At 48.9% G+C, this 66,306-nt stretch overlaps 3 protein-coding genes across 3 annotated transcripts; 1 reads left to right on the forward strand and 2 right to left on the reverse strand.

The window, feature by feature from the left end:
* Positions 1–43,454: 43,454 nt before the first annotated feature.
* LOC125550463 lies at positions 43,455–46,013 on the reverse strand. The gene is made up of 3 exons (XM_048713461.1): positions 45,702–46,013; positions 44,842–44,954; positions 43,455–43,833 (listed from the first exon to the last, which is right to left on the reverse strand). The coding sequence occupies exons 1-3, from the start codon at positions 45,763–45,765 to the stop codon at positions 43,756–43,758; spliced, it is 255 nt and encodes an 84-aa protein (XP_048569418.1). The 5' UTR covers positions 45,766–46,013; the 3' UTR covers positions 43,455–43,755.
* A 2,692-nt stretch (positions 46,014–48,705) lies between these two features.
* Positions 48,706–53,485, forward strand: LOC125550464 (cyclase-associated protein 1). The gene is made up of 10 exons (XM_048713462.1): positions 48,706–49,097; positions 49,420–49,591; positions 49,681–49,745; positions 50,921–51,221; positions 51,311–51,473; positions 52,141–52,250; positions 52,464–52,519; positions 52,623–52,679; positions 52,813–52,956; positions 53,079–53,485. The coding sequence occupies exons 1-10, from the start codon at positions 48,825–48,827 to the stop codon at positions 53,163–53,165; spliced, it is 1,428 nt and encodes a 475-aa protein (XP_048569419.1). The 5' UTR covers positions 48,706–48,824; the 3' UTR covers positions 53,166–53,485.
* A 56-nt stretch (positions 53,486–53,541) lies between these two features.
* LOC125550465 (glucan endo-1,3-beta-glucosidase 7) lies at positions 53,542–56,211 on the reverse strand. The gene is made up of 3 exons (XM_048713463.1): positions 55,767–56,211; positions 53,910–54,952; positions 53,542–53,810 (listed from the first exon to the last, which is right to left on the reverse strand). The coding sequence occupies exons 1-3, from the start codon at positions 55,849–55,851 to the stop codon at positions 53,667–53,669; spliced, it is 1,272 nt and encodes a 423-aa protein (XP_048569420.1). The 5' UTR covers positions 55,852–56,211; the 3' UTR covers positions 53,542–53,666.
* Positions 56,212–66,306: the final 10,095 nt, after the last annotated feature.

Raw genomic sequence — 66,306 nt, forward strand, 5'->3', positions numbered from 1 at the left:
CAAGGATGTGCCCATACTGCAGAGCCGCATCCGGGATCTCTTCGAGGGAGATTTTAGTTTGGTTATGGTAGTGCAAGTCATGCTGGTTCGTCAAGTCCAGCCTTGCAAACGCTGGCCCCTTCGTTTATGGGAATTCAACCCAGAAGGACCGCGCGCTATTCAGAATTTCCTCGGCCTGACGCACGAGGAGATGTACAAGTCGTTCTTCGGACCCCAGATAGAGTGTCCGGACACCTTCGAGGACGTGGGCCTGAGCAACAACCGCACCGCGACCCAAGTAAGTAATCCTCTAACCGAACACACTGTCTTTCTTTTATCATGACATCATTCCGAAGAATCGCTCATTGACCAGGACGGGATAGCTAAGGCGAAGATGATCCGGTGTTCGGCTCCCCTTTCCGAAGGCTTGGATAATCCGGTGCTGGAAAAGATGCTCGAGCCAGCACCTTGCCTGGTGCCCTCAAAGGAAGATGAAGGGGGGAATAAAGAGGGCCAAAGCGGGCCTCCACCGCTACCTGTTCCGACCGAGGGAACGGGCGCCTCCGTGAGGGAGGATAGCCAAGGGAAGGAATCTGACATTCCCTCGCCCCGGGGGAGGAAGAGGACTACCTCTGATGATCCGGAAACCAAGGTTTCCAAACGGGGGAAGAATACTCCACCAGAGGGTCCCGTCTCAAAGGGTGCTCTTGCCGCACAAAGTTCGTGCGGGGATCAGCCCTCTAATGAGTCGTAAGTGATCAAAATCTACTTAATAGTAGAGATATTCTACCTTATTTCCGAGGAAAATAACCGAAGCGTTTATCTTGCAGTTCGGATCTTATCCCTTCTCAACAGAGCTCGTCTTCAGGGGACCTTCTTCCGGAGATGATGGAGAGCGAAACGCCTCCCCCGGACTCCCCCGCTCAAGAAGTGGGCGACCTTGAAGTGTCGTCACGGAGGGCCTCTCCAGATCCGGTGAGGCCAGAAGATAATCCTATAGTCACCCGAAGTCCCCAACATCCGGCTCTTGAAGAGGGCAGACAAAAGAGTCTGGCGCCGTCTGGTATGCGGTCGGACGTACTGAGGGATCTGCTGAAGTGAGCGACCATCTCGGAAGAACACCGTGCGTTGATGGGTACGGTGATGGAAAGGATTTCGTCCGCCGAAAGTGGGTTGCATGACGCCTTTATGAGTCTACTAACGGGCTTTGAGGTACGTAAAATGATATACCTTTGTGATAGTACCACACATTTTTAGGTGTGCCCTATGTAGATAGTAGCCCCTGAGACTCTGGTTGTCACCGAGAATGGTGGCAAACAGAGGATCGTAGTCCCAGGTAATAACCATACCGCCTTTATGTGCAGGTAGTGGAGGCTCCGGTGGCTAGCCGGACTCATGAGTTTGCCGAACTAAAGCGGCAACTGGATGCGGCGGATGCCGACATCGAGCTTGTTAACAAGCGGCTTGACGAGGCACAGGGTAAGTGATATTTTCTGGTGAATGTCACATAGTAAGAGTAGCGTGATGCCAATATCTTTAATATGTTGTGACTGCAGATGGAGCTGCCACCGTGGAGACCCTTTGGGCGGAACTTGCCCGAGCCAAAGAACAAGCGAGTAGTAATGCGGCTGCTTTGAAGGCGGCCGATGAGTTAAGAGCCGAGAAGGCAGCGCATTGTGAGAGCAAAGAGAAAATGGCCAAGATGGTTGTAGGGTTAAAAGACACTGCCGACCGTTGTCAGTTCATTGAGGAAGAAAACCGAGCGAAGGTGACGGACCTTGAAAAGGCCACGATGGCGACCAAAGACACCCGTTCTGCCATGAGAGCGAAGAAGGAGGAGCTGCGTGAAGCCTGTGACATTGTGGCTGGGAAGCCCTTTTTGCTGCGGAGGAAGTTCGGAGATCCGCGGTATGCCCCTCTGGATCGGCTGTGGAGTTCGGCGGACGCATATTTGGACTTGGCGGCGAGCGTTGTCGATGCGGCCGAAGTCTTCCGAGATCAAACAGATCGTGAAGTGGACAAGCTGTTCTGGGCGCAGTTTAACGTTCTAGAGCGTCCGCTTCCATTGCCGATCAGCTAGCCGAATGGGCCGAACTCCATAGGTTGTCCGGACTCGCCATGAGGTCTGTCATGGATCAGCTGTGGCCGGAAAGGCCAAAGCTGAACAGTTATTTTAGCCTGGTGCAGCAGTTCCTTGGTGTGGTGTCGCGCATCAATGCGATGAAGAGGTCGGCGTGCATAGAAGGCTCGCGGATGGCCCTTGCCCGTGTCAAAGCATACTAGGAGGAGATGGATGCTACCACTGTCGCGGTGCAGGGTTCGGCCATAGGCCGAGTGGCTGCCGAGCACTATTTTGAAGAAGTTCTTGAGGGTGCTCGTTTGATAGAGGCCAATGCTCGAAGAATATTATGTTTGAGTGACATGTATTCCAATTGTAAAAATAATCTTTATTAAATTTATCAAGGCTGTGTTTATACTTTTGCCCGAAAGTATTGTGATGCCTCCTGTGCGGCCGTTTATGTATATAACCTGAAAGATTGCAGTCGTCGGCTTCAGCCCCCACGCATACAATGCAGGGGTGTTCGCAGAAGACGCGTATTCACACTTAATCCAACATCTTGGTCCTAGTAAGGAGGTGATAGCGCATCGAACTAGGCAACCAGACTATAATGCTTTAACACTTTCACTTAGCCATAGGAGTTTGACAGTGGGGCTACTATATAGCCCCTGGTGGCTCCGCACTCGCTCGGGTTCGGGGTGCATACATGCCTGGCCAGGAAACGGCCCTTCGTTAATGCGGGGGAATCCCGAAGATTCCGATAGGTCATCGAGTGGTTGACTAGTCTCATGCTATATCATGATAGTCAGTTTTCGGCTTTCTCTACTGAGGTGCTCGTCCGGATGAACCAGGGCACAATCGCAGTAGTTCTCCTGGTGTTACCTTAGCCGATAGAGCGGAACGTAAGGCAGCAAAACACAGGAGCCGGGCAAACCCAACATTTGACCAAAGACATGATTCAGAGCTGATGCATATAAGGCCAAACTCGCGACACCGAACACTCCCTAAGATATTCGGTCTTTATGGTGTAAACCGGGTCTAAACAGTACCCTTTGTAATAAGCCCCTGGTGTCCAGGTACGTGCATTATTCCGGCGTGGCCACATGCCAAGACGTCAGCATCCTTCTCGGTTGTACTGAGAATCCGAGGGATGTAAATCAACAAGAGACAGTAAAAAAGGTTTACGCAGGGTCTTAATCTACAAAGAATCCTTGAACCGGGTCCCTGCTGCACGTATGCGCTTGTGTCTCCGTTGTGCCGTATTCTGGACGGGTGTAGCACGATGGTCATCTGAAAAAGAGAGGAACTTAATTGAAAAGTTGCCATGTAAAAGTTAAGTTATACTAAATAAACAATATACAGTTGAAAATGAGTGTAGGTGAGCCTTATTGCCACTTTTGCGCGTGCGTTGAGCCTCTTGTATTGTAATAGGGGTATAGCCATCAAACCTGTATTAATTACATATAGCTGAGCCGGACTCGTCTAGCTGTGTCCGTGGTCTTAACGACCTGTCAAATGCTTGAGTTGGTGAGGCCGTTTAGTGTGCGGCGGCTAAGGCGGCCGCACCGTCTTCGGCGCGCAAGGAGCGCTCAATATTTCCATTTACTGTAATGATGCCACGTGGACCGGGCATCTTGAGCTTGAGGGAAGCATAATGCGGTATTGCGTTAAAGCGAGCGAAAGCCTCGCGTCCGAGTAGTGCTTGATAGCCACTTTGGAACGGAGCGACGTGGAAGGTTAAATTTTCGCTGCGGAAGTTGTCGGGGGAGCCGAATATAACCTTTAGTAGCAGGGAGCCCATGCAGTGAGTCTCCGGGCCTGGCGTTACTCCTTTAAAGGTAGCATTGCTGCGAAAATTTCTGTTGGGTATATCCGCATTTTGCGGATTGTGTCCTGATATATCAGATTTAAACTGCTGCCGCCATCCATCAGGACTCGGGTGAAGTGGTATTCGTCAATTATTGGATCTAATACCAAGGCAGCCCATCTTGCATGCCGGATACTTGCCGAGTAATCCTGATGGTCGAAGGTGATCGGTTGGGACGACCAGTGGCGGAGCTCCGCGGTGATAGGCCCTGGGGCATGTTCCTCCAAGGGTGCCGCTTTGTTTCTCCCTTTTATCACATGTAACGCGTTGACTGTTTTGACTTCTGGTGGGAATTTCTTCTGTTCCCCTGTGCTTTGATTGCGAGGCTCATCCTCGTCTTCACTTGGTGTATCCTGCCCCTTGTGTTCGGCATTGAGCTTGCCGGACTATTTGAAGACCCAACATCTCTGTGGGTGTGATTTGCAGGTTTATCCGGGGTGCTATGGATATGACATATTTGATCCAGAATTTTGTTTAGGCTGGACAGTTCTTCTCTGTTGCCTTTGGAGGGCGGCTTCTGCTGGCCTGGCCGAGAGCTTCTAAATCTGGCGTTTACCGCCGTGCTCTTCGGGCCGTCTTCCTTATTCCGGCGCTTGTTCTTGCTGCGTCGTAATCTCCTGTTTCCATCCCTGACTTCGGAGGTACTTGGGTCGCTAGTGCTGCATCTGGCTAACCAGCTGTCCTCGCCCGCGCAAAAACGGGTCATGAGGCTTGTTAATGCTGCCATTGTTCTCGGCTTTGCTTGACCGAGGTGTCTGGCAAGCCATTCGTCTCGGACACTATGTTTAAAAGCTACTAAAGCTTCGACGTCCAGACAGTCGACTATTTGGTTCTTTTTAGTGAGGAACCTGTTCCAAAGCTTTCGGGCTGACTCACCGGGCTGTTGAGTTATTTGACTTAAATTGTCTGCATCCGGTGGTCGGACATATGTCCCTTGAAAATTTGCCCGAAAGGCGTCTTCGAGCTCTTCCCAGCTTCCGATGGAGTTTTCGGGGAGGCTTTTAAGTCAGTGCCGAGCTGGCCCTTTGAGCTTGAGGGGTAAGTATTTTATGGCGTGGAGATCATCTCCTCGAGCCATATGGATATGGAGGATGTAATCCTCAATCCAGACCCCAGGGTCTGTTGTTCCGTCGTACGCCTCTATTATTACGGGTTTGAATCCCTCTGGAAATTCATGATCCAGCACCTCATCGGTGAAACATAGAGGGTGTGCGGCACCCCTGTATTTGGGTGTACCGTGGTATTCAGATGTTTGTTGTATCGCATTGTATGTTGGAGCGCGCCTGCGTGGTCCATAGATGGATCTGGTTGTGTCGTCCTTTTGATGCGAGCCCTTACGTGGATCGCGTACTGGTTTATGTGCGGCATTGATTGCCGCTTTATGTTGGCTATGAGGTCGTCTATCCGACCGGATGGTCGTTTTATTTTTTAATTGTGAAGGATCTAAGGCCTCCTCGTCGAATTTAGGTAGAAACTTTCGCTTCGGATAGCTCTTGGTGTGGCGATTACTGCCGTACTTCGCTGCTGTGTTGAGTACTTCACTCCATTTAATTTTGAGTGTGTCTTGTGCAGCCTTGAGCCTTTGCTTCTGTTTTTTCAGGCTCCTCGCCATGGCAACAAGCCTTTGGTGGGCATTATGTTGCTCCTGGCGCCTGTCCGGTGTGATGTCGTCCGGACTGTTATCTTCGATGGGGTTGGGTTGTTTAGCTAGATTTTCCGTGTTGCCGTGGTCGGGCAATGGTTCACCCTGCTCTAACACTGAGTCTATGTGATCGTTATTTCAGACGAGGCGGGATTTGGAGCGGCGTTTACGCCTCCGCTTTGACTGCTGCTCAAGGGAACCACCCTTCGCTGTGTCCTTCCGTTCCTCGTCGTTATTTTCTTTGGGTGTGTCTACCATGCATACATCATGTGATGAAATGGGCGTCCAGTGCCCTGTAGGCAGTGGTTCCTCTTCGCCTCCCGCATCATCGTTATACCGTCGATGTCTTCGGAATCGAAGTCGAGCATGTCGGTTAAGTCATCAACAGTGGCTACTAAATGGGTGGTGGGTGGGCGGAGAATTACTTCGTCATCCGCATCCCAATCCTGCCGGACGTAGTTCGGCCAGGAACCTCCTGGCAAGGAAAGAGACCTTAATGAGTTCAGTATGTCGCCGAAGGGCGAGTGCTGAAAAATATCCGCAGAGGTAAACTCCATGATCGGCGCCCAATCGGATTCGATAGGAACGGGTGCAGGCGGTTCGGAGTCCGTGGCTAGAGAAGGATCCGGTAGTTTGGCAACACGACTCTCGTGAAGGGTAAGGTCAATATTCGGATCGATCGCCGCAGAGGGTACGGCCTCCGTGACGGGGTCTACCCACCCATCCACGGATGGCGAAACTGGCTCCGAATTGAGGGTCGGAGCGGCTGCCGGTGCGATCTCCTGAATACGGTCCGATGGTAGAGCTAAATCGTACTCATCATGACCGCGTGGCGCAAAAGGCAGGGGCTCGGATCCGTCGAAGATCAAATCTCCGTGGATATCGGCCGTGTAGTTTAAGCTTCCAAACCTAACCTGGTGGCCAGGGGCGTAAATTTTGTTCTGCTCCAGATGGCCAAGCGAGTTGGCCCGCAGTGCGAAGCCGCCGAACACAAAGATCTGTCCGGGGAGAAAAGTCTCACCCTGGACCGCATCGCTATCGATGATCGTAGGAGCCATCAAGCCTAACGGCGATGACACAGAGGACTCTCAATGAAAGCACCAATGTCGGTGTCAAAACCGACGGATCTCGGGTAGGGGGTCCTGAACTGTGCATCTAAGGCGGATGGTAACAGGAGGCAGGGACATGATGTTCTACCCAGGTTCGGGCCCTCTTGATGGAGGTAAAACCCTACGTCCTGCTTGATTTATTCTTGATGATACAAGTGTTACAAGAGTTGATCTACCACGAGATCGGAGAGGCTAAACCCTAGAAGCTAGCCTATGGTATTGAAAGTGCAACTATCCCTAGGTGGTTTTGGTAATTCATAACAACATATAGCTCATTGAGCTAATGCTATTCCAAGATGATTATTTCAGGAAAGCTCAATGATTGGCATGGCATGGATGTGAAAGTGGAACCCTCAAAATGCTAAGGACAAAGGATTGGCTCAAGCTCAAAAGCTCAAGACTCTTCATTTTATATTTTAGTGATCCAAGATCACATTGAGTCTTTAGGAAAAGCCAATACTATCAAGGAGGGACGAGGTGTTGCTTAATGAGCCTCTTGCTTCATGTGCTTAGTGATATGCTCCAAAACCCTCAACTACTTTCCCATGTCCACATATGACCTAAACCCTAAGCCAAACTCGGTCCTACCGATTCTTCCTATCCGGCGCCACCGAGTTTCACTTGTCATAAGCCACTGCCAAACCCTAGCAATTCGGTTCTACCGACAGGGATCTCGGTCTCACCGAGATGGGATTGCAAACTCTCTGTTTCCCTTTCGTAACTTTTCGGTCTCACCGAAAGAGCGAATCGGTCCCACCGAGATTGCAATGTAAATTCAGTGTTTCCCCTTTGTAACTTTTCGGTCTCACCGAAAGAGCAAATCGGTCCCAACGAGTTTGCCTGACCAACTCTCTGGTTAGCTAATTACCAAATTCGGTCTCACCGAGTTTGTGTAATCGGTCTCACCGAGATTATGTTATGCCCAAACCCTAACCATATCGGTCCTACCGAGTTGCATGTCAGTCCCACCGAAAATCTCTAACGGTCACTAGGTTTACATTTTCGGTCCGACCGAGTTTGTGATTCGGTCCCACCGAGATTGGAAAACTGTGTGTAACGGTTAGATTTTGTGTGGAGGCTATATATACCCCTCCACCTCCTCTTCATTCGAAGAGAGAGCCATCAGAACACATACACCATTCCAACTCATACGTTCTGAGAGAGAACCACCTACTCATGTGTTGAGACCAAGATATTCCATTCCTACCATATGAATCTTGATCTCTAGCCTCTCCAAGTTGCTTTGCACTCAAATCTTCTTTCCACGAAATCCAAATCCTATGAGAGAGAGTTGAGTGTTGGGGAGACTATCATTTGAAGCACAAGAGCAAGGAGTTCATTACCTACACACCATTTGTTACTTCTTGGAGAGTGGTGTCTCCTAGATTGGCTAGGTGTCACTTGGGAGCCTCCGACAAGATTGTGGAGTTGAACCAAGGATTTTGTAAGGGCAAGGAGATCGCCTACTTCGTGAAGATCTACCGCTAGTGAGGCAAGTCCTGTGTGGGCGATGGCCATGGTGGGATAGACAAGGTTGCTTCTTCGTGGACCCTTTGTGGATAGTTGCTTCTTCGTGGACCCTTCGTGGGTGGAGCCCTATGTGGACTCGCGCAACCGTTACCCTTCGTGGGTGGAGCCCTGTGTGGACTCGCGCAACCGTTACCCTTTGTGGGTTGAAGTCTCCATCAACGTGGATGTAGGATAGCACCACCTATCCGAACCACGGGAAAACATCCGTGTCTCCAATTGCGTTTGAATTCTCCAAACCCTTCCCTTTACATTCTTGCAAGTTGCATGCTTTACTTTCCGCTGCCAATATACTCTTTTCATGCTTGCTTGAATTGTGTGATGATTGCTTGACTTGTCCTAAAATAGCTAAAATCTGCCAAGAACTAAAATTGGGAAAAGGTTAAGTTTTTATTTGGTCAAGTAGTCTAATCACCCCCCTCTAGACATACTTTCGATCCTACAGGTATGATTGTATGTTGTCCTACGGACTAAAACCCTCCGGTTTATATAGACACCAGAGGGGCTAGGGTTACACAAGGTCAGTTACAAAGGAGGAGATATACATATCCGTATTGCCTAGCTTGCCTTCCACGCCAAGTAGAGTCCCATCCGGACACGAGACGAAGTCTTCAATCTTGTATTTTCATAGTCTAACAGTCCGGCCAAAGGATATAGTCCGGCTATCCGGAGACCCCTAATCCAGGACTCCCTCACAGACCCTCACTTCTCATACGGCTGCATCAAATGCAAGTCTGCTGTGTGGGCATGGGCGCCTCTGCGTATGACCCATCAATTCCAATCTCTCTGGCGTGTTCCAGTCGGCCAACCTTTTTCACATGCAGCGGAGGTCTCCAACAGCGAGACTGCGAGAGACATTGCATTGGTGATGTGACATCCCTCTCATCGGTGTTCGATGGTGGCCGTAGCTGCGATAGACCAGTAGTGGTAGCTATGGTCTTTAAAGCGACATGGAGGATTTTGCTGGTTGGTATTTAGCCAAACATCATATTAAAGCTACATGGAGCATATATACAGCCGCCATCTGAGGAACAAACAAAGTATATAGGTTAAAAGATAATGCACGGTCTAGTACTAAGACTGAGAGCAAGAGGGAGAGAGAGAGAGAGAGAGAGAGAGAGAGAGAGAGAGAGTTGTCACAAGGCTGCCCTGCTAGCGGAGCCAATGGGTGGCATGGTCAAAATCAAGCCGTACGTTGCATCGAGAGACAGAGGATGGGAGAGACTGGTGAGATCAGAATCAAGCCGTACGTACATTTCATGAGAGAGAGAGAGAGGATGGGGTAAGGTCCATGCATGGTCAGAAGAGGCGGGTAACAGGGCGTGTCCTCTATGTTGCAGCGAATAGGATGCTCGACGATGCTAGGTTCCGTCCAGCAGTGAGAGAAATCCGTGTCACTGTGTGTGTCCTTGTTGTTGAAATTTTGCTAGTAGGCCTTTGGCCCAAAGCCCAACTAAAATTCTGAAATTCTCTTGGCCCATTCATGCACACATGTGAGTGGAGTGAGTGAGACTAAAGTTTAGTCCCACATCGAAAATTGAGAGAGAGTTGCACCTCTTTATAAGGTGAGCTCTTCTACCACTTGTATGAGCATGAGAAGAGGAGACCTACACGCGCGCTCCTCCTCCTCGTTCGCCTCGCCACGCCATGCCTCGCCGCGTCACGACGCGCCGCGGGTTGTGGGATTGAGCCGAGCCGAGGACAGAGCTATGCACGTTGTCTATATTTTAGCTGCTCGGGAAGAATTAATGAGTCATTAATTAATAATTAATGGACGCGTTAATTACTGAACTGTTTCCGATTCTTTTGGATCGTGACGACTCGGACGTGGGGTTTACTCCCACGACCTACCCGGCCCGCACTATATAATCAGGCAGACGTCTACCCTAGCCACCGCTTCTTATGGTTTCTCAACACCGCTCCAGATCGTTGCGCCGCCAAGCAAGTCTTCTCCATCCCTCCTTTCGGCGTGCACTGGGAGAAGGGACAGCAGGCCTCCGGAACCCCGCCTCTCGTGATCCTGTACGGGAGAGGGGCGATCAGGTTTTTTGGGAGCGCACTCGCGCGACTGCTGGACGCGACGACTTCGCGAATGACAACTTCTTCCCCGACCTCGGCAACCTCATCCTCGACGACATGGGCGACAACGTCAACACCGTCGGTGCTGCACCCCCTGCACCGTATGTTATTCTATCCTTCTTGTTCGAGATCGTGGTACAATTCATGTTTCTAGTATGTGCCCTAGATGTGATCTGTTCATCTACTATGCTAGTTCGCATGATTAGTTTAATCTCTGCTATTGCTGTCATGATCTATTTCCTATTTATTCAGATTAAATCTCGTAGTATTTTGCTCATTTTTCCAACAATCCAAAAATCTGATTATAGGCAATTTACTTCGAGTGGTTTTGCTGCGCGTCTGAAGCCGCCTGCCTTTAAGGGGGTGCAATATAAGAGGTGGCGCACGAGAGCAGTCTATTGGTTTCAGACCATGGGCTGCTATGACGCCACCAAGGGCAAGCCTGAGGGCGATCTTAATCCAACACAGCTGGAAGCTTTTGAGAAGATCGATACCCTGTTTAAAGGCGCTCTTCTGAGTGTTCTTGATGACTCCATTGTGGATTCGTATATGTCGTTTGACAACGGCAAGGACATGTGGGCTGCGCTCGAGGCCAATTTTGGTGCCTCGGACGCCGGCAGCGAATTGTACGTCATGGAGCAATTCTATGACTATAAGATGACTGATGCGTGCCCTGTTGTACAGCAAGCTCATGAGATACAGTCGCTCGCAAAAGAACTTGAGTACTTCAAGTGTGTGTTGCCAGACAAATTTGTTGCCGGAGGCATCATTGCAAAGCTTCCACCTTCGTGGAACAATTTTGCTACTTCCCTGAAACACAAGAGACATGAATTTTTCGTTACGGATCTCATTGGTACTCTTGATGTTGAAGAGAAGGCGAGAGCAAAGGACACACGTGCTCGAGTTGCTAAGGGAGGTTCTAGTGCCCACATGGTACAGAAGAAGAACTTCCAGCCCAACAAGTTCAAAAACAACAAGAACAAAACTCAAGGCAAAGGCAAGTTTGATACAAAGAATAAGCCATCACATTCTACCAAATTCAAAAAAAAATCTCATAAGAAGGGGAAGGGACTTTGCGATGTCTGCGGTGATCCTAATCACTCGGCTCCGAAGTGTCCTAGCCGCTTTGAGAAGCGCGAACATGAGAAGAGCGGCAAGTCCGCTAATATTGTCATCGGTGATACTGATATGAAGGAATCAGGGTACGGTATTTTTCCTACCATCCTTTCAGTATTCCAAACCCTTGATTGGTTAATTAACACCGGTGCCAATGTACATGTTTGTGCTGACGCCTCCATGTTTTCTTCTTATCATACCATTGGGACTTTTCCCGTGCTGATGGGGAACGGGCCACATGCCATCGTTCGAGGTGTTGGTACAGTCGATCTGAAGTTTACTTCGGAGAAGAGCATGCGTCTGAAGAACGTTCATCATGTGTCGGAGTAATTGGCCACGGATACCATGAAGATGGCGAGACAATAATTCAAGACATCGGGGCTAGCAAAGCCCCTCAGTCCAACTACCCGGCCGGCTGCTGGCTGCTGACTGCTCCACCAGGCCGACTGCTAGCTGCTGACTGCTCCACCAGGCCGGCTGCTGGCTGCCGACTGCCCGACCAGGCCGGCTGCTGGCTGCCGACTGCCCGACCAGGCCGACTGCTGGCTGCTGACTGCTCCACCAGGCCGGCTGCTGGCTTCCGACTGCTCCACCAGGCCGGCTGCTGGCTGTCGACTGCTCCAGCCAGCCAGCTGCCCAAAGTCAATTGCAGCCTGACGCGACCCCGACGTGACGGCCGTACCCGGCACTGTTCATGTGTCACCCCAGCCATCATGTACAGTGTCCCTTGTCTCTGGGCACTATTTATAAAGTGACCTAGGGGACAAGGATGACACCCCACCATACTCCCTTGCTCCCATACCACCACATAGCTTAGATAGTAAGCTAGCTCCACACTATATATAGCCATCCATCCATCCATCCAGGGAGGAGACACTCTCACGCACACACTCATTCGGCCAAAGGCCACGTCCACCACGCCACTAGCTAGCTAACTCATTGCTACTACTCACAGTCCAATACAGCTCCATGAGCACTTTGTACTGCCCGATGTACACCCCAGATATATACTCAGACATGCAAGAGTAGGGGTGTTATCTCTTCGGAGAGCCCCGAACCTAGATAAACTAGCGCGTGCTACTCGCATACCCGTCCCTGGATATTCCGACAACAGTCTTCCCTCACACGAAGCCACCTCGTGGCATATGTCGTCTTGCACCCCCCGTGAGAATACCACAACATTTGGCGCCCACCGTGGGGCGGTACTATGCTACCGCGCTGTTGCTGATTTCGCAGTCCGGGCGGGACCTTCTTCGTCTTTACCGCCGCGGCGTTGCGCTGTCTCTCCGATGGCGGTCGGGGGCTTGACAACGACACGCCCCCGAAATGGTCGCGAGGGGCGGCGCGTCTTCGCTGTCGACCTCGCCATCTTCGTCATCACCACCGCAACGCCGGCCGTCCGCCCGAGCACACGCCGCGCGCGGGGTATTGCTTCAGTCGGCCGTGTTCATCCACGCGCCGCTCGTGTTTGCTCTCCTCCGCATTACGCCTTGCTCCGACCAAAACGCGCGTTCGCTCCGCCATATATCATCCACACTAGCTGGCTAGATGCAAGTCAACCATAGTCAAACCATTAGCCAACCATGGTCAGATACAACCCATACACTAGCCATACTCTACTCATACATTTCTTAGATGCAAGTCATACAATGCTCATACACCATTCCTAAGCTAACCATGCATCAGTCAATCAAAGTCAACCATTAGCCAACCATGCGCCTCGCTCTGGCTCTTGCTTCGTCGCCGCCTGCGAGCATGTCCGGCCACCTCGCGCACCCCTGCGCGCTGCTCTACTCCAACCTGTGCCCCGCGCCAGCGTGTGCCGGCTCTCCCCTACGTTCGCCTCCCGCACCCTCCGGGCAGGCCCGGCCCTGCCGTCTTCGTGCGCGCCCACGGCCGGATCTCCTCCCGCCGTCTGGTCGCGCCTGCGGCGTGCCGGCTCCTGCGCCTGTCGCTCCGGCTGCCTGCCGGCTTCGCACTGGCCGGCTGCTCCGTCGGGGCCCGGCACCCCCAGCACCTGTCGGCTTGCCGCTTGCACCCGCAGAGCCGAGTCCGACTCCTTCCGCGCTACGCCGGGTCCGGCTGCACCTGTGCGCCTGCTGGCTTGCCCCGTCAGGCTCCGCCTCGCCGCTGGCCCTGGCCGGATACTGCCGCGCCTGGCGGCCCCCGCACGCGTGGCTTTCCTGCGCACTCGCGCCCGTCCTGCGCGCCGGCTTCCGCTACCCGGCCGGCCGGTTTCGCCCGCGCCGACTTCCGCCATCCGGCCTGCCGGCCTCCCACGCCACGCCGCCTGCGCCTCGCCGCTCCAGCCGGCTTCGACTCGCGCCACGCCGGCTGCCGCCCCGCCGCGCCAGTCGACCCGCGCTGGCCATCGACTCCGGATGCGGCTACGCCGGCGGCCGCCGCACCGGGCCGACTCCGCCCGTGGCCGCCTGCTCGCCGCTGCAGCCGGCCCCGGCCGCGTCCCTGCTGTTGCCGGCTCCGCGCCATCCCGCCTCCGCCTTCGCCGCCCCACGGCTCCGCGACCCCGCGCCTGCGTCGGACCGCCCGTGGCCGCCTGCCCCGTGCGCCTCCTCTACAGCCGCGCCCCGCCTGCCGGCTTCCCCAGCCGACTGGTGCCACACGCGGCCCGGCTGCCTGCCGACTACGTGCTCCCGCGCCGCCTTCCGCCGATCGACAGCTGTGGCCGGCTACTCGTGCTGAAAAGGGGCCGGCTGCCGAAGAGAAAAAAGAAACATGAGGTCGGCAGTGAAAGAAAAGAAAGAAGAGTCAGCGGGCCGGCTTGCGCCAAAAAAAGAAGAGATGTGAGCCGGCTGCTCGTTTCCAGACAAGCAAGAAAAGTCAGTGGCCGGCTGGCGGCCCCGGGCCCCGCAAAGAAGAAGACAAAGTAGTTGCCGGGAGATCCGGCCCGACCGCTCAGCAGTCGGCCCAGATCTAGGGGGCTACACCCGGTGGATGCGCTGACGCACCCCCGTAAAGAGGAAGACAAAGTAGTTGTCGGGAGATCCGACCCGACTGCTCAGTAGTCGGCCCAGATCTCGGGGGCTACACCCAGCGGGTGCGCCGACGCGCCCCCGCAAAGAAGAAGACAAAGTAGTTGCCGGGAGATCCGGCCCGACTGCTCAGCAGTCGGCCCAGATCTCGGGGGCTACACCCAGCGGGTGCGCTGACGCGCCCCCGCAAAGAAGAAGACAAAGTAGTTGTTGGGAGATCCGGCCCGACTGCTCAGCAGTCGGCCCAGATCTAGGGGGCTACACCCAGCGGGTGCGCTGACGCGCCCGTGAAGAAGAAGACGGAGTAGTTGCCGGGAGATCCGGCCCGACTGCTCAGCAGTCGGCCCAATCTCGGGGGCTACACCCAGTGGGTGCGCTGGCGCGCCCCCACGGAAGATTGCAAACAAGATAAGAGTTTTGTCCGGCTGCCAGCAGCCGGCAGAAGAGAAAAAGAAAAAGGCGCTGCAAGATGCTCGCCGCCTGGCCGGTCGAGCCTGACCGGCCGGGGGCTCGGGGGCTACACCCAGTGGGTGCGCCGATGCGCTCCACGAGCGCCGAGTCGCGCCGGCTGTCTTCGACGACCGCGACTACACAAAAATCAATGTGAGCTCTTCACCCGCATATTTTTTGCACCACGCAAGCACGGATAACCCCGAGCGATGCTCGGGGCTGTCTCCGCATTTTATTACAGTAGCATCACTGTTCGCCCCGGCGCCAACCAAGGTTGGCCCGGGGGCTGACCGCTTGGCCTGAGACATTAGTTTCCACAGACGGCTTAGTACTATATGCGGTACCAAAGGCTCACTCTTAATCACAGACCGCAGAGCGGCTGTCCGACTAGCAAGAGTGAACGCTGGAGGCCACCCACCCACCCACACGAAAAACGTCCGGGAAGAAAAATGGATCGGGTGATCCGGCCGTTTCCTTTACAAGTATCTTCTCGGTCGAATCTGCTCCCAGACTCTGAGTACTGTACACTCCACTTCGTGGCCCACTCTCAGCCACAGACCGCAGAGCGGCTGTCCGGCGAGCGAGAGCACAAGCCAAAAAGTGGAGGGAACACGAAAAAGATTTAAGGGTGCTCGGACGAAACCGAGTCGGCACCCTCCGCATAAAAACTTGCAATGCTAAAAGCAAACATTTGATATATCTGCGTGGACTAACTTTGTATTTTTCATCATCATTTCCATGAACATTCGCCAAAAAAAACCTCCGCCCAACTTTGCCAAGTTACCCAGAGGCTTGGGGGCTACTTTCGGAGTAATTGGCCACGGGTACCACGAAGACTGCGAGACAATAATTCAAGACATCGGGGCTAGCAAAGCCCCTCAGTCCAACAACCCAGCCATCTGCTGACTGCTCCACCAGGCCGACTGCTGGCTGCAGACTGCTCCACCAGGCCGGCTGCTGGCTACCGACTGCCCGACCAGGCCGGCTGCTGGCTGCCGACTGCCCGACCAGGCCGACTGCTGGTTGCTGACTGACCAACCAGGCCGGCTGTTGGCTGCCGACTGCTCCAGCCAGCCGGCTGAGTAGGAGTGTTATCTCTCCGGAGAGCCCCGAACCTGGGTAAACTAGTGCGTGCTACTCGCATACCCGTCCCTGGATATTCCGGCAGCAATCTTGCCCTCACACGGAGCCACCTCGTGGCAAATGTCGTCTTGCACCCCCCATGAGAATACCACGACATCATGTGCCGTCCATCAATAAAAATCTTGTTAGAGGTTCCCATTTATGTCGAGATGGTTTTAAGTTGGTTTTCGAATCCAATAAAGTTGTAATTTCTAAGTATGGACAATTTGTTGGAAAAGGCTATGAGAGCGGAGGCTTGTTCCGCCTGTCTTTGTCACATATTTGCACTAAAGTTATTAATAATGTTTACCACAACAATGAGTCTGATATTTGGCATTCACGACTTTGTCACATTAACTTTGGTTGCATGACGCGGCTAGCCAATATGAATTTAATTCCGAAAATCTCTACTGTCAAAGTCTCTAAGTGCCAAGTATGTGTGCAAGCTAAGCAACCTCGCAAGTCTCATAAGACTGCAGAGGCAAGAGACTTGGCGCCACTAGAGCTTATACATTCTGATCTTTGTGAGATGAATGGCGTGTTGACAAAAGATGGAAAGAGATACTTCATGACGTTGATTGATGACTACACCTTCCGTCTGTGCGATGTGAACGATGCATTCTCTCCTCTTGTATTCGAGGTACTTATATGGACCTTCCTCGTAGCCAAATGCTATCAGAAAGATTCGAATGTATTTGATGAAAAGATCCTGATCACTCAACTGCTGGCCAGGCTGAGATCCAAATAGAAGAGCTTCATGGATCTTGCGTATGAAATCCATAGCAGTCAAGAATGCGTTCGCCACGCATGTACCTGCAAAAAAAGATACATTAATATAATATATTGCCCAGGCAAGGCAACACCCAACTAGAAATCAAGTATGCGTGCGCCACGCATGTACATATTCAATCGCATTAAACCAACGCTTACATCGTAAGCCTATTAATTAACACTAATTAACTAACCTAAGTCTAAGCCAATGAGCAAATACTCCCTCCGTCTGGAAATACTTGTCATCAAAATAAATAAAATGGGATGTATCTAGATGTATATTAGTTCTAGATACATCGATTTTTATCTATTTTGATGACAAGTATTTTTGGACGGAGTGATAGTTGTGATTTCTTTCCTCCTTTTAAGTGCGTCAATCTCTTGTTGGCTAAGCAATATGGGACTAAAAAGAAAGCAGAACTATTCTGACGAAAGCAAGATTAACTAACCTATAGTAAGTCCTAAGCCCATAAGCAAGTAGTTGTGATTTGTGAATCGGTGTGCACGTAGGACCGGCTGCAAAGCATCTCAAGCACGCAACCAATACACTAGCGTATCAATTATGATTACATACCAAAGCATGCCTTATATGTATAAATGGATGCCCAGGAATAGGAAACAACACGGCGCGCGATTGAAGGCGGTATTTTAGAAACGCCGTGATCATTAGGAGGCGTTCTTCATAATCGTGTTCTTCAGAATCAGAGGCGATTTGCAAATACGCCTCCCAAGCTGCTTACATTCTAAGGCGGTTTGGAAAAATGCCTTCAAAGGTGCATACAACCGAGGCAGTTTGGAAAAATGCCTCCTTTCCACAAGCGTGTTATAGTGTCCACCCAAAAATCCTAGGTTTAACCATAATTGTACGATTTCTACATATTTAGTAAGGAAAGCCTACATTAAGACCTGGCCTAGGCAATCACCACCTAGTTACGATCCGTCCTAATTGTACGAGCAACAGCAAGAAATTAAACTGAGTAACTTGTATAATTACTAGTAGCAAGTCGGATGTTAGTATTTATCAAGGTCTCCTTGATTCCTGCCAAGGCAATCAAGTGATTGCCTATTCACTTTGGAGCCCGACATAGCCCAGGAATACCCTGTTGGGTTCTGCGCATAGCCACAATTTATGTTTAATTAGCAATATTGTAGTAATATGAGGCAATCAAGTGACACATTATTCAGTTTAGATTGTTAAACTATGAATGTTTTTAACTATACAAACATTGACCTATATGAAAGGTGCGTATAATTATTAATATGCTTGTATAACAAAATAATATTTATATTCCCCGCAAAACAAAATAAAATCTATTAATTTTAGTTTTATAAATATTTATATTATAATTACATATTTTTATTATTCATAAAAAATATTTCAAAAAAATATATGAACAATTGTTTATGCTCCACACATTTCTAAAATAAAACGAACAGTTGTAATATAAAAAAATAGTTATGAACTTTTTAAAAAAATGTCCACCAATTTCCAAAAACAGAACATTTTTATAATTATGATTTTTTTAAATATTTTTATTATGATTATAGAAATATTTTTATCATTTATAAGTAGTAGGTTAAAGTCTTCTCCATCCTTCCTTTCGGCATGCACCGGGAGAAGGGACAGCAGGCCTCCGGAACCCCGCCTCTCGTGATCCTGTACGGGAGAGGGCGATCAGATTTTTGGGGAGCGCACTCGCGCGACTGCTGGCAGCGACGACTTCGCAAACGACGACTTCTTCCCCGACCTCGGCAACCTCATCCTCGACGACATGGGCGACAACGTCCACGCCGGCGGTGCTGCACCCGCTGCACCGTATGTTATTCTATCCTTCTTGTTCAAGATCGTGGTAGAATTCATGTTTCTAGTATGTGCCCTAGATGTGATCTGTTCATCTACTATGCTAGTTCGCATGATTAGTTTAATCTCTGCTATTGCTGTCATGATCTATTTCCTATTTATTCGGATTAAATCTCGTAGTATTTTGCTCATTTTTTCCAACAATTCAAAAACCTGATTATAGGCAATTTACTCCGGGTGGTTTTGCTGCGCATTTGAAGCCGCCTGCCTTTAAGGGGGCGTAATATAAGTGGTGGCGCACGAGAGCAGTCTACTGGTTTCAGACCATGGGCTGCTATGAGGCCACCAAGGGCAAGCCTGAGGCCGATCTTAATCCAGCACAGCTGGAAGCTTTTGAGAAGATTGATACCCTCTTTAAAGGCGCTCTTCTGAGTGTTCTTGATGACTCCATTGTGGATTCATATATGTCGTTTGACAACGGTAAGGACATGTGGGCTGCGCTCGAGGCCAAGTTTGGTGCCTCGGACGCCGGCAGCGAGTTGTACGTCATGGAGAAATTCTATGACTACAAGATGACTGATGCGTGCCCTGTTGTACAACAGGCTCATGAGATACAGTCGCTCGCAAAAGAACTCGAGTACTTCAAGTGTGTGTTGCTGGACAAATTTGTTGCCGGAGGCATCATTGCCAAGCTTCCACCTTCGTGGAACAATTTTGCTACTTCCCTGAAACACAAGAGACTGGAGTTTTCCATTGCGGATCTCATTGGTACTCTTGATGTTGAAGAGAAGGCGAGAGCAAAGGACACACGTGCTCAAGCTGCTGAGGGAGGTTCTAGTGCCCACATGGTACAGAAGAAGAACTTCCATCCCAACAAGTTCAAAAACAACAAGAACAAAACTCAGGACAAAGGCAAGTTTGATACAAAGAACAAGCCATCACATTCTACCAACTTCAAAAAGAATTCTCATAAGGGGAAGGGACTTTGCCATGTCTACGATGATCCTAATCACTGGGCTCCGAAGTGTCCTAACCGCTTTGAGCAGCACAAACATGAGAAGAGCGGCAAGTCCGCCAATGTTGTCATCGGTGATACTGATATGAAGGAATCAGGGTACGGTATTTTTCCTACCATCCTTTCAGTATTCCAAACCCCTGATTGGTTAATTGAAACCGATGCCAATGTACATGTTTGTGCTGACACCTCCATGTTTTCTTCTTACCAGGCCACTGGGAATTCTCCCGTGCTAATGGGGAACGGATCACATGCCATCGTTCGAGGTGTTGGTACGGTCGATCTGAAGTTTACTTCGGGGAAGACCGTGCGTCTAAAGAACGTTCATCATGTGTCGTCCATCAATAAAAATCTCGTTAGCGGTTCCCGTTTGTGTCGATATGGTTTTAAGTTTGTTTTCGAATCCAATAAAGTTGTAATTTCTAAGTATGGACAATTTGTTAGAAAAGGCAATAAGAGCGGAGGCTTGTTCCACCTGTCTTTGTCAGATATTTGCACTAAAGTTATTAATAATGTTTGCCACAACAATGAGTCTGATATTTGGCATTGACGACTCTGTCATATTAACTTTGGTTGCATGACGCAGCTAGCCAATATGAATTTAATTCCGAAAATCTCTACTGTCAAAGGTTCTAAGTGCCAAGTATGTGTGCAAGCTAAGCAACCTCGCAAGTCCCATAAGACTGCAGAGGCAAGAGACTTAGCGCCACTAGAGCTTATACATTCTGATCTTTGTGAGATGAATGACGTGTTGACAAAACGTGAAAAGAGATACTTCATGACGTTGATTGATGACCACACCTTCCGTCTGTGCGATGTGAACGATGCATTCTCTCCTCTTGTATTCCAGGTACTTATATGGACCTTCCTCGTAACCAAATGTTGTCAGAAAGATTCGAATGTACTTGCTGAAAAGGTTCTGATCACTCAACTGCTGGCCAGGCTGAGATCCAAATAGAAGAGCTTCACGGATCCTGCGCATGAAATCCATAGCAGTCAAAAATGCGTTCGCCACACATGTACCTGCAAAAAAGGATACATTAATATAATATATTGGCCAGGCAAGGTAGCGCCCAACTAGAAATCAAGTATGTGTGCGCCACGCATGTACATATTCAATCGCATTAAACCAACGCTTACATCGTAAGCCCATTAATTAACACTAATTAACTAACCTAAGTCTAAGCTAATAAGAAAATACTCCCTCCATTCGCAAGTACTTGTCATCAAAATAAATAAAAGGGGATGTATCTAGATGTATATTAGTTCTAGATACATCGATTTTTATCTATTTTGATGATAAGTATTTTCGGACGGAGTGATAGTTGTGATTTCTTTCCTCCTTTTAAGTACGTCAACCTCTTGTTGGCTGAGCAATATGGGACTAAAAAGAAAGCAGAACTATTCTGACGAAAGCAAGATTATCTAACCTACAGTAAGTCCTAAGCCCATAAGCAAGTAGTTGTGATTTGTGAATCGGTGTGCACGTAGGACCGGCTGCAAAGCATCTCAAGCACGCAACCAATACACTAGCGTATCAATTCTGATTACATAGCAAACCATGCCTTATATGTATTAATGGATGCCCAGGAATAGGAAACAGCACAACGCGCAATTGAAGGCGGTATTTTAGAAATGTCGTGATCATTAGGAGGCGATCTTCTTAATCGTGTTCTTCAAAATCACCTCAAAACATCTACTGGTTACAGGCTATTCTAAAAAACGCCTTCTAAGCTACCTAAAGTTTGAGGCGATTTGGAAAAACGCCTGCAAAGCTACCTAGAATCAGAGGCGATTTGCAAATAGGCCTCCAAAGCTGCTTACATTCTAAGGTGGTTTGGAAAAATGCCTTCAAAGGTGCATACAACCGAGTCAGTTTGGAAAAATGCCTCCTTTCCACAAGCGTGTTATAGTGTCCACCCTAAAATCCTAGGTTTAACCATAATTGTACGATTTCTACATATTTAGCAAGGAAAGCCTACATTAAGACCTTGCCTAGGCAATCACCACCTAGTTACGATCTATCCTAATTGTACGAGCAGCAGCAAGAAATTAAACTGAGTAATTTGTATAATTACTAGTAGCAAGTCGGATGTTAGTACTTACCATGGTCTCCTTGATTCCTGACGAGGCAATCAAGTGATTGCCTATTCACTTTGGAGCCCGACATAGCCGAGGAATACCCTGTTGGGTTCTGCGCATAGCCACAATTTATGTTTAATTAGCAATACTGTAGTAATACGAGGCAATCAAGTGACACATTATTCAGTTTAGATTGTTAAACTATGAATGTCTTTAACTATACAAACATTGACCTATATGAAAGGTGCGTATAATTATTAATATGCTTGTATAACAAAATAATATTTATATTCCCCAAAAAAACAAAATAAAATCTATTAATTTTAGTTTTAGAAATATTTATATTATAATGACATATTTTTATTATTAAAAAATATTTCAAAATAATATATGAACAATTGTTTATGCTCCACACATTTCTAAAATAAAACGAACAGTTGTAATATACAAAAAAATAGTTATGAACTTTTAAAAAAAAAGTCCACCAATTTCCAAAAACAGAACATTTTTATAATTATGATTTTTTAAAATATTTGTATTATGATTATAGAAATGGTTTTATCATTTATAAGTAGTATTATTTTAGTGTAATAATACATGAACAATATTTGAAAGTTGTCTTATTATTGAGATTATAATTTACATACTGTCAATAAATTACAGAAAAATAAAAAAATGCAAAATGGGTCGTGTGGAACGCAGCTTTTCGAATCGTTGTTCACAGCTTACAACTTGCAAAAACTAAGGAGGTGTTTGATTCGGGGTTGTAAACGCAAACTAAGGAGGTGTTTGATTCGCCAGCCCGCCATGGACCAGGGCGAGAAGTTGACCAAGAAGTGTGCTCTGGTGCACGTGCGTGGCTTCGCCGGGACAACATGATGACGTGGGGGTTCCAGGTGGGCGCGCTCTCCGGGTGCGGCCAGGAGGTCTACGGCCCCTACCTAGTCCACCTCGGCGCCTCCACGTATCTGTTGCCCGGCAGCTCCGCAGTGTTCCAGGAACGGTGCCTCGCAGCGGTGCTGCGGAAGCTCGGTGTGGGGAGAGGTACAACATTGTCGGGTTAGGCTACGGCGGGTCCTTGGCCTTCGAGATGGGCCACGGAACACCCGGTCCTCGTCTGCTCCGTGGTTGTCTCTGGCGTTGACGCGCAATAGAAGTAGGAATCGGGGAGACAGAGAGAGGGATGGCCGTGAGCTTGGCGAGGTCCGTGCTTGAGCTGCGCCGTCGCCGACGAGGTCACAGCTCCAAGAGTTGCCAAGAAGGTGGAGTTCGGCCCGCGCGCGCTTGAGAGAAATGGGCTGCGACGGATTCGGCTATGAGTGCAAACGTATCACGGGCGCCGCTACTCATGATGTAGAGCACAGATGGGCGGAATGGACAGCTGCAACCATGGTCGGCGGCACGACGGGTGCTATGGTTTTCAGCAGAGGGATCTGTGACGGAGGAGATTGGGGGGAGGAAGGCAAACAGGCAGTAATGTAGTACGTATTATGGAGAGGAGGACTAACCAGTTTGCCACATTCACTGCAGTGCAAGTGAGGCAGCCAGAGAAGAAAGTTGTCCGTTGGAGCGCTTGTCACATCGCGCCCGCCAGGATGCTTTGCTCGGTTCATGCAGATCCACTCTTCTGCCATACCTTGACGTGCATCTGGGTCCTTGGTTGACCACAGAGCCATGGCTTCAAGTTCCTGGAGCGTGGGAGTAGAACACTTGACCACAACAGGATCGGGGGAGCCAACTCCATCTGAGGAAGAAACAACAAAGTATACAAGGTTAAAAGATGATGCATGGTCTATACTAAGCTGGAGAGAAAGAGGGGGAGAGAGATAGAGCGCACCGCCTCCGGCCACCGGTAGTTGCATGCTTGAGTGAGTTGGCCACTAGCCTCCTTCTTCTCTTCCTTGCTTTCCTCTACTTCTCTCGGCACTCCACCTCTCCCTCTCCTGCCTCTCCTCTTCTTATCGTGGCGTGGGTGCCTCTGGGCGGAGCGACGTTAAATGGAACTCTGGCCGTGGGCATGGGCGCTTTTGTAGGCATTGTTGGATGCTAGCGAGCGCCAGCAGCCCAGCACCGCCCATTGTTTCAAGGCAGACCCTCACTTCTCACACGGCTGCATCAAATGCAAGTCTGCTGTGTGGGCATGGGCGCCTCTGCCTATGACCCATCAATTCCAATCTCTCTGGCTTGTTTCAGTCGGCCAACCTTTTTCACATGCAGGGGAGGTCTCCAGCAGCGAGACTGCGAGAGGCATTGCATTGGTGATGTGACATCGATCTCATCGCTGTTCGATGGTGGTCGTAGCTGCGGTAGACCGGTAGTGGTAGCTATGGTCTTTAAAGCGACATGGAGGATTTTGCTCGTTGTATTTAGCCAAACGTCATATTAAAGCTACATGGAGCATATATACAGCCGCCATCTGAGGAACAAACAAAGTATATAGGTTAAAAGATAATGCATGGTCTAGTACTAAGACTGAGAGCAAGAGGGGGAGAGAGAGTTGTCACAAGGCTGCCCTGCTGGCGGAGCCAATGGGTGGCATGGTCAAAATCAAGCCGTACGTTGCATCGAGTTGCATCGAGATACAGAGGATGGGACAGACTAGTGAGATCAGAATCAAGCCGTACGTACGTTGCATGAGAGAGAGAGAGGATGGGGGTAAGGTCCATGCATGGTCAGAAGAGGCGGGTAACAGGGCGTGTCCTCTGTGTTGCAGCGAATAGGATGCCCGACGATGCTAGGTTCCGTCCAGCAGTGAGAGAAATCTGTGTCACTATGTGTGTCCTTGTTGTTGGAATTTTGCTAGTAGGCCTTTGGCCCAAAGCCCAACTAAAATTCTGAAATTCTCTTGGCCCATTCATGCACACATGTGAGTGGAGTGAGTGAGACTAAAGTTTAGTCCTACCCCGGAAGTTGAGAGAGAGTTGCACCTCTTTATAAGGTGAGCTCTTCTACCACTTGTATGAGCATGAGAAGAGGAGACCTACACGCGTGCTCCTCCTCCTCGCACGCCTCGCCACGCCTCGTCACGACGTGCCACGCCGCGCCGCGGGTTGCGGGATTGAGCCGAGCCGAGGGCAGAGATATGCACGTTGTCTATATTTTTGCTACTCGGGAAAAATTAATGAGTCATTAATTAATAATTAATGGATGCGTTAATTACTGAACCGTTTCCGATTCTTTTGGATCGTGACGACTCGGACGTGGGATTTACTCCCACGACCTACCCGGCCCGCACTATATAGTCAGGCAGACGTCTACCCTAGCCGTTGCCGCTTCGTATGGTTTCTCACCACCGTTCCAGATCATTGCGCCGCCAAGCAAGTCTTCTCCATCCCTCCCGAGGGAGTCCTGGATTAGGGGGTCCCCGGACAGCCGGACTATATCCTTTGGACGGACTGTTGGACTATGAAGATAAAAGATTGAAGACTTCGTCCCGTGTCCGGATGGGACTCTACTTGGCGTGGAAGGCAAGCTAGGCAATACGGATATGTATATCTCCACCTTTGTAACTGACCTTGTGTAACCCTAGCCCCCTCCGGTGTCTATTTAAATCGGAGGGTTTTAGTCCGTAGGACAACATACAATCATACCATAGGCTAGCTTCTAGGGTTTAGCCTCTCCAATCTCGTGGTAGATCAACTCTTGTAATACTCATATCATCAAGAATAAATCAAGCAGGACGTAGGGTTTTACCTCCATCAAGAGGGCCCGAACCTAGGTAAAACATCGTGTCCCCTGCCTCCTATTACCATCCGCCTTAGACGCACAGTTCGGGACCCCCTACCCGAGATCCGCCGGTTTTGACACCGACATTGGTGCTTTCATTGAGAGTTCCTCTGTGTCGTCGCCATTAGGCTTGATGGCTCCTTCAATCATCGATAGCGATGCAGTCCAGGGTGAGACTTTTCTCCCCGGACAGATCTTCGTATTCGACGGCTTCGCACTGGGGGCCAACTCGCTTGGCCATCTGGAGCAGATCGAAAGTTATGCCCCTGGCCACCAGGTCTGGTTTGGAAGCTTAAATTACACGGCCGATATCTGCGGAGACTTGATCTTCGACGGATCTGAGCCCCTGCCTTGTGCGCCACACGGCCACGATGAGTACGATTTAGCTCTACCATCGGACAGTGTTCAGAAGATCGCACCGGCAACCACTCCGACCCTCAATTCGGAACCAGTCGCGCCATCCATGGACGGGTGGATAGACCCCGCCACGAAAGCCGTACCCTCAGCGGCGATCGAGCCGAATATCGACCTTACCTTTCACGAGAGCCATGTTGCCAAACTGTCGGATCCTTCTCCGACCACGGACTCCGAACCGCCTGCGCCCGTGCCTATCGAATCCGGCTGGGCGCCGATCATGGGGTTTACCTCCGCGGATATTTTTCAGCACTCGCCCTTTAGCGACATACTGAACTCATTAAGGTCTCTCTCCTTGTCAGGAGAGTCCTGGCCGAACTACGTCCGGCAGGATTGGGATGCGGATGACGAAGAAATTCGCCGCCCACCCACCACCCACTTAGTAGCCACTGTCGATGACTTAACCGACATGCTCGACTTCGACTGCGAAGACATCGACGGTATGGACGACGATGCGGGAGGCGAAGAGGAACCACTGCCCACAGGGCACTGGACAGCCACCTCATCATATGACATATACATGGTGGACACACCCAAAGAAGGCAATGGCGATGGGACAGCGGAGGATGACCCCTCCAAGAAGCAACCCAAGCGCCGGCGTCAGCGGCGCCGCTCTAAGTCCCGCCAAGGCAAAAGCGGTGATACCGGCACCGGAGATAATAGCACTCCAGACAGTGCCGAAGACAACAACAATCCCCTCCAGCAATATTTAGAGCGGGAGGATGGAGAAGCCAGCCCTCCTAAGAGAGCGGCAGATGGAGAGGCGGAGGATGATAATTACATGCCTCCCTCTGAAGACGAGGCAAGCCTCGATGATGACGAATTCGTCGTGCCAGAGGATCCCGTCGAACAAGAGCGCTTCAAGCGCCGGCTTATAGCCACAACAAATAGCCTTAAGAAAAAGCAGCAGCAGCTTCAAGCTGATCAAGATTTTCTAGCTGACAGATGGACTGAAGTCTTGGCGGCCGAGGAATATAAACTCGAACGCCCCTCCAAGAGTTACCCAAAGTGCAGGTTGCTACCCCGACTGGAGGAGGAAGCACCGAAACCTACAGCCCCGGCGTATGACGCGGCTGATCGGCCACCTTGTGGCCGTGACAGAGAGCCATTCCAGCCAAAAGCTCAGCCCACACCCCGACGCCATTCAAATAAAAAGGCATGGGGAAATATGCCAGACCTATGAGACGTATTGGAGGACAAAGCAAAACATGCAAGATCGATCTACGGATCACGAGGCGCGCCACTATGCGAGACGATAATTGTCACGCCGGATACAGTAAAAGTAAGTCCGGTCGGGCCGAACACAGCGGGCAAGACTCATTTGAGCTGCGTCGCGACATAGCCCAGTACAGAGGCGCCGCACACCCCTTATGCTTCACAGACGAAGTAATGGATCATCAAATCCCAGAGGGTTTCAAACCCGTAAATATAGAATCATACGACGGCACAACAGATCCTGCGGTATGGATCGAGGATTTTCTCCTGCACATCCACATGGCCCGCGGTGATGACCTACACGCCATCAAATACCTCCCACTCAAAATCAAAGGACTAGCTCGGCATTGGCTCAACAACTTGCCAGCAGAGTCCATTGGCTGTTGGGAAGATCTGGAAGCCACATTCCTCGACAACTTCCAGGGCACTTATGTGCGACCACCAGATGCCGATGACTTGAGCCACATAATTCAGCAGCCATAGGAATCGGCTAAACAATTCTGGACACAGTTCCTAACAAAGAAAAATCAAATCGTCGACTGTCCGGATGCAGAGGCCCTAGCAGCTTTTAAGTACAACATCCGCGACGAATGGCTCGCCTGGCACCTTGGCCAGGAAAAGCCGAAATCTATGGCAGCCCTCACGACACTCATGACCTGCTTTTGTGCGGGAGAGGACAGCTGGTTGGCTCGCAACAATAATATATCAAAGAACCATGGTACTTCGGATACCAAGGACTGCAACGGCAGGTCACGTCGCAACAAACATAAGCGCCGCATTAACAGCGACAATACCGAGGATACGACAATCAATGCCGGATTCAGAGGCTCTAAACCCGGTCAGCAGAAAAAGCCATTCAAAAGAAGCACTCCGGTCCCGTCCAGTTTGGACCGTATACTCGATCACTTGTATCAAATACACGGTACCCCCGACAAGCCAGCCAACCACACCAACAGGGATTGTTGGGTGTTCAAGCAGGCCGGCAAGTTAACTGCCGAAAACAAAGATAAGGGGTCACATAGCGATGATGACGAGGAGCCCCGGCAGCCGAACACCGGAGGACAGAAGAGGTTTCCCCCACAAGTGCGAACGGTGAACATGATATACGCAACCCACATCCCCAAGAGGGAGCGGAAGCGTGCGCTCAGGGACGTATATGCGTTGGAGCCAGTCGCCCCAAAGTTAACCCATGGTCCTCCTGTCCGATCACCTTCGATCGCAGGGACCACCCCACTAGTATCAGTCATGGCGGATTCGCCGCACTGGTCCTATACCCAATCATTGACGAATTTCACCTCACTCGAGTCCTTATGGATGGCAGCAGCAGTCTGAACCTCCTTATGGATGGCGGCAGCAGTCAGACCCACAAAAACGACATTTAAAGGCGTCATACCAGCTGTAGAGGCCCATTGCGCAGGCTCAGTCACACTGGAAGTGGTCTTCGGATCCCCGGATAACTTCCAAAGCGAAGACTTAATCTTTGATATAGTCCCGTTCCACAGTGGCTACCATGCACTGCTCGGGCGAACCGCATTTGCGGGATTCAATGCGGTACCGCATTATGCATATCTCAAGCTCAAGATGCCAGGACCTCGGGGGGTCATCACAGTCAATGGAAACACAGAGCGCTCTCTCCGCACGGAGGAGCACACTGTGGCCCTCGCGGCAGAAGCACAAAGCAACCTCTTAAGGCAATCCACTAGTTTGGCGATTAAGGACCCGGACACCTTCAAGCGCGCCCGGAGTAATCGGCAACAGGACCGCCTCGCACGTTCCGAGCTCGCATAGCAATGCGGCCCCCACCCCGGTCCCAGCCAAACGGTGAAATCTGTGTCGCGCGTACATAATTACGCATTAAAAATACCATGGACACAGGTGGGGAGGGGGGCATGACTACGACACGCTCCAAGACGCGGCTTAAACCGCACTAGGGGCTTCCCGCTTTGTTATTTTTCTCTTTCAGGACTTTAATCTCTGGAAACCCTGTCCGGCAGCATGATTGCCGAACACATGATGCAACAACCAAGGAGGCAGAAAGCTACGTCACACCACGGAACTCCCAGGTGGATTACGATAACAAGTGAAATACTTGCTTTAATACTATTCCTCAGCTTGCCCTTGGAAGAGACATGTCAAATAGTCCTACTTTTTGCTTATCGCACTACTTGTATCATTCTGCTTTAATGCACCTTTTTGAATAAACAATGCATAGCATTAAGACTATTATTGCATTCTTCCTTTATATATATATATGTTCATCCATGGCATCTAGCACCCGTACACTCTGGTACGGCCAATACGCTAGGGGCTTAAGCATACCCCATAATACGGCGTGAGAAGTCTGAACACTTTCGACAGTGCGGCACCCCGAGCTTATAGCATTATATGCATCAACTCCGAATCATCTCTTGGGTCAATAGTTTGGTTTGCCCGGCTCCCATGTTTTGGTACCTTACGTTCCACTATATCGGCTAAGGTAGCACTGGGAGAACTACTACGATTGTGCCCTGGTTCTACTAGGCTAAGCACCTTAGTAGAGAAAGCTAAAATTGACTGTCATGATAAGGCGAGAGACTGGTCGCTGTTCGAGAGGTTTCAAGTCCCTAAAGACTTGTGCCGCTTGGAGCGAGGAGTCGGCCCTGTCCGGCTTAAGGCGTGTATAGCGCACCGAATTCGGCCTTCCAAATACTAGGGGCTTCGCCGAAATTTAAAATTATAGAATTATATGGCTAAGTGAGAGCCATAACGCATTATAGTCCGATTGCCTTGTTCGTTGTGCTGAGCACCTCACTCGAAGGACCCAAAAATGGGAACAAGAGTGCTCAGGTTTATCCCGAACACCCCAGCACTCATGGCGTGGGGGCAGAAGCCGACGACTAGCCATCTCTCAGATTTGATAAACAGCCGAACAGAAGGTAATATTTTAAATTCAAACAAGCGTTGCATAGCGCATATGAACAAGTTTTCATAATACAGGATTACACGAGCAAGTTTATTCCAACATTATATCTTTCGCACACTCGTCTGCTACAAGACGGGCACCCTTCAGGACACCCTCATAGTACAACTCGTGGTGGCGATGCTCCTTGCCCTGTGGCGGCCCTTCCTTCACCAGCTTCACGACGTCCATCTTGGCCCAGTGCACCTTCGCACGGGCGAAAGCCCGGCGTGCACCTTCGATGCAGACGGACCGCTTGATGACTTCCAGCCGTGGGCAGGCATCCACAAGCCGCCTCACCAGGCCGAAGTAGCTGTCGGAAAGGGCGTCGCCAGGCCACATCCGGACTATAAAGCCCTTCATGGCCTGTTCGGCCGCCTTGTGCAGCTCGACCAATTGCTTCAGCTGGTCGCTCAGAGGCATCGGGTGTTCGGTCCTAGTATACTGAGACCAGAACAGCTTCTCCGTTGAGCTTCCCTCCTCGTCCTGTTAAAACTGTGCGGCATCCGACACGCTGCGGGGCAAATATGTGAATGCTCCTGGAGAGCTCCGGACTCGGGTAAGTAACAAGTAATTTACTTTCACATGCTTGCTTTGCATATTGAATGTCTTACCTGCCGCTATCTTCTTCATCGCATCAATCTCCTGGAGGGCCTTTTGGGCTTCAGCCTTGGCACTCTTTGCACTCTCAAGGGCCGCGGCAAGCTCGGACTCTCGCGTCTTCAAGTCAAGCTCCAACGCCTCATGCTTCGTCATGAGAGCGTGGAGCTCTTGCTGCACCTCGCCCACCTGTGCCTCTTGTTTTTCCCACTCGGTGCACTCCTGGGCCGCTTTGTTTTCGGCCTCGGATAGCGCTTGCTTCAGGGTTGCCACTTCGGTCGTGGCCCCTGGCAAATTAAAGATGATCCTGTCATTTTGCTATCGCATCCTTTTTGTATATATACATATCTATAGACTAGGTATTACTTACCTTTGTTCTCCTCGAGCTGCCTCTTTGCAAGGCTGAGCTCTTTCTCGGACCCCTCGAGGTCCTGCTTCAGTGTGGCGACCTCCGTAGTCAGTGCGGCAGAGGTCAGCAGCGAAGCCTGTATACACATACAGACATACTAGTATTACACTCCTACAGATATTATTTGATCCTCTATTCGGCTTTTCTTTGTGAATACCAAACAGAGCATCAGGGGCTACTGTCTATGCGGTAATATTTTTCCTATATTTCAAATACTTACCTCAAAGCCTGTTAGAAGACTGGCACAGGCTTCAGTCAGTCCGCTCTTGACAGACTGAACCTTCTGGATCACCGCACTCATAATAGTGCGGTGCTCTTCGTCGATGGAAGCACTGCGAAGCGCTCCCAGCAGATTGTCTGGTGCCTCTGGATGGACAGAGGTCACCGGCACGGGCGTCTTGCCCCTTTTGGAAGGAGGCCGCCTGCTCGACTCCGGAACCACTAGAGGTTCCGGCGCAGTGTTCGGCTGAAGGCCGAACTCGGAGCCCTCGGGAGCCTTACTCCCTCTGCTCCCGGAGTCCGGAAGGTCGCCTTGAGGTGCCTCCGGGACTGTCTCCCCTCGACCCAGTGCCTCTTGAGAAAATACCTCGGCATTGTCCGTAGGGCAAGGGGAGGTGGCGGTCGGAAGTGGATCGCTATCCATATCCGACGAGTCCAAGGAGCCGTCCGACGAAGATACGTCGATACAGGCTTGGGGTGGTCTGCATAATCATATTCGGCGTTAGGAGAAGCAGTGCGACAAAGGTATGCTATGAGTTACTCTGGTATCCGAATACTTACGACTTAGCCAGGGGCTTGGCCCTGAGCAGCCACTCGTCTTCGTCTTCGGCGGCGGTGGTGGAGCAGTCCGGAAGGAGAGTCCTTCCCTTCTTGGAACCTTCGGCCCCCCGGTTGGGGCGGCCTTCCTTTTCTTGTCTCCCTCGACTAGAGGGGGAGAATCTTCATCTTCCTCCTCGCCTTCGTGGGAGGAGTGCGTCACAAAGTCATTGGACGATGAGTCCGATACCACCTGGCATCGGGAACTCTTTCGGGTTCCCTTGGCCTTCTTCTTGGTCTTCTCCAGCACCTTGTAAGGAGCCGGAGTAAGCATCTCCGTCAGGAGAGCATCCACAGTGTCTTCAGGCAGAGGGGCCGGACAGTTGATCTTCTTCGATGCCCCCACCCAGTCCTGTCAAAGGCATGTGAGCTCAGACCCCGCACGTGGTTAAGCTATGGGAAGTAAAATTCCTACCAGATGTACAAAACTTACCGGACTCGCAGGGCGCTTCACGCTTAGCCCGCGGTCCTCGGTGAGAGAGGGAGGGACCTCGGCGCCCTTGAACAGCACCCTCCAGACGTCTTAGTGCATCGTGTCGAAGAGCTCGCTTAGAGTCTGGTGCCGGGCCGGGTCGAACTCTCATAAATTGAAATCCCGTTGTTGGCACGGGAGGATCCGGTGGAAGAGCATGACCTGGACTATGTTGACAAGCTTGAGATTTTTGCTTGCCATATTTCGGATACATTTCTGGAGTCCGTCCAGCTCCACCGATGAACCCCGGGATAGGCCCTTCTCTTTCCAGGAGGTGAGCGGCGTGGGGATTCTGGATCGAAACTCGGGGGCCACCACCCAGTTGGTGTCGCGCGGCTCGGTGATGTAGAACCATGCCGATTGCCACCCCTTTATGGTATCCACGAAGGAGCCTTCAAGCCATATAACATTGGGCATCTTGCCCACCATGGCTCCGCCGCATTCCGCTTGTTGGCCTCCCACCACCTTCGGCTTGATATTGAAGGTCTTCAGCCACAGGCCGAAGTGGGGCCGGATGCGGAGGAAAGCCTCACACACGACGATGAACGCCAAAATGTTGAGGATGAAGTTCGGGGCCATATCATGAAAGTCCAGCCAATAGTAGAACATAAGACCGCGGACGAATGGATGGAGGGGAAACCCCAGTCCGCGGAGGAAGTGGTGGAGGAAGACTACCCTCTCGTGAGGTTCCGGGGTAGGGACGATCTGCCCCGCAGCGGGCAGCCGATGCGCGATATTCGCGGCTAAGTATCCGGCTCCACGCAGCTTTTTGATGTGTCCCTCCGTGACGGAGGAAGCCATCCACTTGCCTCCCGCTCCGGACATGTTTGGAGAAGGTTGAGGAGAAGGATGTGGACTTGGGCGTTGGAGCTCGAGTGCGCAAGAATGGATGAGCAAGGAGGAAGAAGGCGTGGGTAGAAAAAGGTTAAACCTTATCCCTTTATAAGGGCGGCCGAAACTATGCGCCCCCACTAGCCTGGTAAAACTCGCTTATCCCCCAAGCGCTGTAATTGATGGCACGGTTGGGTTACCCACGCCCGTATTGATGAGAATCCCTTAATAAGGGGGACACGATCTCTACTTTGACAGGACGTGTCAAGAGACTGCCTCGCATTATGTGCGGGGCTGGTTAAAGAAAAACGGTTTGAATGAACGCCGGGCCATGGCATGATGTGATGTTGCCAAAACGTGTTAGCAGATTAGATTTGTGGAAATATTATTCTCTCTACGGTGGTATGTGGAACTTATTTTGCAGGGTCGGACACTATCCTTGTATTCAAATTCTTCTGTGGTATATTCGGAGGAGGAACCCGCCTTGCAATGCCGAAGACAACACTGCGCGCCAGACTCATCGTCATTGAAGCCTGGTTCAGGGGCTACTGAGGGAGTCCTAGATTAGGGGGTCTCCGGACAGCCGGACTATATCCTTTGGCCGGACTGTTGGACTATGAAGATACAAGATTGAAGAGTTCGTCCTGTGTCCGGATTGGACTCTACTTGGCGTGGAAGGCAAGCTAGGCAATACGGATATGTATATCTCCTCCTTTGTAACCGACCTTGTGTAACCCTAGCCCCCTCCAGTGTCTATATAAACCGGAGGGTTTTAGTCCGTAGGACAACATACAATCATACCATAGGCTAGCTTCTAGGGTTTAGCCTCTCCGATCTCGTGGTAGATCAACTCTTGTAATACTCATATCATCAAGAATAAATCAAGCAGAACGTAGGGTTTTACCTCCATCAAGAGGGCCCGAACCTAGGTAAAACATCGTGTCCCCTGCCTCATGTTACCATCCTCCTTAGACCCACAGTTCGGGACCCCCTACCCGAGATCCACCGGTTTTGACACCGACACCTCCTTTCGGCGTGCACCGGGAGAAGGGACAGTAGGCCTCCGGAACCCCGCCTCTCGTGATCCTGTATGGGAGAGGGGCGATCAGGTTTTTGGGGAGCGCACTCGCGCGACTGCTGGCAGCGATGACTTCGCGAACGACGACTTCTTCCACGACCTCGGCAACCTCATCCTCGACGACATGGGCGACAACGTCAACGTCGGCGGTGCTGCACCCGCTGCACCGTATGTTATTCTATCCTTCTTGTTTGAGATCGTGGTACAATTCATGTTTCTAGTATGTGCCCTAGATGTGATATGTTCATCTACTATGCTAGTTCGCATGATTAGTTTAATCTCTGCTATTGCTGTCATGATCTATTTCCTATTTATTCGGATTAAATCTCGTAGTATTTTGCTCATTTTTCCAATAATCCAAAAACCTGATTATAGGCAATTTACTCCGAGTGGTTTTTCTGCGCATCTGAAGCCGCCTGCCTTTAAGGGGGCGCAATATAAGAGGTGGCGCATGAGAGCAGTCTATTGGTTTCAGACCATGGGCTGCTATGACGCCACCAAGGGCAAGCCTGAGGGCGATCTTAATCCAGCATAGCTGGAAGCTTTTGAGAAGATCGATACCCTCTTTAAAGGCGCTCTTCTGAGTGTTCTTGGTGACTCCATTGTGGATTTGTATATGTCGTTTGACAACGGCAAGGACATGTGGGCTGCGCTCGAGGCCAAGTTTGGTGCCTCGAACGCCGGCAGCGAGTTGTACGTCATGGAGCAATTCTATGACTACAAGATGACTGATGAGCACCCTATTGTACAGCAGGCTCATGAGATACAGTCGCTCGCAAAAGAACTTGAGTACTTCAAGTGTGTGTTGCCGGACAAATTTGTTGCCGGAGGCATCATTGCCAAGCTTCCACCTTCGTGGAACAATTTTGCTACTTCCCTGAAACACAAGAGACAGGAGTTTTTCATTGCGGATCTCATTGGTACTCTTGATGTTGAAGAGAAGGCGAGAGCAAAGGACACACGTGCTCGAGTTGCTGAGGGAGGTTCTAGTGCCCACATGGTATAGAAGAAGAACTTCCAGCCCAACAAGTTCAAAAACAACAAGAACAAAACTCAGGGCAAAGGCAAGTTTGATACAAAGAACAAGCCATCACATTCTACCAACTTCAAGAAGAATTCTCATAAGAAGGGGAAGGGACTTTGCCATGTCTGCGGTGATCCTAATCATTGGGCTCGGAAGTGTCCTAACCGCTTTGAGGAGCGCGAACATGAGAAGAGCGGCAAGTCCGCTAATGTTGTCATCGGTGATACTGATATGAAGGAATCAGGGTACGGTATTTTTCCTACCATCCTTTCAGTATTCCAAACCCCTGATTGGTTAATTGACACCGGTGCCAATGTACATGTTTGTGCTGACGCCTCCATGTTTTCTTCTTACCAGGCCACTGGGACTTCTCCCGTGCTGATGGGGAACGGGTCACATGCCATCATTCGAGGTGTTGGTACGGTCGATCTGAGGTTTACTTCGGGGAAGACCGTGCGTCTGAAGAACGTTCATCATGTGTCGCCCATCAATAAAAATCTCATTAGCGGTTCCTGTTTATGTTGATATGGTTTTAAGTTGGTTTTTGAATCTAATAAAGTTGTAATTTATAAGTATGGACAATTTGTTGGAAAAGGCTATGAGAGCGGAGGCTTGTTCTGCCTGTCTTTGTCAGATATTTGCACTAAAGTTATTAATAATGTTTGCCACAATAATGAGTCTGATATTTGGCATTCACGACTTTGTCACATTAACTTTGGTTACATGACGCGGCTAGCCAATATGAATTTAATTCCGAAAATCTCTACTGTCAAAGGCTCTAAGTGCCAAGTATGTGTGCAAGCTAAGCAACCTCGCAAGTCCCATAAGACTGCAGAGGCAAGAGACTTGGCGCCACTAGAGCTTATACATTCTGATCTTTGTGAGATGAATGGCGTGTTGACAAAAGGTGGAAAGAGATACTTCATGACGTTGATTGATGACTCCACTAGATATTGTTATGTGTATGTTCTGAAATCAAAAGATGAGGCTTTGACTTTCTTCAAAAACTATAAAGCTGAGGCAGAGAACCAACTTGATCGAAAAATTAAACGGCTTAGGTACGATCGTGGTGGAGAGTATTTTTCCAATGAATTTGATCTGTTTTGTGCGGAACATGGTTTAATCCATGAGAGGACGCCTCCCTACTCACCCCGGTCAAATGGGGTAGCCGAAAGAAAGAACCGAACTCTAACTGATATGGTTAACACCATGTTAGACACTTCGGGTCTATCCAAGGAATGGTGGGGGGAGGCGCTAATGACTGCGTGTCATGTCCTAAACCGAGTTCCCACAAAGCATAAGACCATGACTCCATTTGAGGAATGGGAAAGTAAAAGGTTGAAACTCTCTTACTTACGTAGTTGGGGTTGTTTGGCGAAAGTCAATATACCAATTCCCAAGAAGCGCAAGCTTGGACCAAAAACCATGGATTGTGTTCTTCTGGGCTATGCTTTTCATAGCATCGGCTATAGATTTTTGATAATAAAATCTGAGGTATCCGACATGCATGTTGGTACGATTATGGAGTCGAATGATGCAACTTTCTTTGAGGATATATTTCCTATGAAGGATATGTCGAGTTCATCAAATCAGAAGATACCTACTCCATCTAGTGAGGAATTCACTGTAATTCCTGAACCCACCATTGCGATGGAACACGTTGAGAATCCTATTGAGGGTGACAATGGAACTCCTGTGAGGAGTAAGAGACAGAGGACTGCAAAGTCCTTTGGTGATGATTTCATTGTGTACCTCGTGGATGACACAACCAGGACTATTTCAGAAGCCTATGCATCTCCTGATGCTGACTACTAGAAGGAAGTTGTACGTAGCGAGATGGATTCCATCTTAGCTAACGGTACCTGGGAGATCACTGACCGTCCTTATGGGTGCAAACCTGTAGGATGTAAGTGGGTGTTCAAGAAGAAGCTTAGACCTGATGGTACGATTGAAAAGTACAAGGCACGACTTGTGGCCAAGGGTTATACCCAGAAAGAAGGTGAAGACTTCTTTGATACTTACTCACCCGTGGCTATACTGACCACAATTCGGGTGCTACTATCACTGGCTGCCTCACATGGTCTTCTCGTTCATCAAATGGACGTTAAGACAGCTTTCCTCAATGGAGAGCTGAAGGAGGAAATTTACATGGATCAGCCAGATGGTTTTGTAGTACCTGGTTAGGAAGGAAAGGTGTGCAAGTTATTAAAGTCTTTATATGGCCTTAAACAAGCTCCTAAAGAGTGGCATGAGAAGTTCGAAAGAACATTAACTACTGCCGGCTTTATAGTAAACGATGGTGACAAGTGTGTGTACTATCGCTATGGTGGGGGCGAAGGAGTTATTCTTTGTCTGTATGTCGACGACATATTGATCTTTGGAACCAAGATTGATTTAATCAAGGAGGTTAAGGATTTCTTATCTCGCTGTTTTGAGATGAAGGATCTAGGAGTAGCTGATGTTATCTTAAACATCAAGCTGTTGAGAGATGAGAATGGTCGGATCACACTGCTTCAGTCTCACTATGTGGAAAATGTCTTGAGTCGTTTTGGGTATAGCGACTGCACACCTTCTCCAACTCCACATGATGCTAGTGTGTTGCTTCAAAAGAATCGACGGATTGCTAGAGATCAACTGAGGTATTCTCAAATTATTGGCTCGCTTATGTATTTGGCGAGTGCCACGAGGCCTGACATCTCGTTTGCTGTTAGCAAGCTGAGTCAGTTTGTGTCAAAACCGGGAGATGATCATTGGCATGCGCTTGAGAGAGTTATGCGCTATTTGAAAGGCACTGCGAGCTATGGGATTCACTACACCGGGTATCCAAGGGTACTGGAGGGTTATAGTGACTCAAACTGGATATCTAATGCTGATGATATTAAGGCCACAAGTGGTTATGTTTTTACACTTGGTGGTGGCGCTGTTTCTTGGAAGTCTTGCAAACAGACCATCTTAACGAGGTCAACTATGGAAGCAGAACTCACAACATTAGACACTGCCACTGTTGAAGCAGAGTGGCTTCGTGAGCTCTTGATGGACTTACCTATGGTTGAAAAACCAATACCCCCTATCCTGATGAACTGTGATAATCAAACTGTGATCGTCAAGATAAACAGTTCTAAGGACAATATGAAGTCCTCAAGGCATGTGAAGAGGAGACTGCAATCTGTCAGAAAATTGAGGAACTCCGAAGTTATTACGTTGGATTATATCCAAACATCGAAAAATTTGGCAGATCCCTTCACAAAGGGTCTATCACGTAATGTGATAGATAATGCATCGATGGAGATGGGTCTGAGACCCACCGCATGAGTTGTCCATAGTGGTAACCCACTCTATGTGATCGGAGATTCCGTGAAGTAGAAGTGGGAGACAAGCTGTTGGTCAGCTGGGAGGAGAGTATCCCTATATTACCTATCCCACTCCATGAAGATGCAATACTCCCCTGATCTGCATGGCAGGTTGATACTTATCTTAATGTGTTCCAAGTGGCTTATTCGGATAAGCAGAGATGTTGTCCTGCAGAACATCTTCTGAGGAACACACCTATATGAATTTGATTGTTAACGTCGCAGTCTATGAGAATTGGGTGTTCTCTACTAAATTCATGAAAAGGCCCTGGAGTATGACGTATACGCTCCACCCGCGGGGAAGCCTTGCGGCAGCCCAGTATCGGTCAAGAATTTGTGTGAAACTAGTCTCGCAGAAAACTTGTAGTTCAAGGCATAGTCCACTATTCAAGTTGTGATCTAGTGTAGCATAAATCTCTAAGTGGAAGTTCAACTTCACAGTCTCCACTAAGCACCGGTATATAAACAATGTTTTGGAACTAAATGATGAGATGTGTCAATGAGACTTTGTGGGGGATTGTTGGAATTTTGCTAGTAGGCCTTTGGCCCAAAGCCCAACTAAAATTCTGAAATTCTCTTGGCCCATTCATGCACACATGTGAATGGAGTGAGTGAGACTAAAGTTTAGTCCCACCCCGGAAGTTGAGAGAGAGTTGCACCTCTTTATAAGGTGAGCTCTTCTACCACTTGTATGAGCATGAGAAGAGGAGATCTACACGCGCGCTCCTCCTCCTCGCTCGCCTCGCCACGCCTCGCCTCGTCACAACGCGCCGCGCCGCGGGTTGCGGGATTGAGCCGAGCCGAGGACAGAGCTATGCATGTTGTCTATATTTTTGCTGCTCGGGAAAAACTAATGAGTCATTAATTAATAATTAATGGACGCGTTAATTACTGAACCGTTTTCGATTCTTTTGGATCATGACAACTCGGGCGTGGGGTTTACTCCCACGACCTTCTTTTGGATCTTGATGTCTACCCTAGCCGCCGCCGCTTCGTATGGTTTCTCACCACCGTTCCAGATCATTGCACGCCAAGCAAGTCTTCTCCATCCCTCCTTTCGGCGTGCACCGGGAGAAGGGACAGCAGGCCTCCGGAACCCCGCCTCTCGTGATCCTGTATGGGAGAGGGGCGATCAGGTTTTTGGGGAGCGCACTCGCGCGACTGCTGGCAGCGACGACTTCGCGAACGGCGACTTCTTCCCCGACCTCGGCAACCTCATCCTCGATGACATGGGCGACAACGTCAACGCCGGCGGTGCTGCACCCGCTGCACCGTATGTTATTCTATCCTTCTTGTTCGAGATCGTGGTAGAATTCATGTTTCTAGTATGTGCCCTAGATGTGATCTGTTCATCTACTATGCTAGTTCGCATGATTAGTTTAATCTCTACTATTGCTGTCATGATCTATTTTCTATTTATTCGGATTAATTCTCGTAGTATTTTGCTCATTTTTCCAACAATAATCCTAAAAGACTGACCGTCCAGGTAGTCGTTTGTCGGAACCGCGAACATCCATTCGACCATTCTCCCCGAGCCTTCACAACAAGCCTCATGTTGCGCTCATCCTTTGCAACACGAGCCTTGTTGCAATCCTCTTATTTTTTTTTGTCTTTTCCGTGCGACAGCCATTTGATCGTTAGCTATTGGCACGTGTTAAGCTCATGATTTTTACAACATGGGCCATCTTGCACTCCGTTCAAATTGTTTTCCCAAGAGGTCGTGTGCTCACGCGTTTTGCAGCAAGGTTCATGTTGCAAACAAATGTATAGTTAGGGTTGTTGCACGCCTCGTGTTCATCGGCCTACAACATACTTCGCAAAGCGCTCATGCGTCTTGCAACAAGGGCCATGTTGCAGGCGGCTCGGTAAGAGGCATGTGGTTCACGGATGATGCATTGGACGTGTAGCCTCCGATCAGCCGAGTGAATAGAAATATTTCCAAAAATTAATGGTTTTGTTGTTTCTCATCTAGCTGAGAATTAGTTGTGTTTCAATCTTGCATGTGGCCATTCGATTGAAGCACGCAATCGTGTGGGGCACATGAAACTGGAACATGTGGGTTTCTCTAGGAACATCAAGCTTAATTCATCATTCAAAGTTCATGGGAATACAAATAATATCACGTAAAATTGATAGCCAAACATGTCGCCTGATGGAAAGAGAACCCGCGGCTCTAGCCAAACCATGCTCCTGTCCATCATTGTCTCTTTTCTCACGGCCGAAAGATACCTCCCTGAATGAACTTCGCCGAGATCAGCCTCTCGAAGACTAGTAGCATATTGACATGGAGCAAACTGTTGATATTCGTGACGACCTCCAAGCAATCTAAAGATACCTAAAGATCAATCTCTCAAAGACTGCGAATTTTCAAATGAGATCACATGTGCAAGTTTTCAAATGTGGTCTCAACCACAGTTTTCGAGATGGAGTTGCAGTTGCAAGTTTTTGAATGGGGTCGCAACTTCATGGTTTAAAAATGGACCGCAATTTGGGTTGGGGGGGGGGGGGGGGGGGGGGGGGGGGGGGGGGGTTGACTCATATACCGGGTGGTTAGTTCGGGTGTGGGGCAACCGGTTGAATTTAGGGTTTGATGTTAAACCGAGTGGCAAGTTCAACATTGTAAAGTGGACATTTCTCATCACATAACAACGACAATTCTCTATAGAGAAAACAATAATACTTGAACCGTAATTATATTGGAGCATTCCAATTTCATGGAGCCAACACTCATTACATGACTATTATTCACAAATGTGAATCCATACATGAAGATGCTACCACAAAACTTGCTCAATTGTTAAAGAATACTGCAACCAAAATTCACTAGCGCTTCCTATACACGTCGTGTGTTTTGAGGGACCATGTGATGCACCAACCTCAGATACCTAGCAAAGAGACACATGGTTGTGCATATAACATCCGTTGTCAGACAGCAATAAGAGGAGCACAAGAGGAACACGCGCACGCGCACACACTCAAGGAGACGGTAGGAATCTACATCAGAGCTCTGTCAACTACGTCCAGATGCACGAACTCAAAGATGATTGAAACCGGGAGAACAAACTCAAAGAAAAAGCGCCGCCATCTACCCGAGCGCCGCACCGGCAAGGACTAGCAAATCCTAACCTAAACTACCATCCGGAGCGAAGGCATCGGGATCCCCCCCACCCCCACCACCATCACCTACCATGGGAGCAGTGGGTAGAGGAGAGGCGAATCCACAGACTCGTCGGCAAAGTTTGAAGGGGAAAGTAGACACCGAAGGGAGGGGAGAAAACGGTCGAAGAAAGAGTTTACCAAACCGCATGGTATCTTCACATGTGGTAAGCAATCCAAACAATTCAAAAAAAAGAGAAGAAATGAAGTGTGAAAAACCAATTACTTGACTGGAGCAATGTCTCCACTAAAAGGAAATGTAGATGCACAAAGAGGGGCGGTGATTGTTTTCGGTAAATCTACAAAGGAAAAGAAAATTACTGCATAACCCATGCAAACTACAGTCCCCTATGGCGAGACACGACTAGGCCCAACTGATTTATGACATCTAAAACCAAATCCTCCACTACAACGTTGGTAAGAGCGAGACACTCATGAATTTCAAATTAAAAGGAAAAAAAAAGGAGTGAGACACTTGTGGGTGAATATATAAATGTTCAGCTTCTTCGATATTCCACGTTACATACATCAGGATGTCGCTGAGCCGCCACCTTGCTCTCCTGCTTCCTGACGCCACTTGCACCCTAGAAATCAATTTTGTTGACTTTCACAGAATCACATTGGTTAAAAATGATCATACTACTTTACGGAAGTCTACGAATCTATGCGGTACCGACATTGACGATTAGCTTCATAAACACTCTAATACTTCAGCTGCTCTGGTTCTCCACGCTGCGTTAAGGCCATGTACAATGCAAGATGTTTAGAAAATATACTTAGAGAAATAATTCATTTTTTCTTTAAGCATAGATGTTTATTTGTAGACGATACACACTTAATTAGCACCCCTCATGTACAGATTAGCACCAATGCTTAAAAACCCAATTTATTTTACTAAACACCTTGCATTGCAAGGCCTGAAGCGCCTCAACCCCCTGTGGAATCGTTCGCTCAATCCCATACTCGACAAGGCTGTAATCACTTGCGGTATGCCCCTCGATTGTAAAAAACAAAGATGACCTAATGCTGCAAGTGAAAGAAAAATTGGCGCTACTGACAGAGGACAAAACAAGCTAGTCCAGCCCTCATTTTGTGAACTGTGGCTGCTACACTGCCTAACCATCTTATCTAGTGACCACTCACTGTCACATTGATCTGTCTTAGTTGTCTACTTGTCTTGTTCCTACACATATATATACATATACTTCGTGTATAATTGGTGTCGCAATGGTCCATCCGTATATCTTCCGGATTTGCCACTGTATATCCAAGCGATGTCCTTGCTGCAGTTCAAGAAGCTCGCCGACGTGCACACCGTAGATGATTGATGGAAGGAACTCATTTATGCCTCTTTTGGTTCATAGAATAGGATTATCATAGAAATAGGAATCTTGTAGGAAATGAGATGACATGCATCTCAAATCCTATAAGTAGGAATAGGCTCTTTTTTATTTTCCTATGAAATATGAAGGATAGGAACCAATCCTATGGAGGAATAGGAATCCATTCCTATGAACCAAAGGGCACTAAAGGAAAAAATCCTATAAGAATCCTATCCTCTAGAATTTCTATGAAATTCCTGTAAACCAAAAGAGGCCTTAACCTGTCTGCCATTGAAGGCACCGCCAGACATATGTACGTCGACGAACGAGTTTAGAAGCCTCAATGAATATAAGAGTCGGCTTATGAAAAGAGCTCGGAAGAGATGGCTTATTTTTTAAGCCGTTCAAAAGAACTCGCCCTTAATTTCATCTAATCAAGCCCTTAGAGTAGGGGTACTAGTAGAAAATTGCGATGTCCAAGGACGCCATCATAGCCGAACCAGCAAGCCGGGATAAGTTTTTTACCCAGAGGGCAAGACAGCAGCAAGCCGTGATAGTAGGTTGCTTCACTTCACAAGTTCACATGGTGATTGACCACACCAGTACACACACATTACTCGAAACTTTTTTACTAGCTCGTGCCACATTTTGAAGACCACGAATCTCAGTAGAGTTTTTTACCACGCCTTCCTGTGTATCAGGAGGTCAACTATGTTTACATGAGTCTTTTCTTTTCTCTTCCCATTTCCCCCACTGAAGTAAACTGCAGCATCGATTAATCCCCTGGTAGATCTACCTCTTCCTGCGCTTAGAAGGCTTCGTCGAAGATGGTTTTGGCACTTCGGGCATCTTAGCTTCGACACATTGCTCCTGCAAAACCGACCGGGGAAAAAAAACCCCAGGAAAATGGACCGCATCAGAGATCAGTTATCTGAAGAAATTGTTGACAGGATAGGAAGTGCAGAACAAAAACCGTGTGCTCAATTTTAGTGTAGACCAAGGCATACAGCCCCTGAAAGATGGTGGATTTTAACGACTTTTGTAAGTAGCACTGCGACACGCAGAAAGGTGGAAACTATTCCAACAAATAATGATAATTATAACGAAAACTACTGGAGTAACAAGTGAGAAACTGCTGGCACAAACAACAAATACAAGTAGCCCCAGAAAGACGGTTGCATTTTGATGACTTTGATAAGTAGCACTATGACACGAATTGCAGAAAGCTGAACTGTTCCAACAAAGAACGGGAATAACAACGAAAACTACTGGAGTAAGAAGGGAGAAACTGCTAGCACAAAAAACAAATACAGAGTGGCCCCAAAGATGCTGGAGGTACTAGAGAACAAGCTAGCAAGTATATGTACTGATGAATTATTAATGTTGATAACAGGAACCTTTTTCACAGAGAAAATTCTCTTAATGATAAAATCTAAAACATGCAACAGTGAGTGCTGAACTCCAATCATATTTGACAGTCATGACTTCAACTCAGGATTTGCAAAAGTTCCAGCCTTATGGACTAAAAATCTTAAAAAGTTTCCTTCCCTAGAAAACATTTGCATTTGTTTCACAGCTCAATGAATTGGACTAAGAATCTGCAACAGTTCCAGCCTTATGGACTTAATGTAAAAGTGAGATCTGACAAGTGACAAGAAAAAACTTTTAGCAGTCATGATCTAAGTGTAAAGAGTACCAGTTGCTAATGGAGCACAATATGCATCACTAATATAATTTTCAACAATGCTACAGGCTGCAAGTAATGTTCCGATTGACAGGTAAAAAATGAACAAAATTGCAGTACTAACTACTAAAGTGATATAGAGAGCCAGAAGAAGGACTAAATCTGGAAATGTTGGAGAACAACGGGATACAGACCTCCTCCCACTTCCTCTGGAGTTCCAGAAGCTCTTTACAACATGCTACACACTCAGCGTGGTAAGCAGCGGCTAGGTCTTTAATCAAGGCCTTCCTTTTGATGACGCCAATCACTTGAAATCATTGATAAAATTATGTGTCAGAATGCGATAAAAGAGTTAACAGAACTTGCCATACTTTCAAATAGCAACACTTGGCAAATGAGAAGGAAAAGCTAGATCTTCCAAACAGTTCGTAATAGAAAAGACAGAGTATTCGGTTCGAGGACATCCTAAAGATGGTGTCCTAAATAGAATGCCACAGTACTGTAATATAGCGCAGCAAAATTTATTTAACAAGCTTCTAAACTTAATGTTGGTACCAAAACAGCCGGTGAATGCACATCCTGAAAGTTTATGCAGATGAATTGTGCGCTAATTAAATATGTGAAGCTTCGCGACGATGACTGAGATAGCACATGGAAGCTTGTGCTAATCAAATCGCTTGCGTGGAAAAACACACGGTTCAGCATGAGTTCCTAATGGCGGTCATGGATTCCATCCAAAGGGATCAGTATCCATTCACCGCATGCGTGTTCTCGGTTATTACTGCAATTGGACAGAGCCATATGAGGTACAAACATGTTGATAAGAATTATATTCCCAACCTCCCCTCCTGCCAATTCGTAGTTGTGAATTTCCCACGAATCAAACAGATTGTGTGCAGTAACCGATAAATAAATAGATAGCTACTACTAATAATCAATACAGTAGCCAAGATTCCCTAGACAGGGCTGAAACCAACCCAGCCCAACCCAGATCAAGCACGAACAAAGCAGCACAGCATAATTGGCAGATTGAGACGAGAAGAGAGGCCCTTACTCCGGCTGGGATCGAACTGCTGCTGCTCGTCGGAGGGCTTGTCGCCGTTGGCGGCCGGCTCCATGCGGACAGGATTGGAGACCCGCCGGGTTAGGTTAGGGTTCTGGCCGGCTAGATCCAGCCAACCAGCTGGCCAGGAGCGCGAGCGCTTGGACCAACCGAACGGGGAAAGGGAAAGGCTACCGAGCCGGAGTGCGGGAGAGTTGCCGGGCTGGCTATTTGTTTCCTCTCGTATACGGAGATCGCCGGCGGGCGGCGAGGGGCTCACCGCACCGGAGTCGGGAGTGACCGGAAGACGCACGAAGTAGAGACGGCTCGAGCTATCTGGGCTGTCTTGCTACTACGGCCGCATATGCACGAATGGGCTGCGTCTGGCCCAGGCCCAGCTGAGAGAGGCCACAAAACGCGAGTTTCTCAACAAATAGGGAACGCGCGAACTATGTCCCGCTTCATGCGAGATCGAAGCAGCTCTCGCCCAAAGGGTTTCCTCTTCCAGTTGTTTCAGGGCCGGAACATTTTAATTATTTTTTCGTCGCCTCTAATTTCTCGTCGCTCGATCGCATGTTTGTTTGTTGGTTCTACTCCGTTTTTTTTCCTTTTTTTTCTGTTTTTATCGGCTTTCTTTGTTTCTTCACAGTTTTCTCTAGTATTTTGGTTTTAATTTTCTTTTTCACCGTTTTCTTCATTTTAGGCCAGTTTTTCCAGATTTTTCTTTTCTTTCTTTTTAGTTCAGTATTCTTTTAAAAAAAATTCTTTTTTTATTGGTTTTTCTTTTCTTTCCCATATATTCTTTATTTTCTGTTCTTGTCTTAGTTTCATCAGTTTTCTTTGTTTTTCTTTGGGTTGCCTTGGTTTTTTTATGGGTTTTCACGCTTTTCTTCAGGTTTTCCATTTTTCTTTGTTATGGAGGTGTTTTTTTTCATCTTCCGTTCCTTTGGTTACATCGCTTTTCTCTGTTTTTCTATTTTCTTCAATACATGTCTACATTTTTCATACACTTTAAGTATACATCAGGAAACATTTTTTTACGTGTTTAATATTTTATAAATGCATGACTAACATTTAAAAAATATGTTTGATGGCAACTTTTTTCATACATATTGTTTAATTTAGGTATACATCAAGAAATTTGTTTAATAAATATTTTTCTAAATATATGGTTAACATTTTTTGTGCACTATCAACTTTTTTTAAAATATACGCTTTTACATTCATAAAATTTAATACATATTGTACATTTTTTGTATACATAAGTAATAACTTTTTGTACACCCTTAACATTTTTGAGATGATTACCATTTTTGAATATTTATCTTTGATCACTAATTTTTCATACACATTATATATTTTTGTATACATTAGGAACATTTTTTATACATGTTTAACATATTTAGATATACGATTAAGAAAACTATATGCTGTCAACGTTTTTAAATTTTTGTGCTTTTACATTCACTTTTTCATACACGTTCTACTTTGGTACACATTAGGAACTTTTTTAATACTTTTTTTTAACATACAGAAGTACATTATATGTTTTAGGTACCAAAAGGGACATGAGACTCCATGATCCTAAAAAGATTTCATAACCAAAATACAGAATTGGGACATGCATTTTAAATTATTGGAATCACTGTGGTAAAATTGTTACTAGAAATAGGAGTATATGAGCAATTAGATAGATGGACAAATCTGTATGAGTGGTGTGGAAATTCCTTTACATCTTCAAAAATAAAACATCTTGGTATCTTTAAAAAAATAAATTACTCGCACCTAATTGAGCACACGGATAAATCAATAATTAGTTACCCAATTGTGTCGTTGTTGCGCACTTCATCAAAAAAACCTAACTACCATGAACCATGATCAGCATCCATAAGCTCAATCTTCATCTGGATCTATGAGATCTACACCATTAAACCGCATAAACAAAACATTTAACAGTGTGGATTGGCTGGCAACACTCACCTCTAAAGAGGACACGCAACACCGGTCCATCGCCGAGCTCTGGCGCGCATCGCGTCCCTTGTAGTCCAATCCTCGTTCTTTGAGCAAGCGGCGATGGTTCATCTACTGCGACTGGCGCGGAAGGCGAAAAGATGGCGCGTACCGTGTGGACGATGCATGCATCCGTTCCTGGATCCCGACGAGTTGATGCGTGTGTTATGGCGATGTAACGCTAGCAGTTGCTGCTACTTAGGCGGTTGGATCAGACCCAATGGCCTTTCTTCCTTTCTTTCCCCACGGCTACACACGGCCCCCTTCCAGACACCTAATGTACATAATTGCATACGTGGGGCTCCTTCCACCTTGGGGGCCTGGGGCGGCCAGCCCTCCTTCAGGGCCGGCCCTGATGCCGTGTCGATGTTTCTTGCTTTCTTGTCTATTGGCGCCAAAAAAGTTATAACTAGCTGATAGCGTAGAAATATGTTCGCTAATTTTCACGCCGTTGCTAATGAATATGCTGATTGTACCGTTTTATGAAAAGTTATAAAAATTTACGCGGGAACCAACATGCATAACTAGATTGACAATCACTCTAACTATACACACCGAATACAACATACATATAATAGACTTTTTAAACAAAAAGATGATAATAAGTAGCGTCTCTCTCGTTGCTAGACTTTAGTAGTGGCCTTTAACTTTCGGCAGCAACTCACCGACTTAATGATAAAGGCAACAAAAGTTCATGTTTGCAAGCGTAACGCAACAACGACTCCTTATCGCCGACCCTTTACCAGGTTGATTGTATTTCCTGATTGATTAGGTCATGCTAATCTTCCTTTCAAGATGCTACTGGTAGATCACAAATTACCATATAAAAACTAAAAATATATTTGGTACTTTCATCTTGTTTTGAAAATTATACTCCGTACATGATTAAAAAAATATGTGGTACTTTAATTTTGGGGAATTATCCAGTGCCCCAGCATCTCACAATCTCATGTATTTCCTGTCGCCACAGAAAAGAGGGAAAGCCGCTCGCGAAGCCGCAGAGTCCATCAAAACCGCAACCAGCTGGAGAAGCGGCGCCACAGAGACGCACTCGCTCGCACGCACACCGCCGCACGGACGCGCACGACCGACCCGGCGGCCCGATTCGTTCTCCCTCGCCTCGCCATGGAGAAGGCGCTCGTCGAGCGGCTCGAGGCCGCGGTGGCGCGCCTCGAGGCCGCCGCCGCGTCGGGGGCCTCGGCCGCGCGCGACTTCGGGGGCGCCTCCGCGTCGTCGGATCCGGCGATCCTGGCCTACGACGACTTCCTCGCCGACGCCTTCGCCCGCCTCAACGCCGCGGCCGAGAAGATCGGCGGGACGGTGCTCGAGGCCACCAACGTGCTCGCCGAGGCCTTCGCCGTCGCCAAGGACCTCCTCATCCTGGCCAAGCAATACCCGGTACGGCGCGCGCTTCCCTCCCTGCCCTGATCTGCTGTCTACGTCTGCGCTCGGCCCTCAGATCTCCGGGCGTTCCCTTCGGTTCTGGGGCACCGGGGCGTTGGTTCGGTGGAAATGGCTGGTCGACCCGAGATTTTGATCCTAGGTTAGGTCAGGAGATATAGGGTTTCGTTGATCGAGACGTCTGGGGCTGATGCCACTGTTGTAATGGCGTCCAGTATTGGATGCTGCCGCATAGTACAATGTTACCGTGCTTGATGGATCTGCAAAATTGTAACTGCAATTCTTACATCACTGAACCTTTTTTCCCCCTGTTCTGCAGAAACCTGCATCAATGGCTAAAGCGCAGGATTTCCTCAAGCCTCTAAACGATACTATTGCGAAAGCAACCGCTATGACGGAAGGAAGGAGGCCCGACTATTTCAATCACATGAAGAGTGTTGCTGACAGTCTCCATGCCCTGGCTTGGGTTGCGTTCTTAGGGAAAGGCTGCGGTTAGTGAAATTGCTTCGTTGGCTCTGAGTCCGGTTGAGCTTTATACATGTTTCGCGCCTGATTTGCTTTTATTCTTCCACCTTGCAAGGCATGAGTTTCCCAACAGCACATGTTGAAGAAAGCTGGCAGATGGCCGAGTTCTACAATAACAAGGTATGTCTTTTAGTATTCCATTTTCGACAGGCCTGACGTAGTGGTGAAGTACTCCCCAGTGTGCCAAGAGGTCCTGGGTTCGACGCGGCCTCTCTGCATTGCACTGTGCAGGGGTAAGGCTTTGCCTCGTATAATCCTTCCCCGGACCCCACCTGCCGTGGGAGCTTCTAGCACTGGGTCTGTCCTTGCTCCACAATACCTGTGGCATTTATACCTACTGCCGTGGTTAAATTTATGAATAGCAAAAAAGCCTGATAAGAATGCTTCGGTGCTGTTTCTTTTTGGAAAGGTCTGCTATAGATTAGTGAGATGCATCTGTAACACTTATGGCTATCATCCTTTTTTATTCAAGCAAAACAACCCATTTATCATTTCTGGTTGTCACTACTAGATTATTCTTTAATTAAAATTTATTTTTACCATGTAATAGGTGTATTTTGTAAAACAAAAGCATTAGAACAACCTTGTTTTTAAAGTTATATTCATCCTGAAGAAATTGAACCCTATAAGCATCTAAAACAGTACATGCTACTTTGTATTTTTGGTCGCCAAATCAGGATTTTGTTGGGGTGGATGAGAAAGAGTGAAATGAGAGAATGAACTTGTATCTTGTACAAGATAAAAGCTAAAGGACACACCAATTTTTTTAGATGCAGCACAAGATGCATTTGAGAGCTGAGCTCACAAACCCGGTAAAAGGGGAATGGGGGATGTGCTGTGTGCATGAGTGACTGAGGAAGAGTGCCGAGGAAGGGACAAGATCGACCTGTCAACATAATTCTGGAAGGGGACGGTCGGGATTATGAAGTTTTTGACAACTTACTTATTAGGTTCACATGAGTAAATAGGAATACTCTTAAAAGGCCTAGAGTAGCATAAAGTTAATTTTTATGTCTTTTTCCGAAACCTTTGATGAAGATTACATATTTGTAAACCCACACATGCTAATTCATAGTAATTGAACATTTTGGGTGAAACATTTACTTATGTTTTGCCTGAATTGTCTTGTGATTTTGATTAATTTTTGTAAGATGTCCTCTCGCAAAGAGTGATTTAGTTAGTGCATCACATTACAATGGTATTAGTGATCCAGCTGAAAATTTTCATTCTACTACGAAACCAGATGTGTATTTGTTGTTTTGGTTCATGATGCATATACACCGTTTTTCTCTTAGGTTCTTGTTGAGTACAAGAACAAAGATGCTGACCACGTTGAGTGGGCTAAAGCTTTGAAGGAGCTCTACACACCTGGCTTGAGGGATTATATTAAGAAATATTATCCTCTTGGGCCTGTGTGGGGTCCTGCTGGATGTGCACCACCAAAGGCTGCTGCCCCAGCGGCTAAGGGTCCTCCTCCACCTGCTGCACCATCAGCTCCTCTTTTTAGCACAGACAAATCTCCAAAATCTTCGCAGCCTAAGCAAGGAATGTCAGCTGTGTTTCAAGAGATCGGTGGGGGCAAAGATGTGACTTCAGGTAGATGATAGCACCTGCTTTGTCTATGACCAGAGATTTGTTTCCTTCTAGAATAACATACATATGAGGCCCTATTATTATTTTTACAGGGCTGCGGAAGGTTACTGATGACATGAAGGCTAAAAACCGTGCTGATAGAAGTGGTGTTGTGACCAGTAGTGCTGCTGCCCCTGCTCCTGCGAAGACTTCTCGTGCAGGAACCTTTGGCTCCAAGACTGGAACCCCAAAACTGGAGCTTCAGATGGGTCGCAAGTGAGTGCTAAAAACAACATACTGTTATCTAGCGTCTATTATCTACTAGTACGTCATTACAGGTTGTCACTGATACGTTGTGGGTTTGTTTGGTGGTCTGCATCAATGCCAGGCAGGCCCAACCATGTGGAATAGTTATAGAAACCTTGTGTTTGATTAGTTGGGTTAGAGAGCAGGCACAGAAATAGATGGACTTGCGCGTAGTTGAGAGGGAGCTGAAAACAGGATATGGATTTGTAATCCTGTTTAACGAATTGTTTAGATGAATGCTCGTGTTGAGGTTTGTGGCACAAATATAGATGAAAGAGTTTCAGAGAAAATGACTTCACATAAGACCAAGGGATAGTTAAATTCATGTAAGAAAAACACTCATCTCGTACTAACCGGAGATAATTAAATGCAATATCAAGAGAAATTATTGCAAAGAAAATTAAGGAAGCACATTGGATTAATTTTGAATTGTGTATTTGAATAATGTAATTCCATCTGATATCAAAGAAGCTAACCTTCTTTCCTAATCTATATTTCTTATTGGTGTCGATAATTTACATATGCTGCTTGGTGGAGCTTGCACCATTTAATTAGTAGGATAATATTGTGGTTCTTTATAAATGAGCGCATATTTCTTTACACTGATCTATTTTACATTTCCTCTTTAAAATGGCAGATGGGTGGTCGAAAATCAAGTTGGTAGAAAGGACCTTGCTATTGATGAGTGTGATTCTAAACAGTCTATCTATGTGTTTGGATGCAAGGATTCCGTCCTTCAAGTAAATGGTACTCCCTCCATCCACAATATAAGATGTTTTTGCAAGCTAAAACGGTTTGCTACGTCCCACAATATAAGATATTTTTGCAAGCTAAAACAGTTTGCAAAAACGTCTTATATTATGAGACGGAGGGAGTAACGTATACAAGTATATCTTTACTTCGGATATATTATGTTCTTCTGGAAGCTTTGGTCAATAGCAAATGCTAAACTTTTTGCAGGTAAAGTAAACAATATCACCGTCGACAAATGCACCAAATTTGGAATTGTTTTCAAGGTTAGCAAAAACCATTCTGGGGCGTCAGCTAACTGATATTGCATTTCTTTTGTGGAATTAATATTGCATATGCCGAGAGTAATTTAGTTAATGTGTCATGCAGGATGTCGTAGCAGCTTTTGAGGTTGTCAACTGCAACGGCGTTGAGGTGCAATGTCAGGTACTCGATTGTTCTGTGAATTCGTGTCATCGGTCTAAAAGTGTCACTTTTGTTTGTATGATGGTCAAACCTTTTGAACTTGGCATGCTTCTAGTGTCGTGAAGTACTAAACTCATCGTCTCTTTACCTGTAGGGCACTGCACCGACAATATCAATCGACAACACAGCTGGGTGTCAGTTATACTTGAACAAAGAATCACTGGCCGCTTCCATTACTTCGGCTAAATCCAGTGAAATGAATGTATTGGTTCCTAGCGACGAGACTGATGGCGACTGGGTAAGATGCGATCTTTATTTTTGCACCGTGTGGATTCCTCTTCTGTACTACGGAATAAGGCTGGGGTATCTACACATAAGCTACAGGCCTAAACCTAACCTTGTGTGCTTCTTATGCTGCAGGTGGAGCATCCTTTGCCGCAGCAGTACATCCATTTTTTCCAGGACGGGCAGTTCACCACATCCCCAGTTTCTCATTCCGGCGCATAAATAAATCCGATGATATCTTCTTTTTTTGTGTGTGGCTGTTCGATTGTTCGATGCTGCCTTTGCCTTGTTTTTTTTTCTAAGATGGTGGTATGCTGAGAGTTGTTGTAGCTCTTGTTCGGTTGTTGACTTCTTCTGAAGCCTTAGGTTCTGCCTGCAGATTGTTGTTTCTCTGGCCATTCATTTGCCCAGTGTGTAGGGGCTGGCCTGTATGTTTTCCTTGCACTTGCTTGGTATTTTTTGTTATTTGTACGCCAACAAAATACTTCAGTATGCTTCGGATGATGATTCTTTTTATGATATGCTATGACTGTCGGCGTGTCCCTACCTTGTCATTGATGTTGGTACACTGTTTCTTTAACGAACTGGGGTTCCCAACTGATTATGAAACAAATATATTTGTTCACATCGTATCAGAGTTGGACAGTGCAAAACCACATATGAGCAGAACACAAGTTGCTTGCCTCAACACACATTACAGAGATTGCAGACAGAAAAGGAAGGTCAGGCCAGCAGAGACATGAACAATAAACAAGCAAACACATGGAGGGCAGGCACGGTGCGAGGCGATTCAGCAGCACTACGAGCATGCCGAGGCGGCGACGTCGCCGCTGCCGACGCGCTTGGCTGCGGCTGCACCGGCGTCACCTGCACCAACAGAAGCGAGACGAGAGCTCCACCGTAAGTTCACAAGAAACTTCGAAAGCAAGCAAGATCCAAGGGCAGACAGAGTGATGGGTGACCCACCTGCGGTATCGCCGGCGGGGGGCTCGCCGGCCGCAGCGTCGGCGCCGGAGCCGGCGCCAGGCCCGCGGTGCCGTTCCTCATCAGCCCCGTCGGGTACGTCTCGGTGAGCGTGGTCTGAAAGAGGCCGAAGGACTTCTCCGACGCCTTCCCGGGCTTGAGGTCCTCGTCGTACACGGCGAAGAGGTAGGTGTCGACGGACTTGCCGGGCATCCGCGGCGTGCCGACCATGGACCGGAGGTGGGAGACGAGGTTGGAGACGAAGGCGCGCGCGTTCTCCACGGAGGCGCCGGCCTCGTCGGCGCCGCCGCTGTGCGGCCACCCGGTCTCGGCCACCACCACCTCCACGTCCTTGTACCCCTTGGCGTCCAGCGCGGCGCGCACGGCGTCCACCTGCGCGTCGAACATGCTGGTGTAGGTGAGCCCGGACCCGGCGTCCGGCCGCCCGGCGTTGGGCTGGAAGAGGCAGAAGGCCAGCGTGTCCGGCCTGGGGTCGTCCTGGTACGCGAAGTAGGGGTACGGGTTCACCAGGAACGGCGAGCCGGTCTTGCTGAGGAAGGCCAGCAGCGGGTCCAGCGCGGCCGACAGCTCCGGCTTGAACGCCCCCGACGACGGCGGGTCCGACGACGCCAGCACGTCCATGGCGTTCACCGTGGACACCTTGATGCCGGAGCTGGCCGGCAGCGCGTCGTAGATGTTCTGCAGCGCCGGGACCAGCTGCGAGATGAGCGCGGCGTCGCCCGAGTAGAGCACCTCGTTGCCGACGGAGATGCCGTTCACGGCGGGCGAGGAGGACGACGGGAGGTGCGCGGCGACCCAGGCGGCGGCGGCCGACGGCGAGGATGCGAAGGAGGGGATGTCGGCGTTGGCGGCGCCGAGGAGCAGCGAGATGCTCGTCCCGGCGAAGGCGGCCACCACGGCCGGGTCGGTCCTGTAGAGGCGCACCTTGCCGATGGTGGTGGACTTCAGCAGCCGCGCCGTCGACGCCGGCGGCGGCAGGTTGTCGGCGATGTCGCCGTAGTTGATGCCGATGAAGGACTGCGGCGCTGCGACACGTGTCCCACCGTTAACAACACAAGTATATATACGGAGTAGTTTTTTTTAGTAAACAACATGAGTATAGTTGGCAAAATGCACTCCTAAGGTCACTGCACAGTAAATAAACTTGTGAAGAGCACAAGAAATCCCCGCGGAATTCAAAATTCCAAATGGGTAGACTTGGAAAACAAAGTGTGTCAGGTCGGTACAGCGCTAGTACAAGTCACCCTCACAACGACACGACGAGCGAGCACGTAGGATTTTATCACGAGTGCGCGTGCATAATTGGATTTTTTTTCGAATTGTTGACAATGTTGCACGGTTGAGAGCGCAGACACCGTTGTTTTCCACAGATGTAAGTAGGTTCATTTCACTGTCACCCACATTCTTTCCCGGGCTAAAAACAGAACCATGTCGACACGAAGGGGACGGTTGAAGAACCGACGCCACTTTTGGCTGAAGAACCTACGTGAAAGAGACGTCAGTTACTAGTACTTAGTTACCCTGTGATCTGAATTCCATTCCAAGAAGTAGAAGAAGAAAAGGTACACTACCAACGATTTATTTATTTTTCTCCTTGTCAGGGCTATGATGATGCTCCAGTGGCAGTAGGAAGGAAGGAATCGAACATCTGGACATGTGCTCGACTGGCTCAAATCTCAAAAGAGCGTACAGTACTAATGATAAAAGAAAGTGAGAAGAAGCTTCCAAAGTCGAAACACCGCAACGGCGAGAAGCCGAGAACAGAACCGAATTCAGATTAGCCGAAGAAGAAAGCAAAGAACCGGATGCAGGCGTAACCGACGGAGCCGAAGATCATACCAGCATACGGGACGTGGACGAGCAGCAAGAGCCCCAGGAGGAGGAGGGCAACCAGCAGAGGCCGCGGCATGCTCGGCCCTGCCATCGCCGCTCCGGCCGCGTGGTCGACCGAGCTCTTCTTGTCCCTTCTGCCCGCTTCCTCGTACTGCTGCCGCTACCTTGTGGCCGCGCACTCGCTCACTTGGCTACACCAGCTGAAGGCTGCGGTTTAACTAGTGGTGGTGTGGCACCACCACGGATGATGTGAGTTGAGCTGATGAGTTGCTTAGCGAGGAGGAGAAAGGGAGGCGCGCTGCGCTCTTCAATAATAAGGCTGGAAAGAGAGAGAGCGGGGGGAGGGAGAAAGAGGGAGCAAGCAAAGCGGAAAGCCCCTCTCCCCGGCCGGCCCGCTCCTCCTCTGCTGCAAAAGAGAAAGGAAAGCTTCCAGACCGGGAAGGAAGGAAGGAGCCGAGCCGCCGGATTTGAACTACCCGACCCGAGTGGGTGAGGTGGCCCAGGGAGCGGTGCGGGGATCCGACGGCCAGGGTTGCTCCGTGGGTGGGATCGGGGATTCGGTTCAGGCTCAGGATCGAGGTGGGCGCGGTGGCCGTACATGGTGAATCGGTGATGTATCTACCTGGATGCGACCAACTCCTCGTCCTGTCCTCTGTGTTAGAGCACGATGGCAAATCCGCCCTCTCAAACGCTCATCATGTACTCCGTTAGAGCCGTGACGGGCAAATTCGGCCTTCCAAACGACCGCGGACACGGACATTGATCGCGCGCATCATAATTCGTTATCAACATCCGTGTATCTCATATCCGGCATCATATATCCATGCTACGCATGCAACGCGTTGAAATACTGTACGTGATCAAACAACGGACAAAAAAATCGACATCAAACGGACAATGAGATGCATAAACCCACTTTACATTATCCAAAAGATCACCGCAGTTCATCGCCGCACAAGTTCAACTACTAAAAACGATAATTAGACTTAAGAGGGAGCTTCTTCACCACTTCTTCGCCGGGCCTTTCCCCTTCCGATCACCGGCGTAGCTGTAGACGTCCGCGGCTGGTGGAAGATCTTGGTCGTCGGAGGAGGTGGAGCTGCCATCGGAGTCGGAGCCAGAGAAGAACAGGACTAACAGCCCTTTCATCCAATGGATGGCCTTATCCTGTTGCCGCTTTAGTTTGGCGACCCGAGCCGCCTTCGCCGCTATCTCCTTCGCCTCCCTCTCCGACTACTCTATGGCTAGCCGAAGGTCCGTTGCGTTCTTTCGCCGGAGGCGTTGGGCGTCTGTCTCCGCCGTCATGATCGACCAACGGTAGACCTCGGCGAGGAGCCGCTCCTCCTCGTTGGGCTCTGCCGGCATCTCGCGCCGACGGCGCACGGCCCGCTCCGCCGCTCCCCCCCCCCCCCCCCCCCCCCCCCCCCCCCCCCCCCCCCCGCCCCTTGCCCGCTGCCTCTCGCGGCAGGCGGCGCATGCCTCCTATTCCAGAGTGCGCGTGCGGGCCGGCGGCACAGGGATTAGCACCCACCGCTGCCCGCGCGGAGGAGCGGCCGGCAAGTAAGGAGACAGTGCAGGGGCGGTGCGGACTGCGCTGTCCTGGTGGAGCTCAGCGCGGGTCGGGAGGGTCCAGCTCCGGCGTCCGCGCTGCGCTGGCGCGGGAGCTGCGGCGACGCTGCGGATCTGGAGCTGCCCCTGGTGTCCATCTTGGACCACTCCAAGGCAATGCGGGGGGCTAGCTCCTCGTGAACGTCGAGGTCGGAGCCAGAGTCGCTGCCGGAGCTGGACATTGCACCCGGGTGAATCGGAAGAGGAGAGGACGGAGGGAGTGAGTCAGCTAGGGTTCCAAACGAGGAGCCGGATGGGGTTTTTTGTGGGGCAGCCATGGGGTCGGTGGTGGGTTGGGCCTGTTAGCTTCGACCGGCGGACGCGCCCGGGTCGCCTAATATTTGTGCTACTCCCTCCGTTCCAAAATATATGACCTGATTTTGTATTAATTTTAATACAAAGTTGGGTCATCTATTTTGGAACAGAGAAAATAGATATAAAGGGTTCCAGACAGTATGGACGTTTGGAACGAGATTGAGGCATTCGTTTGGGTTAATTTTTCTTGACCGGTTAGTGATCAGACGGGCCGTCCGGACGTTTCAGGCCGGTTAGATGGTGTTTCCGTGTAGCCTCTCCCTGATCCCCGCCGATCGTACCTGCCGCCGGGCGGCCGGCCTGTAGTCAGTGGCGTGACGCACGGGGGTTCATACCGGACGCACGCCAATGGACAACGGGTGATACAGGTCGGGACGCCAAAGTGCGTGATGAATGTGCTACGAAACTGACATTTTAGCTGTTTATTTAGGCACGAGGGATCGGATGTTCGCGCGACACGCCCAGGTGCATCCCGTCGACGAGCCGACATGCACGCGCCATTCGTCCCCGGACGTCTCAAAAGAGAAGAAGCATTGATCTCTCCCCGGTGACACGGATTAGTCCACATGGGCAGATTGTTAGATCGGGACCTACGATAATAAATGGTGATCAGCACACGCACGCGATCACCCGCAGGCCGACACCTGGTCGCCAATGCGACGCGTGAAGAGGGTTTGATTGATCGATCGATTTGTGAGGTTTTTGTTTAGATAAAAGGTGTGATCAGTGAGGAGGTGATGCAAGATGCAACTCCTGCCGATTTGGTTTCTCCGGCTTCCTTTGCCACTGGTCACACCGGAGCGCCTTTTTCTCGTCATCACGCACAATCTCAGCATTATTGTGAGGTTCAGTGTGAACCATGGACCGAGCAGAAACAGAAATTTCAGGTAGAAAGGTAGCTAAATTTGACGGGAGAGTTCTAGGGTTCTAGCCACTCTCAGACGTGCATATATGAGGCTGGCCAGAACACGACGGATACAGTTTTATGCAATACAAGCAATGGTGGCTTAGGACATCTCCAAAGGAGACCGGCAAATAGCTTTGATATATGTCCGTTTTTATGTCGGACATGGTCCACGGACATGATATGAAAAAGCGTCATTCAACCCTTTTCACAAATTAATCTTTATTTGTCCGGTTGGAAGAATAAAGAGGAGAGAGGATCATGCATGTGTGGAGAGAGAAACGAGAGGAGGACCACATGTTTCTTTTTGATGGTCAAGTGGATGACACATGTATAGCTCCTCCATGTTTGTCTCGGTTGTGCAGCAAAACAGACGTCTAGACCACTTCTCGTACCGATGAGGGTCCCATTGAATGACAAAATTTGCCACAAACAGTCGGACACCACAACTCACACATATACCGGAGTTTTGAGGGCCCCCTTTGGAGATGCCCTTACAACCCAAATCCTTGACACAACAACTCAGACATTTACCGTTTTCATTCATTAAGAAGTTTTAGACATATGCCCACAAAGATGGAGAAAAAAAGACTACTCTCGCGCCATTACATTAATCAAGTGTTTCGCGTCCACTAACGCCCAAACATGGGCTTCCTCCTTGATCTTCCTAACAACCACCATTCTGGGGGTGGAGGTGTTGCGGAAAACTCTTGCGTCGCTTTTCTTCCAAATCTCCCACGATACTAGCATCATCAACAAAGTGAGAGCCGGTCTTGACATTTGCCCAAACCATTGTAGAGAAAACAAGGAGACCAGGCCAATAGACCATTGTAGCAAAACTTGGCAAAGCTATCATCCCCAACAGTCACTCTAGTGGCAGCAGCACACAGATCACGGGACTCGGGAGAGCACGAAGTTCCTATGCTAAGCCAAGTCCTCGGTGGGTCGGTCCATTAATACCAACGCCGGCGGGGGCAGAGCGCCGAAGCAAACTTCTCAAGGTTAAGAACACCTAGGTCACCGTAGTATTGACCTTGCACGCCATCACCCAGTTCACCTACCTGGACCTTGTCGCGACCCACCCAAAGATACGCATGCCCGAATTCTTCACTTTAACCGACAAAGCAGGCGGCGTGTGATGATAGTTGGCAATCGCCGTGAGCACATACTTGACAAGAACATTGCGACCCAGATTAACCACATGCTTGCCTTGCCAAGGTGAAAGCTTGCCTTGCCAAGGTGAAAGCTTGTCTGCAATCCTGTCTTCGAGGTACTACAAATGGACTATTTTTAGTCTAGTGACCAAAAGAGGAATCCCGGAATATCTCATTGGAAATGTGGTCCTAATGCGGGAAGGAACGAAGGACATTATCGAGGTCAACATTGTCACATCCAATAGGCACCACAGGTTACAAGATGAAAGGATCGATATGGTTGACTAGAGGGGGGGGGGGGTGAATAGGCAAGTACCAATTTTTAGCCTTTCTTTACCAAATTAAAGTTTGCATCAAAGTAGGTTGTCGAGATGTGCAACTAGGTGAGCAACCTATATGATGCAATAACAACAAGCATACAAGCAAGCAAGGGGAGAAACACTAAAGAGCTTGCACAAGTAAAGGTAAGAGATAACCAAGAGTGGATCCGGTGAAGACGAGGATGTGTTACCGAAGTTCCTTCCTTTTGAGGGGAAGTACGTCTCCGTTGGAGCGGTGTGGAGGCACAATGCTCCCCAAGAAGCCACTAGGGCCACCGTATTCTCCTCACGCCCTCACACAATGCGAGATGCCGTGATTCCACTATTGGTGCCCTTGAAGGCGGCGACCAAACCTTTACAAACAAGGTTGGGGCAATCTCCACAACTTAATCGGAGGCTCCCAACAAGACCACGAAGCTTCACCACAATGGAATATGGCTCCGAGGTGACCTCAACCGTCTAGAGTGCTCAAACACCCAAGAGTAACAAGATCCGCTAGGGATGAGTGGGGGAATCGAAAATCCCTTGGTGGAAGTGTAGATCGGAGCCTTCTCAACCACTCCCGAGCAAATCAACAAATTTGATTGGCTAGAGAGATAGATCGGGCGGAAATGAAGCTTGAAGTATTTAATGGAGCTTGAGCAATAAATGGAGCTTAGGGGAGGAAGAGGTAGGTGAGAAGGAAGAAGGGGACTTCCTTTTATAGTGGGGGAAACAATCCCGTTGCCCCCCACCAACCAGCCCCGCACAGGGCGGTACTACCGCTGAGAGGGTGCGGTACTATCGCCAGGACAACGGTACTGCCGCGCTGAGGAGACTAGTAGGGAACAGATCCAATTCTGCGGTACTACCGCGGTGGTAGGGCGGTACTACCGCTCCAGGAACGGTACTACCGCCACTACAACCGTGACTAGTGCCGCAAAACCCGACACGAGAAAAAGACCTCTCGAATCGAGGCGGTAGGAGCCAGACTGCCCAACGGTACTACGACAGTGGGGTCAAGGGCGGTAGTACCGCTGTGGAGCGGTACTGCCACTTGTGACCCTTCGGCCGTAGTACCGCAGGCAGTGCGGTACTACCGCTGGGGAGAGAGAGAGGGAGAAGGGATCTCTTAAAGAAGCTGAGGACCAGGCAGAGGTGCCAGGCCCCCAGCGGTACTACTGCTGTGAAGCCACGGCGGTACTACCGCTGCGGAGCGGTACTGCCGCTTGTGGCTTCTCAGCGGTACTACCGCTGGGTACGCGGTACTGCCGCTTAGACCCAGACAGGACAAGGAAGAGAGGAGAGATCTCTTCAATGGACGGGAAAAGCTCGGAGGGTGAGAAGCTGATGTGTACGTGATGATTCCACCCATGCAAAACTCCAGCGGACCCCCTCTTGATAGTACGGTGCCCTCTACGCAACTAGTCCACCGAGAAAGAAACGAACGAGCTACACCGTCTTGAAATACACTCCGAGGGGAAGAAGGCATCTCGTGCCAGGGGAGAACCTATGAATTATTCAAAGCACAAGATTAGACCGCAAACATGTTGTTATCAATCACCAAAACTACCTTGAGAGAGATATGCCGTAACAATCTCCCCCTTTTTGGTGGATTGATGACAACTAGGGATTTGCGCAAGGAAAAGAAATGAAACGAAGAAAACTAAGAACTACAAAATATAGACAGGCTCCCCCAGAATGTGTGCACCTAGAGATGGCACGACACACACATTCGGATCAACACTCCCCCTATATTTTATAGTGCAACAATACTAAGCACATTATATATGAGAGAAGTGAGTAAATAGGACAAGCATGCATCTCACAATAAACTACAGTACTCTGAAATGACATAAGTAATAAGGTAGCGATAGGGAGCATATGTCTTACACCATATGACTAGAACTTAGGTTTCACACCAAACCAAACCAAAGAAGGAACACACAAGAAAACACAAGACGACTCAAAGCACGACACAAGAAGCAAATCCCTACACTCTCTCCCCCTTTGGCAGCGAGACACCAAAAAGGACAGAGAGAGACACTACGACTCCAGGTGATGGGAGGAGGAAGATCTCGAACATCACATCTCTGCATCTTCATCGTGGGTCGAAAACTGCTCGGCATCGGAGTCGGTCCAGTGGCAATTCTGATGAATCCAGTCCTCCTCTTCAGTGATCTGACCCTCAGACCCACTGGCAACTGTTGCTCCCATCTGACGCATGAGCTCCTTGTGGCGCGTCCTGGCATAGAATTGAGCCACCAAATCCGCATCGAAATCCTTGTTGAATTGCATGATCCTGAGAATGTTCAGCTGAGTGCACATCTGAAGAGCTTCGCCAAAGTACTCCGGGTCCTTCTCCATAGCATCAGTGTCAATGGAGCGAACATCAACAAAAAGATTCTTCTTGGCCTTGATCACATCAAAGTAGATGGCAAACTAAAAACGGTTCCAGAACGGGCGGTTGACCAAAGTGGGTTCTTGGTCCACTGCATAGGGGTTGCGGCGACGCTTCTCCCAAAACTCCTTGTTGGTCATCTCAGTCACAGTCTTCCCTTTTGGCTTGTTGGCGGCTCGCTTCGATTGCTGAGGAGGTGGAGGAACACTTGCGGTGCGGTAGCGTTTTGATGTGGCACGCCCGGGGTTGATACGGCGACCTTGCTGCTCGGAAAGATCATCACCTGGAGCCAAACACAAGAACACGCAAAACAACCAGAAAGAACGAGCATAAGCCAACAAACTCAACAAAAGATCAAGGTAAGGCAGGAAAATGATGGAAATTGGCATTCAGCGGTAGTACCGTGACCTGCTCGTGGTAGTACCGCCCCAAAGGGAGCGGTAGTACCGCTCTAGGTCAAGCGGTAGTACCGCTCCAAGAGGAGCGGTAGTACTGGTTGAGGCGGAGAAACAACAGTTTCATATAGCACGAGGCGGTGAAACAGCGGGTTCTTACTACCGCAGTCAGATCCGGCACTACCGGCCTACCAAATTCAAAAATAATCCTACCAAACTCTAATCGAGATAGTCTAGTTGCCTTCTCCAACCAACTCAAGCCTAGATTTAGCTAAAAATCTAGAGATGCAACCACCATTGCCCCTAAGAAACAAGAACTGAAAAAGAGACAAAATGAAAGAAGGAACGGGGGCAATACCGGCATCCATGGCAAGAGGACGAGGTGGGGATCGACTCCACCAAAGGAAATGGAGAGGGACGCCCCGGAGACGGAGATCCGCCGAAGCCCTCCCGCGGCGAGAGGAGGCTGGAGAGAGGAAGAGAAAAGAGGGGCGAAGTGAATGGGTATGGGGGAGAAGAAACCTCCTCCTGCCCCTGACTTAACCCCCTGTTCTCGTCCCCCAGCGGTAGTACCGTGCTGGGGGGCGGTAGTACCGCTTACGAGTGGTAGTACCGCGCACCACCAGCGGTAGTACCGCCCTGCACGCCACGGCAACTAAACAGACACGGCTTTAGCTCGATGAAACGACAAAAACGGCAAACACACCAGCAAACGACCAAGACACACCTCTTCACAAGAGGGCGGTGGCCGAGGCCACCTATGTTTGAGTCAAAAGGTATGGCACCGCGAAGATTTTAACCTTGGGCCCATGACCAAAACTTGTCTTTTAAGCACAAGTGCCATCAACAATGGCTAAAGTGAAAGACTTGATCAATTTATGCATAATGGGGGGAGGGAGAGTTCATTGAGAGAACAACACTCCCCCTATGTCCATGCCTACACCTAAACTAGACAACAAATTGAGCGTGGTAGGGTGTGCACGGGTTCAAGCCACATTGCTCGAATCAATGATATTTAGCTCATGCCTTAACTCGCGAAATCTTGCTTCATCCAAGGGCTTCGTGAAAATATCTGCAAGGTTGTCATGAGTGTTGACATAGTTGAGCTCGATCTCTCCTCGCCTAATGTGATCCCGGATGAAGTAATACTGAATCTCAATATGCTTCGTCTTGAAGTGTTGCACTGGGTTGAGAGAAATCTTGATGGCACTTTCATTGTCACACCAAAGAGGCACTTTGTCACAAGTGACACCGTAATCCTTTAAAGTTTGCCTCATCCATAGAAGTTGTGCACAACAACTACCGGTGGCAACATACTCCGCCTCAGTGGACGAGAGAGACACACAACTTTGCTTTTTGGAAAACCAACTTACCAAAGAGCAATCAAGGAATTGGCACCCTCCGGAAGTGGACTTCCTATCCACTTTGTCTCCCGCCCAATCGGAATCCGAGTACCCTACAAGCTTGAAGTTTGATCCTCTTGGATACCATAAGCCAAAGTTTGGGGTATGAGCCAAATATCGAAAGGTTCGTTTGACCGCCACATAGTGACTTTCCTTAGGTGCGGCTTGAAACCGTGCACAAATTCCCACACTCAACATGATGTCCGGTCTAGATGCACAAAGGTAAAGCAAGGAACCAATCATGGAACGATATACCTTTTGATCCACCACTTTACCATTGGGATCTAAGTCAAGTTGGCACTTGGTGGGCATTGGAGTGGAGGCCGGCTTGACGTCACTTAGCTTGAATCTCTTGAGCATGTCTTGGGTGTATTTGGATTGATTGATGAAGGTTCCTTCTCTTCTTTGCTTCACTTCGAACCCTAGAAAGAACTTCAACTCTCCCATGGAGGACATCTCGAACTTTGAGGTCATGAGAGCGGCAAATTCCTCATTGAAAGCTTTGTTAGGAGAACCAAAGATAATATCATCAACATATAATTGGCACACAAACAACTCCCCTTTGACCTTCTTAGTAAAAAAGAGTGGGGTCGATTAGCCCAACTTCAAAACCATGGTCTTGTAACAACTCGGTAAGGTGGTCATACCACGCACGTGGGGCTTGTTTAAGGCCATAGAGTGCCTTATCGAGTCGATACACATGATCGGGAAAGTAGGGATCCTCGAACCCGGGGGGTTGCTTGATGTAAACCAATTCATTAATGGGACCATTAAGAAAAGCACTCTTCACATCCATTTGTTGTAACTTAAAGTTATGATGAGAAGCATATGCAATCAACATGCAAATGGATTCAAGACGAGCAACGGGAGCAAAGGTTTCACCGTAGTCGATACCCTCGACTTGGGAGTAGCCTTGTGCTACCAAACGAGCCTTGTTGCGAATGATAATCCCATGGGCATCTTGCTTGTTCTTGAATATCCACTTGGTTCCAATGACATTATGGTTCCCCGTTGGCCTTGGCACCCTCCACACTTTGTTGCGCTCGAAGTTGTTGAATTCTTCGTGCATGGCATTGAGCCAATACGGATCTTCTAGCGCCTCATAGACCTTGTGGGGTTCTACACAAGAGACAAACGCGTGATGCTCACAATAATTTGGTAATTGTCTACGAGTGCTTACCCCCTTTCTTAAGCTTTCAAGCACATTCGTCATGAGATGATCCTTGGTGGAGAGCTTGGAAGCAACCTTGGCGGCACGACGCTCTAATTCCTCCTCGGTAGTGAGTTGAGGAGCGGTTACTTGATCATCTTGAGCGCCGTCATGAACTTGTTTTTGATCTTGAACTTGCTCGGGGGAGAGAACTTGACCTTGGGCATTACTTGGTGTGTCAACACCGTCTTGAGTATGATCTTGCCCTTGGTCTTGTTCATGAGGTTGAGGGCCTTCACTTTGTTCTTCGGAAGCGTGTGGGCCTTGGGTTGGTGATGGCTCCACTTGAGTGGAGCATTGTACTTCTCCTTCGGCCACAAGGGGTTCCTCAATGGGTAGGATGAAACCAACACCCATTCTTCTTATGGCTTGAGGAGGAATTTCATCACCTACATCACAAGTGCCACTTTGCTCCACTTGGGAGCCGTTATTCTCATCAAACTCCACGTTACACGTCTCCTCAATAAGTCCCATGAATTTATTGAGGACACGGTAAGCATGAGAGTTTGTAGCATAACCAACAAATATGCCCTCATAAGCTCTAGCCTCAAATTTAGACAACCGAACACCTTTCTTGAGAATGAAACACTTACACCCGAATACCTGGAAGTACTTGAGGTTGGGCTTGTTACCGGTGAGTATCTCATATGGGGTCTTGTTCAAGCCCTTGCGGAGGTAGAGCCGATTGGATGCATGACACGCGGTGTTGATGGCTTCGGCCCAAAAGTTGTATGGAGACTTGAACTCCTCCATCATGGTCCTTGCCGCATCCATCAACGTCCGGTTCTTCCTCTCCGCAACACCGTTTTGTTGAGGGGTGTATGGTGCGGAATATTGATGCTTGATTCCCTCATCAC

The sequence above is a fragment of the Triticum urartu genome, chromosome 4, assembly GCF_003073215.2.
Source record: "Triticum urartu cultivar G1812 chromosome 4, Tu2.1, whole genome shotgun sequence".
Classification (NCBI taxonomy): Eukaryota; Viridiplantae; Streptophyta; class Magnoliopsida; order Poales; family Poaceae; genus Triticum; species Triticum urartu.

Coding starts and splice junctions, on each gene's coding strand:
- LOC125550463 (XM_048713461.1), bottom strand. CDS start 45,765: ATGGAGCCGGCCGCCAACGGCGACAAGCCCTCCGACGAGCAGCAGCAG. Junction 44,955..45,701: donor GCAGTTCGATCCCAGCCGGA/GTAAGGGCCTCT, acceptor AATGATTTCAAG/TGATTGGCGTCATCAAAAGG. Junction 43,834..44,841: donor TCCAGAGGAAGTGGGAGGAG/GTCTGTATCCCG, acceptor TCGGTTTTGCAG/GAGCAATGTGTCGAAGCTAA.
- LOC125550464 (XM_048713462.1), top strand. CDS start 48,825: ATGGAGAAGGCGCTCGTCGAGCGGCTCGAGGCCGCGGTGGCGCGCCTC. Junction 49,746..50,920: donor CCGAGTTCTACAATAACAAG/GTATGTCTTTTA, acceptor TTTTTCTCTTAG/GTTCTTGTTGAGTACAAGAA. Junction 51,474..52,140: donor GAGCTTCAGATGGGTCGCAA/GTGAGTGCTAAA, acceptor TTAAAATGGCAG/ATGGGTGGTCGAAAATCAAG.
- LOC125550465 (XM_048713463.1), bottom strand. CDS start 55,851: ATGGCAGGGCCGAGCATGCCGCGGCCTCTGCTGGTTGCCCTCCTCCTC. Junction 54,953..55,766: donor CGTCCACGTCCCGTATGCTG/GTATGATCTTCG, acceptor CACGTGTCGCAG/CGCCGCAGTCCTTCATCGGC. Junction 53,811..53,909: donor CCCCGCCGGCGATACCGCAG/GTGGGTCACCCA, acceptor CTGTTGGTGCAG/GTGACGCCGGTGCAGCCGCA.